The following is a 72,089-nucleotide window of genomic DNA, read 5'->3' on the forward strand; positions in this document are numbered from 1 at the left end:
TTGGGCCGCTGGATTCTGTCCCGGTTGCCCCTCTTCCAGGCCAGCTCTCTGCTGTGGCCTGGGAGTAAAGTGGAGGATGGCCCAAGTGCTTGGGCCCTGTACCCGCATGGGAGACCAGAAAAAGCACCTGGCTCCTGGCTTCGGATTAGTGTGGTGCGCCGGCCGTGGCGGCCATTGGAGGGTGAACCAACTGCAAAAAAGGAAGACCTTTCTCTCTGTCTCTCTCTCTCACTGTCCACTCTGCCTGTCAAAAAAAAAAAAAAAAAAAATTCCATGGTGAGCCCCTCATACTTTTCAATGTTCTTCCCTCCAAACTTGCTTTTTAAGCTTCATTCCTTTTGTTTTGTGCTCTAATACTTATTAAAATGTGAATTCTTCTTCAATAGCTTTTCATTTTAAGCAAATTATTTTAGACTGTTTCTTTTTCCCAGTACATCTGAAAAATACACCACACTCCATCTATAACTGCAGTTCACTCTGACAGTGATTACCAAACCTTCTCACAACCACAATTTCTAGTACAAAGGATATTATAGTTTCAAGAAAAAACTAGTTGGGAAACCATGCTGTTAAGAGGGGAACTAACTGTAAATTTGTACAAGGAAAAGAAGAGTTCTGAACCCCTGGAGAAAAGAGAAACAATAAGGATGTGAACTATTCTGGCTTCACAATCTACCTTTGATCAGTCTACCAAATGCAGTGATGCAACATTAGTTTTCAAGTTTACAGAGTAAAATGTGGTGTTATCTAATAGCCTTTATGTTCATTTTTTTTAAAGGCAGAGTTAGTGTGAGAGAGAGAGAGATAGAGAGAAAGGTCTTCCTTCTGTTGGTTCACCCCCTAAATGGCCGCCACGGCCGATGCGCTGCGCCGATCTGAAGCCAGGAGCCAGGTGCTTCCTCCTGGTCTCCCATGTGGGTGCAGGGCCCAAGCACTTGGGCCATCCTCCACTGCCTTCCCAGGCCACAGCAGAGAGCTGGAGTGGAAGAGGAGCGACAGGGACAGAATCCGACGCCCCAACCGGGACTAGAACCTGGGTTGCCAGCGCCACAGGTGGAGGATTAGCATAGTGAGCCACGGCGCCGGCCATAATTCTGAATTTAGCTTCGGCTTTGAAACATTTATTAAGGATAGGTTATAGGTGCGGAAGAGCCAAGGGTTGAGTGAAAGTATGGTGTGTACTTAGTTACTTAGAAGTTAGGTGATTGGAAAAGAGACTGAGGAGAAGGAAGAGCCTGCAAGGCTTGAGGAAAACCAAGGTATTGATCTGCAGAGGTCACTCCCTATCCATGTTTCAACATCCCCAGCAGGAAAGTACTCTTAGACTTGCAAAGTTGATATGCTGGAATCTGTATATTCTTATTTTATTCTTATCACAACCACATATGGGTTCGGTCATATTTTTACCCTAAATCATCTTCTTAATCCTTCCTCACAATATTTTTGGCTGAGATTGTGGCATTTTCAATTACATAACTTAAACATTGCTCTCATATTTTGAATTTATTTCCATGTATCATATGACACTTTATTCCTTTTCATAATTTAATGGTTAAACATAGGCATTTGGGTTTTGAAAACATGAAATTTATTCTCAGCTTCACTAATGTACAGATGTGGGGTTTAGGCAAACTGAACCTCTAGTTCACCTTCTATAGTTGGGATAAAATAGATCACATTGGTATAATTATTCTTTCCTTAAGAAGGAAAAACATGTCAACAACGTTTGACCCATCAACAGTATTGTGCAGGGATTGTTGTCTCATATAGTACTGCTCAAAAGGTCTACAGGAAACATCTAGGATAAGGGAAACCTGGGGCCCCAAGAGATCAGAGATTCTACAGCATACATGGACATGGACTGGTGATATTTTTTTCTGTGCTTCTAATGTCATCAGGGTAAAATAAATGTAATCTAATCTTCTGGAAAAAAATAGTGCTGCAAACAAGCAAAGCAGTCTATGGGTTTTCATTGTGCTTTCTATACAGAACATCCAGCCATAGTATATTTTCATGGATATATCAAAGCTATTCAAAATTTTAACACAAAACATCAGAACAATGAGAAAATTAATTAGGCTGGTAAGGAGGTAACTTCAAGGAACATGGAAGTCACTCTAAGTACCTGAGACACGATTGTGTGGAGGAGGTGGAAGGAAAAGAGCAGAGTTAGTATCAGTTGGTAGAAAGTAAATGAACTCTGGCTCAATGGGAAAAAAATTCTCTCTTACATCATTCTCTATATTATGAAATAAAATTATAGAATTTTGTTGCTAGAAGTAAATTCTAAAATCATTACAGCTCCTCTTCTCAACTGCTTTATAAGATGACTGAGGCAATGATGGGTTTTGTGAATTTGATAATCTCAAAGGAAAGATAGAATCACAACACATAACTTGAGCCCTTGCTTCACTCTTCACTGCTCTCCAAGTATATACAGAAATTTCATGATATTCATGAAAAATGAATTAAAAGTTAAATTTTTGATTCAAAATTCTGAATTATATGAATTGTTTTATATAATACACATTTTCAATAACTTTTTTTTGACAGGCAGAGTGGATAGTGAGAGAGAGAGACAGAGAGAAAGGTCTTCCTTTTGCCATTGGTTCACCCTCCAATGGCCGCCATGGCTGGTGCGCTGCAGCTGGCGCACGGCGCTGATCTGAAGGCAGGAGCCAGGTGCTTCTCCTGGTCTCCCATGGGGTGCAGGGCCCAAGCACTTGGGCCATCCTCCACTGCACTCCCTGGCCACAGCAGAGAGCTGGCCTGGAAGGAGGGCAACTGGGACAGAATCCGGCGCCTCGACCGGGACTAGGACATGGTGTGCCGGCGCCTCAAGGTGGAGGATTAGCCTATTGAGCCGCGGCGCCGGCCCTTTTAGATTAACTTTCATAAAACTTTATTTCTGTTATTCCACTTTTGGTAGTACTTAAAGATGTTGAGAGCTTGGGGAAATGGAACACAAGCATGCCTCCTTTTAATTCACATATGGCTAGAAGTTTTGGAGCTCACATCAGAAAGAAAGGGGTAGTATTTTTGTATCATAATAATATTAGTTTTAGTGGTTCACATGTAATAACAGAAATATGTAAATAAGAATAATATTAATCTACCTTTTACATAAATTCTCAAGTGACTCCTGAAAAAGAGTAAGAATTAAGTTTTGCCCTCATTTTGTCAGAACTGCTTGAAGAACAGCTTTGACATTTATTGAACAGATGAAACAAAGAAAATGGTAAGAGTCATTAAAAAATATAGGTGTTGAATAGATCTGAGCAAAGTGGGGGACAGAAACCCACGGAGACAGTAGAGGCAGCAGGGAAAGGGCTGCTGTGCATGGAAGAGAGAACATAAGGGTTGGGTGTGAAGAGACTGGACATCAGAGCCAAACTCAGGGGCCAAAGGAACTTTTACTTAAAGCTTGTAAGTATTTTGATAGTGAAGTTACTATTTTTTTCTGCTTTCCTCATTTTATTTGAGTGGTTTTGGGCAAGTCATCATAAACCTTCGATGATGGAAATATTTTTATACAACTGAGGAATAAATAAGATGATGGGTTTGAAAGCATTTTACTAACTAGAAAGTGATGCACTAATGTTATTTGGAACAAAGAAGGAAACAGAGAGCATCTAATAATTTACAATGCTATCATAAAATTCTTGTCCACAGAATGTACGAAGATGGATGAATAAAGAGTAGCTCATCAATTATCTCAACCTAGACAGACTCAGCCAAATGAGGGTAAAATTTTAGATCCACGTCTTAGCTATACAAGGTCGTGGGTCAGGGAGAGTGTTTTATTTTTTCTCTGTTTCCTATAAATGTGAGGCTCAGCCCTAAACATTTGTTCCAACAAGTATGACCAACAAAGTTTGCTATGCTAGGAATCTGGGACAAAGATTCAAATACACTTCAGCTTAGATATGAAAATGGGGTGGAAAAGTCACGGTGGTGAGGTGTCAATTCAGATACTTCAGACAACCCTGTGATCCCTTGCTCTTGATTCTGTGCACGGCTGTCTGTGGTGTCGGCTGTATCAGTTACTCTTAGCCATGAACCAGAGCATCATCGAGAGGAGCTGCTAAGTGCCTACTGATGCTGTAGCATGGAAAACATGTCTGCAAAGTTAATAGAGAGCTTTGGTTTCTGGAGGCTGAGAGATTTCAATCACTGGTATTGTCAATGACTGAGAATAACTGGGACTGTGGTGTATACTTGTTTGGGAAAAAAATGCAGCAGTTTAGAAAGCAAACAACAACCTTATTGAGTAGGTGCCAGGTCCGATTGTGAGCCATTGCAGGTGTGTGAGTTTCCTGGATTTGGGCCCATTTCCACAGAGCAGGGAGCTCTCCTGCAGGGCCATGCAGCTCACTACAGCTCCACTGTTCAGAAACAGGAGGTTAATTAGCACAGTGCTTAATGAGAGCGTCTGGAGAAACAGTTGAGAAAATACTAAAAAATAAATGAGATGGAGGAACGACAAAGGGGAAGCATCAATGTGATCTGAAATGGCTGGTAAGAGAAATAATATAGCTGAGGCAAATTGAGAATGAATGAGCATTTGAGGCATGGCCTCAGAGCTAGTAAAGGGCACTCTTTTAATGAATAAGCACTACAGAGATGTAGGCACTGTAAGGCTTGCCAGCTTTGGTGGTAGTGTTGGTGGTGTTGCTGCCATTCTGTGTGTGTGTGTGTGCATGTGGGAATATTTGTATGTAAGGTGGTAGTGTGGAATGGGAGAATGAATTTGTTTTCATTCTAAGGACCAGAGAATCACAAAACTTATAAGGTAAACAAACTTTTATCTTCCATCTCTAGGATCATTTTTATTGACCTCCTATCAAGCTTGACACTTAGTCAGTAAAAATAAATATTGTGGAATAAATCAATGGATAGGAAAGTAAATGAGCTATATTAAGTCAAGGTTGTGCTTTCATGGCACCTGTTTTTAAGCCATGCTCTAAAAAGTTGAAAAGTTTTTATGGAGAGATGTCAGGAAAGTCCATGAAATTGTTGGTGAAATTGCTTAGATGAGTGTACGACTGTTTCGGGAAATACTTCAAAGTCCAGACACTCAGCAGGCTTTCATTTAGAACTAAGGGTCTAACTGAGCCCAATGGTAGCACGGCGATCATAGCCCAAGGTCACAGGGAGAGCTGGTAGCTGAGTTAGGGATTAAGTCAAGAACTTTTGACTTCGGTTTCAGTGCTGTTTCCAATTCACCATGCTCAAGGCTGCATAACTATCAGAAGATTGAACCAAACAACACATCAGATGTTCATAAAATGTTGTCAGTATCTTGGAAATGCAATAAAAATTGGAAGGGTAAAGTGAGAATTTAGCTAAGCTTTTAAGGAAATCATGTCCAGAAATGAGGGCTCAGACCAAAACCAACAAAATAAAGACAGAAAATTCAGTTAAAAGTTTAAAAATGCATATGCATCTCACCAACAATAAAGGGAAGATCTTAACATTGTGAAATCCTATTGCCTTAATTTGAACTACTATTCTTTGAGGTAAGCACTATTATGAGGTAAGCACTATTATCCCAGTATTGTGATCTGGATCCAAAATTCATATTATTGGAAATGGGATAGAGTTAAGTGGTGGGAACTATGAGAAGTGAATAGGTCATAGGAGCTCCACCTTCATGAACAGGATTTGTGTGCTTATGAAAAAGTCTCAAATGAGCTCCTTTGCCCCATTCTTTTTAACAAGGAAGCTATAAGAAGGCATCATCTTTTCCGGCTAAGAGGAAGCTCTCTCCAGATACCAAATCTACTGGAGACTTCATCTTGAACTTCTCAGCCTCCAAAACTATAAGCAATAAATTTATCTCATTTAAAATGGCCTGTTTTGGGTATTTTGTTATAGCAGCATGAATAGATGAAAACACTCATTCTTTTTTTTTTTTTAACTTTTATTTAATGAATATAAATTTCCAAAGTACAGCTTATGGATTACAATGGCTTCCCCCAAACCATAACTTCCCTCCCACCCACAACCCTCCCCTTTCCTATTCCCTCTCCCCTTCCATTCACATCAAGATTCATTTTCAATTCTCTTTATATATAGAAGATCAGTTTAGCATATATTAAGTAAAGATTTCAACAGTTTGCACCCACATAGAAACACAAAGTGAAAAATACTATTTGAGTACTAGTTATAGCATTAAATCACAATGTACAGCACATTAAGGACAGAGATCCTACATGAGGAGTAAGTGCACAGTGACTCCTGTTGTTGACTTAACAAATTGACACTCTTGTTTATGGCATCAGTAATCACCCTAGGCTCTTGTCATGAGTTGGCAAGGCTATGGAAGCCTTTTGAGTTCACCAACTCTGATCATATTTAGACAAGGTCGTAGTCAAAGTGGAAGTTCTCTCCTCCCTTCAGAGAAAGGTACCTCCTTCTTTGATGACCTGTTCTTTTCACTGAGATCTCACTTGCGGAGATCTTTCATTTAGGTTTTTTTTTTGTTTGTTTGTTTTTTGTTTTTTGTTTTTTTGCCAGAGTGTTTTGGCTTTCCATGCCTGTAATACTCTCATAGGCTTTTCAGCCAGATCCGCGTGCCTTAAGGGCTGATTCTGAGGCCAGAGTGTTGTTTAGGACATCTGCCATTCTATAGGTCTGCTGTGTATCTCGCTTCCCATGTTGGATTTTCTCTCCCTTTTTTATTCTATCAGTTAGTATTTGCAGACACTAGTCTTGTTTATGTGATCCCTTTGGCTCTTAGTCCTATCATTATGATCAATTGTGAACAGAAATTGATCACCGGGACTAGTGAGATGGCATTGGTACATGCCACCTTGATGGGATTGAATTGGAATCCCCTGGTATGGAAAACACTCATTCTACAGGTAAGAACACTGTAACTCAGAGAGAAGTAGTAAGTTGAACAAGGTTGAAGTGCTAGAAAATCATAATTCAAACACAAGCATACCAAGTGCTAACATGCTCAATGTCACTAAGTTGAATAACAGCACAATTTACAGAATTCAGAAAATCTCCAGCCAAATGACTAAAATAATCAGAAAATATTGTCAGATACAGTGGTGACAACAAGAATGAAAACCATCATTTTCTACATTTCTTTTGGGCACTGAGAATGGGAACCCTTATTGCTGTGTACACTAACATGCCATTTCTCTGTCCTTGTTAACCTGTCTTTGCTATTTCTCTTTGTTAGCATGACTTTATTTCAAAAAATTCCTTCTTAGTAAAATATTTTGTTTAATGTAGGCACTTCCTTAAAGTCTTAGCTCTTCAATGGATAATAGATACTTCATTCCCTAAATTCTTTGAATCCCACACTTAAAATTATTCACCTTGCTACTATATGCAGCAGTGCTGGACTGTTTTATCATGATCCATACTCAATAGTAATCAACACCAACTTTGAAAACATTTTGACTTGACTTTCTGTATTCAAGACACTGCCAAACATTGTAAGGCTGTTTTCTACATTATAATAGTAATCAACCCACTTAGTTTTGTCTTACAAAGGGGTTATGTTGGTAATATTCAGGGAGTCAATTTTTTGACACAAAGTTACCATTGAAAAGTACTGACATCCCACTCTCACCTCTAGCCAAGAGTGAATGGAGAGATCCAGATCGAGTGTACTAACACACAGCTTACAAAGGACTTCTCTGTCAAAAATCTTAAACAGAATAAGGACTCAATGTTCTGTCTTTTTTCCACTTTTTCCCTAAATACAATAGTTCTTTTGCAATCAAAGTTGAAGCCAATGCTGTCAGATAGAAAGGGGTATGTCAAGTTACATGGAGGAGCAAGAGGCAACAGGCAGATGGAGGATGTCAGAGGACCACCTGATGCCACAGTAAAAATGATGAGTCTAACCACATAACAAAGGATGGCATTCTGTTTACTTTGGACTGGAATGCCTCTATGGTACAGTGGGAGGAACAGATGCAGAAGTATTTTGTAAGAAAAAGGCAAAGAACACATCATGATGTCTTTTTGCCCAATTGTTTCTGACTTTTAAATTCTATCCAAAGTTTATATATTTATTTTTAACTTTTATTTAATAAATATAAATGTCCAAAGTACAGCTTTTGGATTACAGTGGCTTTTTGCCCCCCATAACTTCCCTCCCACTTGCAACCCTCCCATCTCCCACTCCCTCTTCCCTTCCATTCACATCAAGATTCATTTTCAATTATCTTTATATATAGAAGATCAATTTAGTATATATTAAGTTAAGATTTCAACAGTTTGCACCCACACAGAAACACAAACTGTAAAGTACTGTTTGAGTACTAGCGTCAATTCACATTGTACAACACTTTAAGGACAGAGATCCTATATGGGGAGTAAGTGCACAGTGACTCCTGTTGTTGACTTAACAATTGACACTTTTGTTTATGGTGTCAGTAATCACCCTAGGCTCTTGTCATGAGTTGCCAAGGCTATGGAAGCCTTTTGAGTTTGCCAGCTCTGACCTTAAAATTTATATATTTATGAAGGTCAAATTCCATCTCAGATTTTAATTCTGGTCCATCACATAACACAAAATTAGGAATCAAGGAACAGTCTAGGAATGTAAAGAAGCACACTTGAATTCTGTATATATGTGGGGCACTTCTGTGGGGAGGCCAACAAGATATTGTTGCGTCTCTGTCATGTACCACTCAGGATCCTTAGCTCAGATGAGATTCCATAACCTATTGAACTTACTTGATAGTTCTGTACCTGAAGTTTCTAGGGAATTAAAAGTGCATTTGCTAACACTCTCCATATGGTTTATTTGAATTATTTTAACCACTCTAACCATTGTGTCTAACACATAGCAGTATTTTTCAATTCTATGCAGATTACAGATCATTGTGATTTGGTGGCACTCTGAAGATGTTGAGTATAGTGTTAGATGAGAAGTTCATGGGACTGATTCATTGAACAAATATTTAAAAGGAGTCACCACCAGCAAAGATTCACTATAGTACCTTTAAGCAATGCCAAATGTTGGACTGAAAAATCAGGAAGAATCATAAAATATGTAAGCAAGAACATTTTATGCAGGAGAAATAAGGGTACTACAGAAACAAAACACAGTTTTCTTCCTGTTCATAAGTTTTCTCATGTGCTATCACAGTGGTATTCTCTACCCTGTGGTATTACTTTCATCTCCTTTGACTGCTTTCCAGCATCTAGAAATTTGCAGGTATTTCTTTTTAACTCATGGTTTTACTCACACTATATTTACTTTATGTTTTTACATTTTACGTAATTTTTATTATTTTAGAATTGTATTTTGCATTTTTGAAAGATTTTAACTAAAAGGAATGAGCAAATGATGACTATGAGGTTGATTCATTTTCTTCAGCTAGAAGACCTTCTTTGTCTGATGTCTGTACAATAGTAATGATGTCCTAACTAGATTCCATATCCCAGGCCTGCAACCCTGAAGTCCATCTTACAAAAATGCAAGAGTGATCACTTTATGCTTGCCTGGAAAGTCCTATGACATTTACAAATGATAATTTTTCACTTCTGCCAAAACTAGGGTTACAGTGATATGCTTTTCCTCTATCCTATGATCTTACATACATGGACCTTTGCCTTCAATTTCATGCTCTACTCCTCCTGAATTTCCTCCAGCTCTTCACACATATGCCATTACCATTGCATATTTTAATTCCATTACTACCTCTTCCTAGAATGTTTTCACCACCCTCATTTCCTTATCTGGCTCATCCATTCATTTTATATACACCACAATATTCCCCATAAATGAAGGTGTTGCTGAATCCTCCAAATAGAATGACCATTCCTTACTTCATGACTTTTCTGCACCATGTCCATACAACTAGAACAGTACATTCTGACAGCCTTTCATGAGAAAATAAAGATAGGAAGGAGGGAAGGCAGGCAGGCAAGAAGAACTGTTGTTCCCTTTGTTAGAATCTATGCTGACTCCATGTCTTATTTGACCATTGACTCTTTCTCACCATGACATTGGACATGTAGTAGAAACTTATTAAATATATGAAAGACTTCCATCTTCTGCCATCTAATATTGTTATGTTTTAATTATTACTTAATCCAAAAAGGACATGATCCTCTCTTTACTCCCTGTGATAACTTTTACCCAAGGAATATTTGTTAAACTATTGCCATGTGTATAATCCTTATACTGTGCTCTGACACCTATAAAGGTGACTGTTGCACAGTTTGCGTCCTCACAAAGCTCTTCTTTAAATTATATTTTAAAATTTTCATACACTTAGAAAAATTTACTCTTTTTATGTGTTTTGGGTTTTGACAAATGAATAGTCATGTGACCCAAGATGCAGAATAGCTGAATCATCACCTTCCCTCAAAAAACTTCCTCATGCTGCAACTTTGTTGACAAACCCTCCCTCTGCCTCAAGCTTGGCTATCACTGACATGCCTTTCATCTCTATGGTTTTAGCATAGCACACTTAGCATCACACATGTGGGAATGAATGTATCATTGCATGTATCAACAGCTCAATATTCTTTTCAATTAGTATTCTATTGAATGGATGCACCACGTTGTATTTATCTATTCATTTGTTGAAAGACATTTGGGTGGTTTCCAGTTTTTAGCAATTACAAAGCTGGGTGAACATTTGTGTATAGATTTCTATAAGGACATATATTTTCAACACTCTTGAGTAATAACTTTGTGTACAATTGATGGATCATATGACAAGTCTAGATTTGATTTTATAAGAAACTGCAGAACTACTTTCCAAACTAATTGTGCCATTTTACATTTCCATGAGTAATATATGGAAATTCTAGATGCCCTGCATATTTATTTGAAAGCTTTAGATTTAAAATATTACCCATTCTAGTAGGTATATAGTGTTTTATTATGGTTTTAATTTGCATTTTCCTAATGATTAATGATGATGAGCATGTTTTCATATGCTGCTTATTTCTTATTTATATGTATCCTTTGGTGAAGTATCTGTTCAAAACTGTTGCCCATTTTAATCAATTGTTTTCTTATTTTGGGGTTTTCAGCATTTTTTATCTACTTTGTTTGTTGATATACATTTCACAAATATCTTCTCCCAATCTCTGACTTTGGTCTTTTCATTTTCTTAAGTATTTTTTTCCACAGACTAAGCATTTTAAATTTTATGAAACCCAATTTGTCACTGTTTTCTCTTATGCCTCATGCCTTTGGTGTTACCTCAAGGAGCTTTTAATACAACATCATGTTTAAAGCTTTGCCTGAATATCCACAGAATATGCTAAGAGGTCTGTGAGTAATGGAAAGTACTGTCAGAGTTCAGGGGAGGGAGAAAGAACTTGGAAGTAGATAGAATTGCAATGCTGCTTAACAGCTGCTGCTGACTCCAGAATTTTCTATGTATTGAGACATATTGTTAATGTTTCAAGATTTGGCTTAAGCACACAAAGTTTAAGCACTGTCTTTATCTGTGGCCAGTGAGCCCTAAACCAAACCATTAGCAATAAAAATAAATAAATAAAATAAAGCCAGAAATGCTCCTAAGCTTTCAAGCTGGGACTGGCACCTCCTCTTTTTGTCCTAGTGCCAGCTGTTTATTACTTTATTTGATAGGAGCTCCTTTAAAATTGTGATGAACCCTTTTGGGTTTTATACCTTTTCCTCCTGATTTTTGGGAAACAAATTTGTGTTTGACTTTTTGTTGTTATCCTTTGTTCCATATAGAAATCTTCACTTACACTTATCCTGAAGCTTTTTTGAGGAATTGATGGCTTACCTGATGAAAACAATAAAAACTCCTTTTACTATTTACCTTTATAATAGCACCATGAGTGCTTGAAGGTCTCAGTGTTTGCATGTTTCAGGATTTAGCATCTAGTAGCTACTCAACAAACAAATGTTTGATGAGGGAAAGAATAAGTGATTGAACTCCTGACACAAATCAGAAAAGAGCTGAACAGAGTTGTTCATCCTATATCTTCACATATCTAGTCATATCAATAAACGTATACACCAAAAGTACTACAGAGAATTTTGATTTTTAAAGAATTATCTTTCTCTCTGATGCTAGAAGGGAAAAAATGTAAAAACAATGACAAAAACTTTATTAGAAGTGATTCCTTGTTTATTAGCCATTCCCATAAGGCTATCAAGAACTCCACACAGGGAAAACAAAAAGAAGTCTCTAGCTTCATTGCCTCAGTGTCCATCTTTAACGAGGTGAATGATGGCAGCATGGTGAGCCTTTCACTGGGAGGTGTGTAGTGAAGCCAGTCCTTGCCTCGTGATAGTGAATGTGTGCTCACATTGGGTGGACACAGAACCGCCTGCTCCTTTGCCATAGCCTTCCAGCAGTGCTCATAACTAGTATACGCTCTGGCTGAATGACCTGGCTTCATTCACAACTAAATCAGCACTAAAACCGTCTGAATGATAGATACCAGCTTATCAATAGTTGAAAAGAAAGGCTCAGAGATGTCCCATTATCTGAATAATTAATGTTCCACTTGGGTTTTGTAATTCCTTAATAAAACTGACTGATTGATTTGCTTAATTAATTCCCCCTTTGACAGGCTTATTGCTTTCTTTGGAGACAGGGATGGGCAAAAAAGAAAAAAAAAAGATAATTCAAGCCTTGAGAAAAGATTTAAAATCTTCATAAACTTTAACCCCCTTAGAGCATTGTGGAAACAAGTTCTCTAGCAAACATCTCCCATAATCTGTGCTTTGCCATAAAAGACCCCCACCTTCCTATCCACAGACACATGTCACCTGGGTGTCTTTGGCATGGCAACTGATTAAACATTATGCCACACTGTAAGGGCCTCATCCACATCTGTAGCAATAAACTCAGCTCAACCTTAAACACTTTTGAATAAATCGATCTGAATGAATGTTTAAAGCTGATTTCCATTTAAAGCAATGAGCTCTGTGTAAGGCAGTGGCAGTTACCTCGGTGTGAGCAAGTTGGTGGCTTTGTCTGCGTGAAGCATCCCTCTGGCTTTGCATGCACCTGCTCTGACTGAGAACAAACAGTGCCTGTCACTAGAATTTGGTCCAATCCCAACTCAGTTGCCATCTTTCCTATGATGACTTGGATCAACCCGAGAGGGATAGAACTGCTATACAATTTTTTTTAAATAGATAGAGACAGGACTTAAAGGGTGGAGGCTAGATGCAGAGAGATTACAGTACTAATGAAAAAGAATGCTGAGTTAATAAGTGAATATGAAAAAGCACCTGGAAGATAACACAATAAAGGTATTTTCTTCTTAAATCTGGAATTCTTATACAACTTACAATATAATAGTCATTCATAGAAAAAGTTACTAAGAGGCTTAAGAAATAGAAGATAAACTATTCAACTGGAAGACAAATACAAGTCTTACTAGCAAATAATCTAATAACAAGCCCATGATTTTTGTCAAGTAAATAACCAGGATAAACAATAATGTGTTCACTGTTTGATTCTATTTCAGTCACCTGTAATCCCATCATGTTGATTCCTGTAAACTTCTCAGGTACTGTAAGACTTTGTGGGGAATGCTGGTGGTGAATGATGGTCTATTTATGACCAGAGGTTTTCATGCAGAAACTCTGAAGAATGGCTGTGGAGTAGTAGGAACAGGTCTCTTTCCTTCACATTTTCATGAAAAGGCATAGGCACAGTACTAAATGAAATATCTCTCCAGAGATGGCAGTGTCCAATGCCACAGTGCAAGCAGATCCGCTGGCTAGCTTGAGGAGAATGTAGGATCAGAGCTGATCCTAAGGTGACGTAAAGCCACACCTCACAATTGTGACTTTTGTCATGGAAAAAGCTATGGGTTTTCTCATATCATGAATGAATAACTCAGAGGTTGAGAATACCTGACTAAGCACTCTGAGTGCAGATTTAGGAGTTTTGTTACATGTCATCTCTGAAAATCTTCATAGCAGTTCTGCAAGATAGACATAGTTGCATTGTACAAGTCAGAATCAGAGATTATAAAGGACTGACTGCAAAGAAGTAAAGGTCAAAATTGGTGCTAGATCTGGTTCTTGTTTTTACTCCATTTGTTTATTTTGCTTTATTTTAAAGATTTGTTTATTTATTTTGAAAGTCAGTTACAGAAAGAAATGGAGAGAAAGAGAGAGAGAGAGAATCTTCCATCTGTTGATTCACTCCCCAGATGTCCACAATGGTCAGTTCTGGGCCAGGCCAAAATCAGGAGCCAGGAGCTTCTTCTGGGTCTTCCACATGTGTGCAAATAGCCCAAACACTTGAGCCACTCTCTTCTTATTTTCCCATTCCATTATCATGGAGCTGGAATGGAAGTGGAGTAGCCAGGAAATGAACCAGTGCCCATATGGGATGGGTGATGACTATATCTGCCATTCCATAATGCTTGCCCCTATTTGTTTATTTTAATCACTTTGGTTTGAACCAATTCTTTACTCCTTCACCTAAGTTCTCTCTGTTCTTCTAGGACTTTCTCCTCCATGAAGACATCATTCATTCCACCAATCTATATCTTTTTTTTCCCACCAATCTATATCAATTCACCTTCAACCTTGTCTGACATCTCCAGTTTAGAACTAGCTCCTTTCTTCCTGAGATTCATTTCTATATTTACCTCTATTATGGTAATAGTAAAGGTAAACACCTTTTGCTATTATGATTTATCTGAATGTAATACAATATTCAGTATATTCTTGGTTATATTGGTATCTTTTTTAAAAGATTTATTTGTTTACAGAGAGGAGAGACAGAGAGACAGAGAGAGAGGGCTTCCACCAAATGGTTCACTCTCCAGATGGCCACCACAATCTGTGAGGGGTCAAGTCAAAGCCAAGAGCTTCATGTGAGTTTTCCACATAGGTTTCAGGGACTCAAACACTTGTGTCATCTTGCACTGATGTTCCCAGGCCATTATCAGGGAGCTGGATCAGAAGTGAAGCAGTTAGGCCTGCACCGTGGCTCAACAGGCTAATCCTCCGCCTAGCGGTGCCGGCACACCGGGTTCTAGTCCCGGTTGGGGCGCCAGATTCTGTCCTGGTTGCCCCTCTTCCAGGCCAGCTCTCTGCTGTGGCCTGGGAGTGCAGTGGAGGATGGCCCAAGTGATTGGGCCCTGAACCCCATGGGAGACCAGGAGAAGCACCTGGCTCCTGCCTTCAGATCAGCGCGGTGTGCTGGCCACAGTGCGCCGGCCGTGGCGGCCATTGGAAGATGAACCAATGGCAAAAAGGAAGACCTTTCTCTCTGTCTCTCTCTCACTGTCCACTCTGCCTGTCAAAAAAAAAAAAAAAAAAAAAAAAAGAAGAAGAAGAAGAAGTGAAGCAGTTAACTAACTAGCACTAGTTAGTGGGACACTAACTAGCATTCATATGGGATACTGGTATAGCAAGCAGCAGGTTTATATACTGCAACAATGGCAGCCCCACAAGGATAACACAACATATTTTAGGCAATCAGTCAGTTGATAAGCAACTTTAAGTATTTCTGTTGTAAAAGTTAAAATTAGAAGTGGGCATTCTTACGCAGTAACTTAAGTTGCCTCTCAGGAAATCTATATCTCATATTGCAGTGCCTGGTTAGAATCTTGTCTCTGCTTCTGATCCAACTTCCTGCTAATGAGCATCTGGGAGGCAGCCAATGATGGCCCAAGTACTTGCATCACTGCCAGCCATGTGGGAAACGCAGATAGAGTTCCCAGCTCCTGGCTTTGGCCTCACTGGACCTGGATTTTGTGGGCTTTTTTTTTTTAATTTATTTGACAGGTAGAGTTATAGATAGAGAGAGAGACAGAAAGGTCTTCCTTCCGTTGGTTCACTCCCCAAATGGCCACTATGGCCGTCAATACGCCGATCCGAAGCCAGGAGCCAGGTGCTTCTTCCTGGTCTCCCGTGCAGGTGCAGGGGCCCAAGTACCCAGGCCACAGCAGAGAGCTGGACTGGAAGAGGAGCAATGAGGACTAGAACACAGCACCCATATGGGGTGTCAGCGCCACAGGTGGAGGATTAACCAAGTGAGCCACGGTGCCAGCCCTTTTTGTGGGCTTTTCATGGCTGACTTTGTGGTACAATGGGTTAAGTTGCCACCTGCAATATAGGAGTCTTATATGGGCAACAGATCAAGTCCTCGATGCTCCACTTCAGATCTATCTCCCTGCAATGTACACTCCCAACTAATGTACCTGGGAGAGAAGAGGAAGATGGCCCAAGTTCTTGGGCTCCTGCACCCATGAGGAGACATAGGTGGAGTTTTGGGCTCCTGGCTTTGGTCTGGCATTTTGGGGAGAGAGATGATCTCTATCTCTGTCTTTTTCTCTCTTTGTGTAAAGGTGCCTTTTAAATAAACAAATAAACCTTCAGAATGAAGACTTCTAAGAGCTTTTGGAAGAATTAATTTCCAAATTCTTGTGTAAATGATTACTCTCACATACTATTCTACAATCATTTATGTATAGTTCCCCATAGTGCATGCCAATCCTGTGTTCCTGTTCCTCCTTCTTATGAATATCTGAAAGAAAACTGAATTACTTAGATGATTAACTATTCTGGGCTAAGTGGTTCACTTAAGGCTGGCTACAGGCCCAGCTATAACAGAGGATCTGATTACAAGACAACAGCATATACCATCACATCGTCATGCTAATTTGCTTTAATCTCAGATGAGCATGCAACTGAAAAGTTTTTTCTCTCCTGAATTTTACTGAATTTTGATGATTTTATTACTTATGGGACACTTCACAAAGCTCTATCAAAATAAGAGACAAGATATTCTTAGCTGTACAATTGCAGTTACTGGGTGGTCTCCCTGCCTCTGCTCGCTGCCTATGATAGTTCAGAATTTTATTTTTTAAGTCTGAAGCTAATCAAGTCTTCTTCATGCTTAAACACATTTGATAGCATCCAATACCTAAATTATAATGTTCAACTTCAATATAAGTTACCATTTCCTATTACTCTACTTAGTTTACAGGCCTTGGCCAGTTGTTCTTAAAAAGGACTACTGTTAGCATATTGGCCAGCATATTCTTATTTCTGAAAGACTGCCCAGCACATTGCAGGATGTGATGTTAATATCTTACAGTATCTAGTGACATGAAAGTAATTCATCACTGGGAAAACCTAAAGCACTGCTCACATTCCCAAAGATCGCCACATGTGTATTGCAAACCAAGCTTAGGAACCTTAAAACTCTACTCTTCTTTTTTGGAATATACTGGCACATCCATAAATTACTGACCTAGAGTTCAGAGAACTATGAAGAACAAAAATTAACCACTCAGTAAACTTTTATATAAATGAATTAAATTAATTCAGCAGAAATTGATTCATAGATGTATCTTGACAGATCGCTATATATTGAATTGTTATTGCAAAGACCAGTATCAGGGGCCAGCATTGTGACATAATGGGTTAGGCTGCCACTTGCTGTGCCAGCATCCCATATCAGAGTGCCAGTTTGAGTCCTGGCTATTCTTCTAGTTCACCTTATTGGTAATGCACCTGAGAGGGTAGAAGGAGATGGCCCAAGTGCTAGGATGTGGGAGACCAGCATGGGATTCCTGGTTCCTCGCTTTATCCTAACCCAGACCTGGCTGTTGCGGTCATTTGGGAGAGTGAATTAGCAGAATGATCTTTCTCTTTCTTTCTTTCTCTTTCTTTTTCTCTCTCTTTTCCTATTTCTCTTTCTCTCTCTGCCTTTCAAATAAATAAGTACATAAAAAATTCTTTTTTTTCCCAAAACCAAAATGTTATCACATCTTATTCCTAATGACAAGTTACTTAAATTTTTCATAGGTGGAAAATCAGCATATGCAAAGTAAATTTTACAAAGGAATATTAAGCCAGGACAATAATTTCAAAAACCTACAATTTTGTATAGGATTAAATATTGAGCTAAATAGATGAGTTTCTAATAAGCTGTTTTAAGTTCAAGATGATTATAAAAATATTTAAGCCCAGTGTTTTCAAATATGCTTTTATCAAATAAAAATATGAGTCAGTTTTCAAATACTTTAAAGCTTGGTATACAATTCTTATTAATAATATTTTTATCATGTATGATTTACCAAAATGTTTCCATCAAGGCTGAAAACAGTCAGGAATTTCCTTTCACAAGTTTCAAGGAATTATTTCTTTTTTAATTTTTTTTTAAACTGTAGCAAACTAAAATATAAGATTTACCATCCTAAGCATTCTAAGTGTCTAATACCATAGCATCAAATGCATTCACAATTTTGTGTAACCATTATTACCATCCATCTCAATAAGTCTTATCATCTTATAAAACTGAAATTCTATATTCATTAAACAATAGCTCTACATTCTCTTCTCTGCCTTCAGCTCCTGGCAATCACCATTCTACTTTTCTGTCTTTATGATTTTGATTGTTCTAAGTACTTCATAGAAGTAGAACCAAACACTATTTGTCATTTGGCAACCGACTTATTTTAGTTAACACAATGTCTTCAAAGTTCATCCATAATGTAGCCTGTGTTAGGATATATATGTATTTGAAAATAGGGAGAAACAGAGAGATGGAAACAAAGATCTGCTGGCCTACACTCCAAATGCCTGCTATAGGTCAGGGTCTGGGAACTGAAGCTTCAAGCCTAATTTTGGTCTCCCAGATGAATGGCCAGAATCTAATCAATTGAGCCACTACCCTTGCATCCCAGGATCAGCATCCATTCCTTTTTAGGCTGAATAATATGGGATATTTATGTAAACTGAGTATCAAAGCATTTTTTTTTTCAAATAACTCCATTCAGTACTTCAGAATCATGTCATTAATAGCTGTTTCTCAAACTGTGACTAGGGCCATCTGAGCATTTGTTTCCCTGCTCTTTTTAGAAGTGTATAAATCCTAATCCCTACATTTAATATTTTTATCTCTAAAATTATTAGGGAATGTCTGATTCCATGAACAAACTCAAACTAGATTATAGGGAATGGCCCTTAAAGAAATTTTAAATGTGATTTTAGTTATTCAGAGGATTCAACTCCATCCTGGCTGGAAGGTGTAAACCAACTAAGCAACATCTCTGATGAAAATTCTCTTTGAAAATCTTGGGAAAAGCTAATATACCGGCATCCCTCAAAGAGACATTTCACTAAAGTGGCTAAAGACTAAAAATCTGCAGCAAGCTCAATCAGTTAGGCTGTGAAGCAGTTTCATGGAAAACTTACAATGCTCCAAATCTCATTTTTTTTTCAGACTTCAGAAAGAACTAAATTGCATAGGGCAGAACTTTTTCCAGGATTAAAAATTAACTTAGATGTCAAAATAAAGCCCTAGAATTTAATTTATCATAAAAGCTATATTCTCGAATAGAATCTAATGGACCAAAACAGATAAAGCAATTAAATGGGAAATGCTATGAATTAATCTTATTTAAAGAGGCAGTCAAGATGGAATTCATATTTTTAAAGATACAATAACCAGGGGAAAAAAGCCTCCTCATCTGAGCTAGTGATGCCATAATTTAAAATAATAAAGCACTGTAAGTAGTTAATTTATTCATTTTCTGCAAGTGCTATTTGTTAATTTTGACATTCCTCTCAATTTTGATTGCTGAATATTCTCCTCTCTTTGGGGACTTCACATTTTTTCTATTATTGGCTAAATGTTGGTGGTTATTGTGTATATGCTAAGTAGAAGAGTACTAAAACTCTGAAAACAGAAAAAAAAGCTAAAACTTAGTTCTTCTAGAGTATTTTACTGAATGATGTCACTATGATTTTGTGTTTTTCTATCAAGTGGTGAGAATGTCAAGCAATAATCTGATAGTGAAAACAGTTCTTAGAAGATTCTGTAGCATCCTAATTATCACTACTATTATTATTGACTAATAGATGCTGTTTTGAAGTTTGTTTTCAGATTTCATTTACTATTGCTTTTGTGGCCAGATTGCCTTGTGGTTATCAGCACGGCTTATAAGGCAGGCTTCCTAGACTCTCCTTCCTATTCTGTCATTTCCTAGCTCTGAGATCTTTCTCAAATCTACTCCTTCTCTACCTCCATTTCTTCATGTAAAATGGAGGTAATGTTAGTATCTACCTCATAGAGATTTTTATGCTTATTAATAATATTTTACAAGAAAAAAGGTTAGAATATTTACTAGTAAACATTGACAAACATTACATATTATACTGTTGTGTAATTTTTGACATGACCCTAAATATGTGCATTAAAATTTACACAGCCTATTTGCATGTTTTACAATTTCCTTCGTTTTTATACTAACTGAAAAACAAACTAACAAAAATAACAAGAAAAACAAGGTATTACTCAGAAGATCTTAACTTTTAAAAATTCCCTATTGAAAAATATAATAAATTCTAATGTTTATGAAATCCCAAGGCAAATAGTGTGATTTAAAATAAATCAAACAGTGAGATAAATTGTTTTTCTCTTCCCATCTACACAGGTCAGAAACTGATGTGAGCTCTTCTGCCTGCTTCATCCCCATAAGAAGCCATAGCTATGAAATCTCAAGTTCTGACCATTGTTAGTCATGCTCCCTTTTCCTTGTTTTCCATTGTCTCTCTGCCTCCAGAATATGTTCACATTGTCAGCAGATTTGTCTTTCTAAAATGGGACTCCCATAGTGGGGCCTGCACTACTCAAATAGTGTCTGGTCTTCTGACCTTTGAAACGTCTACAGGCTGCCTGAGTCACTGCTACTCTGTTCAGTGTTAATTCATTTCCTCCAATGAGCTTAGTATTTTGCTGATCATCTCCAGTCAGATGGAACACAGATCCCACCCTGCTGTGGATCTTTCTATTCCTTGGACTTTCTGCTTCCTTCCACATTCATCTATTCCTAACCACCTTTCTGGCTGGCACGCAAATACAATAGTTTACAAGTTAATGAAAGCTTCTTTGTGTTTTGATTTGCTCAGTTTTCTTTAATGAACCTCATAGCAATTATAAAGGGCAATCCTATGACACACATTTGCTGACTTACTTTTTGCTGTCATTCGTTGCTCAGTTTGTTGGGGGTCCTTTTTATTAATTCAGACCTTCCTGTTTCTTACTTCTTGATGCCCCCTTTCACATTATGTATATATGTCTTATCATAATGTAGTTCTCTTTCACACAAAACATTTTATTTATTTAAATGAACACTGCCAAATTTTTGCTATCAACATACATTGTCTAATACTCCTTGGAGTCATATTAAGTTAATTGAATTTCAAAGTTAACACTATGGATAAATAGCAAGATAGCTAAAATCAAATTTGTTTATATAACAAGTTTGTCTTTTTAATCAGTTCTGTTTTTGCTGTAAGGTCTAGAATAGTTAACAATGTTGAACTGAAAAAGTACATTGATTATGATAACATGGACCCAGAAAATAGGTAGAAATACAGAATAATCTATGAAAGATAAAGAAACATTAGCCAGTCATGAAGAGATATTTCTGAGGTACCTAAGTCAAAAACATAATTACTTTAGCTCATAGTTATAAAAGAAAATATTGGAAGTAACTGGAATGGTGAATGCTACTGAGAACAAATGATAGATGTTTAACTGAAAAAGAAATAGGTACTATAAAGTTGTTGGGTAGATTTGTTGGACATATAATGTAATCTGAATATACTTGTTTGAGTTGAGTCATAGAAGACTCATTTCTGGGTTAATAGGATAATAATGAAAAAGAAGTCTTCTTGGAAGGAAAATAATTAACTTAAACTCAGAATGAATACAGTTTGGTTATCAACAATTAGATAATATTAAAATAAGGAAGTAGAGCTAAACATATGAAAGCTTGATCAAATTATGCAGAAATATATTTTATGGGTAGCAGCATTACAGAATCTCATTTAATTTGTAATATAATTGTATTCTTAGTTACAAAAAATTTTCTGTTGGTTTTCACGTGTTTGAGGAAACCACTCTGTTCAGAGTAGACATTTGAAGTGTGGTGGGGTGTAAAGAAGTATTATTCCACTAGTATAGAAAAGTGAGGTAGAAGTATGATTAACATTGTTAAGTGAGTACATTTAAGGGAGGGAGATGGACAGAGCAAACAACTATGATTTTTTTTTTGCATCAGAATTTATAGGACTTAATGCAGATGGGTGTTTCCTATAAAGCAATTCTGCAGTAGATACAGCTTGAACAAACAAACAAAAATAAACAGAAATAGCCAAATGAGACCTATAAAATCTGTAAATCAGTTTTTTTAAAAATGAGATTTTTGTTGCAATAAAATATACATGATTTAAATTAATCATTTAACCATTTTAAAAACACATTTCAAAGGCATTTGGAACATTTATGATAAGTATTATTTTCAGATCTTTTTCATAATCCTAAAAAGAAACTCTATATCCGTTAAGCAATAACTCCTCATTTCCATTCTCCTGGCTCCTAGAAATATTTTATTCTAATTTCTGTCCATATGAATTTCACTATCCTAGGTACCTCATATAAGTGGAATAATACAATATTTATACTTTTGTTTCTGTCTTATTTCACATACCATGTTTTCAACATTCACCCATTTTGTATCATGTATCAGAACTGTATTCATTCTTAAGGCTGAAATATATTCAATTAAATATATATACATTTTATTACCTACATATATATCTAATTTTGTTTACTCTTATATTGAAGGGCACTGGGGTTCTTCTACCTTTTAGCTATTATGTATAATATAGCTTTGAACATGGGTATATAAATATCTGTCACAGCCCCTGATTTCAAGTACTTTGGATTTATAGTCAGAAAGGAATTTCTGGATAATATGTTAATTCTGTGTTTAACTTTTAGGGAGACCTCAAAACTCTTCCTCAGTGGTTGCACCATTTTATATAGCCATCAAACAGTATGCAAACATTCTATTTCTCCACATTTTAGCAGATGCTAGTTATTTTTTATTTTTTTAAAATGTACCTAACAGATGTGAAGTAGAAAAATTATAAGATTACTAAATATTAATATGGAAAGAAGTTCAAAGACATTCTTTAGTGAAAAAGCCAAAAAACTGTTTTATAAAAATTCAGGCAGAACGCTCAGATGATATCTAAAATCTTCCTTATTTTGAACTATTTCTGCCTCCAAATTAGTACTAGACAAGCATTTTCATTAAGAATGAGGATACAACCTAATATTTAAACTACCATTTGGGATGCCCTCATCCCTCATTAGAAAGCCAGTTCAAGTCCACGTTCCTCTGCTTCCAGTCCAGCTTGCTGCTAATGCAACAGGCAGTCAATGAATGATGGCCCAAGTACATGGGTTCCTGCCACCCATGTGGGAGATCCAAATAAAGTTCCTGGCTCCTGATTTTGACCTGGCTCAGCGCCAGCTGTTGTAGGCTTTTAGCAGAGTGAGCGGCAGATAGTAGATATCTCACTCTGTCTCTCTATCACTCTGCTTTTCAAATAAATAAGTACACTTGTGAAAAGCTCAGAATAAAATTATCTTTTTTAAAACCTTTATTTAGTAACTATAAATTTCCAAAGTACAGTTTATGGATTACAATGGCTTCCCCCCCCATAACTTCCCTCCCACCCGCACCCCTCCCATCTCCTGCTCCCTCTCCCATTCCGTTCACATCAAGATTCATTTTCAATTATCTTTATATACAGAAGATCGATTTAGTATATATTAAGTAAAGATTTCATCAGTTTGCACCCACACAGAACATAAAGTGTAAAATACTGTTTGAGTACTAGTTATAGCATTAATTCACATTGGACAACACATTAAGGACAGAGACCTCACATAAGGAATAAGTACACAGTGACTCCTGTTGTTTACTTAACAAGAATAAAATTATCTTTAAAAATGTATATCTTTATCAGGCCTCACATGTTCTGTGATTTAGATCAGCAGTTAAACCATTTTTATGTTTTTCCACATAGAAGGTTTTGCATTTCCATCAGTGCTTTTTGTTCACCAAGATGATGATTACCACAAAAAGGAGTGTCCCATTGAGTGGGAGCACCAAATTGATACAGTGAAGGCATAGAAGAGGAAGGTCAGGACACAGAGAGTATGTACAGTTTCAGAAAGTGTATACCAAGATGATGAGTGCACACTCTCTTCTACACCAGAGTATCCTCTCTTATAGGTACATTTGACAAGCCACCATTTCTGTGATCAATTAAATAATCAATTAATCTCCTTTATCTTTATCATAAATGCGTACCATGTATCTCTTTTTTTGGAGAGAATTCAAAAGAAGAGTGCTATCTGCACATTGATAGAAGTAATAGATGTGGACACAAACAAAATTGAGCAGCATAACATAGCATATGACAACATATAATTAGGTGTTAGAATAATATAGTACAAACTAGAAGTGTTTCAGGAATTAGGATGAAAGAAATATTAATAAAGATATGCATAATTCTTCAAAACAGAGATGAGAATTGAGAAGACCTTGAAATATGGGAAGGATTTATTTAAGTGGAGGAGGAAAAGGTGAGCATTCTGGTAATGTTGAGAAACTGAACAGACATTGAAATGGTAATGTGAAGGTAGTACTCGCAGAGCTGTTAGATGATAAATTTGATAGACTTGAAACAGATATAGTAGGTAGCTGAAGGAAATGTGCAACAAGAAGTCAGTTTATAAGAGTCCTTGATTATTAAAATTATATAGCAGCAAATAGAATATTAGGATATTATGCAATGAGGTGTGATACACCTCTAGCTTGCTTAAGATAGTGCTATATTTTTTTTTATTTGACAGAGTTAGCAATGAGAGAGATAGAGAGAAAGGTCTTCCTTCCGATGGTTCACCCCCAAAATGGCTGCTATGGCCGGAGTTTTGCCAATCCGAAGCCAGGAGTCAGGTGCTTCTTCCTGGTCTCCCACAAGGGTGCAGGGGCCCAAGCACTTGGGCCATCCTCCACTGCCTTCCTGGGCCACAGCAGAGAGCTGGACTGGAGAGGAGCAACCAGGACTAGAACCTGGCACCCATATGGGATGCCGGTGCCACAGGCGGAGGATTAACCTAGTCATGGTGCCGACCCAAAGATAGTGCTATATTAAAGAGTATACAACTGTCTTCTTGGCTCCCTGCAGCTTGGTTCAGTATTAGCAGTTGTTATCTACCTGGAACTGACGATTTTCTGAAAAGAATGCTACTCTGATATTATTCTCATATTCTTATATTTCTGGAACTATACTTTTTTTTAACACTAGGAAAAGTCCTAAGAAGTTGATAGTCCAAGTTCTGAACACAGTGCTTTGTTTCATTCTCCTCTACTATCATAAGAATGTTTTGAATGTGTACTATCATTAAGTTTTAAATGAAATCTTACAATCTAGTATCCACTAGTTAGTACAAGATGTATGAAATAATGTTCTGACTTTTCTCTTCATAAAAGAATAACCACTGTTTGGCTGGTGCCACGGCTCACTAGGCTAATCCTCCGCCTTGCGGCGCCGGCACACCGGGTTCTAGTCCCGGTCGGGGCGCCAGATTCTGTCCTGGTTGCCCCTCTTCCAGGCCAGCTCTCTGCTGTGGCCTGGGAGTGCAGTGGAGGATTGCCCAAGTCCTTGGGCCCTGCACCCCATGGGAGACCAGGAGAAGCACCTGGCTCCTGCCTTCGGATCAGCGTGGTGCGCCGGCCCTAGCGCGCTGGCCGCGGCGGCCATTGGAGGGTGAACTAATAGCAAAGGAAGACCTTTCTCTCTGTCTCTCTCACTGTCCACTCTGCCTGTCAAAAAATAAAAAGAAAAAGAAAAAAAAAAGAATAACCACTTTTAGACACAGACTTAGAGAAACTTTCTTAGAATTTTAGAAAGATAATTTCTTCATCAAACAGGGGAATGGAAAAATTCAGTCCTAGGGAAGGGTGCTATTCATGACTGTAAGATTTGGATTACTTGATTTTTTCCTTGAAGTCTCACTATTTGACAATACTATCATAATTTGATGACTTGTATAATGAAATTTGGTTATAAAAATGCTCACTTTGAGAGAAAAAAATATGTAATGAAGACTTTCCCGCACACAGATGTGCTCTCCTTTCTATTTCCAACTCCTCAGGTTTTTAAAAAGTGAATTGACAGTGAAAATGCACACCAACGATTCATTCACCTTAGCACCAAGAGTTCCTAATACACAGCCCTGTCTATAGAAGGTGCCACTCCTTCCAAATTTGGATAAGCACTAGGCCTCATTTAAGAACTTGGGGGCTGGGGCTGGCCTTGTGGCATAGTGGGTAAAGCAGCTGCCTACGACATCACATCCCTTATGGGCGCAGGTTTGAAACCCCGCTGCCCCTCGTCTGATTCAGCTCCCTGCTAATGTGCTTGGGAAAGCAGTGGATGATGGCCCAAGTGTTTAGGTCCCTGCACCCATGTCAGAGATCCAGAAGAAGCTCTTGCTTGACTCCTGTCTTTGGCCTGGACCAGCCCCGTGTGGACGCCAATTGTGGAGTAACTATTAGATGGAAGATTCTCTCTCTCTCTCTCTCTCTCTCTCTCTCTCTCTCTGTGTGTGTGTGTGTGTGTGTGTGTGTCTTCGTCTCTCTACATAACTCTACTTTCAAATAAATAAATAAATATTAATTTGAAAAAGAACTTGGGGACTGCAAGGAATCTCTAACATAAAAAACATACGAGTGGGTGTTTGGCATATGTTAAGTTGGATTGTGGGACACACATATCCCATATTGGAGTTTCAATCCCAGATCCACACCCAGTCCCAGCTTCCTGCTAATGTGTAACCTAAGAGGTAGCAATTAAGGGTTCAAAAGGTTGGGTGTTCATGTAGGAAACCTAGATTGAGCTCCTTGTGCCCAGCTTTGGCCAGACTTGGTTGGCTGTTACAAGCATTTGGAGAGTGAGCCAGCCGAAGGGATACCTCTTTCTATGTATCTTTCCTTCTTTCTTAGTTCTTCTGCTTTTCAAATACATAAAATTTTAAGAAGAAGTACTATTCAATATGCAGAAGAGCAAATATACAAGTGTATTTATTATAACAGTTGTTGGTATTAGGTTCCCAGGCTTGCTTTGGAACAAAATCCATATCTGAGTTTATAGAATTGCATATATGAGAGTATTTATATATAACAGAAAGTAAATTATATTTTAAAGAACAGTTGAGATGCCCTGTGACTTTTTTTACCACTTAAAAAAATACACTGCAGAACATGGCTGAATGAAGAGGCCCTGAACTTGCCCATGTCACAGAGAAGAACCAGAACAACAAAGGAAGAACTGTGCTTCCAGGGGAGCAACTGTGGGGAACTTCAGTAAAGAAGTGTAAGGGACTCCAAGCAGTACAAAGACAGGAAAATTCAGCATAGCAAGAGGAGCAAAGCACACTGGAGTGTTCACCCTAGTTCCCTAGCCAGGGGCACTCCATCTTGCTGGGAAAAGGTTAGTGGAAAGTCCCATGTCACCCATCACACAGTAGACTGGCAGCCCTTACTACAGGAGAATCCCACATTTCTCACTGGCTTTCAAGCCAGTCTAGAAAGCCGACTGTGGTCTGAATGACTGCTTTGTTCCAAAAAAGGAACATGCATTACTCCTACCCGAAGTCCACACCAGAGTTGCTGCAGTATAGCTGCAGCTAAATACTACTTTGTGTTAAGGGAAAACAAACAGCACACTGCCACCAGAAATCACAAGAGGCAGTCTCAGAGCATGTCATAGGGCAGAGGTCAGGCACCTGTGTGTCCTGTAGATATAGGAATGCTGGACACAAGACCCAAAGCCATGCTTAATTGCTCTGTGCAATATAGGGAAGTTAACCTTTGCTTCTTGGGCTTAGCACTAGCCTGAGGATGTGAACTTCTGCATATCCTAGCACAAGGTGTTGAATGGCAAAGGCACATGCTCCAGAATCACACTCACATGTCCTATAATAACTGGAGGCAGTCCTTTCTGTGTTCTATGGCTCTGTGACTGTGGTGGAGGTGCTACAATTCCTGGAAAAACTTACACTTACCTGTGGGGCTTGGAAGACTCTATCTGTAGCACTTTGCTTCAGACTGGTAGTTGCTAGTCCACAATCCCCAGCACAACCTGCAGTCACTCCATAAAGAACAAGGATTTCAGTGAACTGTGGTTCTGCAACTGTGGTAATGGGTTGCATAAGTCTCAAGGAAACCTGTGCTCCTGGGAAATGCCTTATCTACATTCCTCTTCTCTAGGCCTGAATCTGCTTGTGTACATCCCTAATATAACCTATAGTCACCATATATGACCAGGATAAGGTACCCTCCAAGTCCTGTAGCTTTTGGAAGGAAACTATTGGAGCTATATTCCACAGGGTCCCCCAAATTAACCCTGAGAGACCTCACTGCATCCTGTAGTACTAGGTCTGTGACTATTTGTACTGTAGGTCCCAGGAATACCTTCACTCTCCCATTGGGTCTAGAGAAGGGTCTAGCTTCATCCCACCAATCCAGCCTTACACATGCTTGTGCAAAACTCCAACTTCTGTAGTTCTGAGGCTGGGACTGTTGGAGCTATATTCTACGTAGTCACCTGAGTATACCCCATGGAAACTAGAGAGGATCCCATCTGCTTTCCACCATTCCAGATTGAAATTCTCTACTCTCCCTATCCTGGTTCCCAACTTCTTCCATTTTGTTTCCTTTATTTTTGTAGAAATGCCTGGAATAACCTTATTTTTCAATTTGTGTTTTCCATTAGAACAGATGCTACTACAATAAAGCCTAGAGTTAACATCATTTCTTCCAAATATATAATTATCTTCTTCAGTTTCACTTATTGAATACTCTATCCTTTGTCTTCCTATTTGATATGCTAACTGTTCCAGTTACTAAATTTTCTTGACTTGTTGAGGCTACGTCTTAATTTATTCCTATTTTTTACCAGTAAGATACATATGTTGCAAAAGAGCCCCACTTTTCAAGTTCTTGCACTTTTTAATATTGTTTAATATTTGATGGGAAAGTCTTCTTTCGTATTTCTCACAAAATACTTTTGGAAAATTCCCATGCCTATGAATTTTAAATAAATTATAATAATTAATACAAGTAAAATAAATGTATAATAGATAAAAATTTATGTTAATTACACATTTATTTTTCAAACTTTAAAAATAACTATAGGTGGAACTTAAAAATAAATATGGACTTTCTGAATTACAGAAGGAAAACAGCATGTGGGTAGTAACAGTTTTTGAGAGGTTTCAGAAAGTTCATAGAACAAATGGACATTTTTGAAGCCTCCTCATATTTAGCAAAAGGTAGGAAGTCAAGAACTTTGCAAGAATTCATGATAAACATTAAGTATAAAATAAGACTGATACAAGTGAAAACTACCCATTTGGCCAATCTAGTTATTAGGAAGTTTATCTGATTTATTAGACTATAACATTCAAATTAGTTTTGAAAATTATATACCTAAACAAAGATTCATAAAGTACAAAAAGAAAAGTATACCACAAGGAAGGAAGATAGGACAGAAGGAGAGGTGAGGAGAAAAAGGAAAAGAGAAGGTAGAAAAAGAAGAATGTATGATGGGTTTAGAAGTGAGCTCTGTGCAAATATTGGATATGTAGCAAATTGGGAGAATCCCCCTGTGTGACAAAGGTCATCTTCATAAAAGGAAGAGTGCAATTTGGATGGGGTTATATTTCAACAATAAAATAAGTAAAATATCTAAAGAAAACTCTGTAACTTTGGGAAAATTTAGTCTTTATTAAGGAAACAAAATTATAAATTGATTTAAGAGATATTTGCTAAACTGGATATTTGTGGGTAGGATATAAAAATCAAGAAATCATCAAAATTTTATTCTAAAATTCCAGTAAAACACAAGTCAAAGTAAATAACAAATGTTAATACAGAAAAACACATTATGATAGAATATTTAAAACAATGTTTTGAGAGTGGGCACTGTGGCACATCCAGTTAAGCCACAGCTTAACTATTGGTATCCCATACTAGAGTGCAGATTTGAGTCTGAGCTATTCTGCTTCCAATCCAGCTCCCTGTTAATGCACCTGGGAAGTAGTGCTCGAGTCCCTGCCACTCACATGGGAAACCCAGATGGGGTTCCTGGCCACTGACTTTGGCATGACTCAGAGCTGTTGTAATTTTGGGAGTTAATTAGTAGGTCATTTCTCTCTCCTCTCCCCCCTTCCCCCTCCTCCCTCCCTCTCCTCTACCTCTTCTCCTCCCCCACCCCTCCCCTCCCCCTCTCCCTCTCTCCGTCTCTCTCTCTCTCACTGCCTTTCAAAAAGTTAAATCTTTTAAAAACCCAACATCATATAGACATGAAGATATAGTCATTAGATAAACTACCATCCTCTCCACTCTACAGTCTCCTAATTTCCTCTTTGTCCTACTCTAATTTGTCCCCTACCAGTGGCTGGAAACATCATTGGAAGATAGTTTCTTATCCTGCAGTCCTTTCATTTAAAGATATGTGATCACTTCTAATGCACTTAGATAGTAATCTTAACTCTTTTTTATGCTTCAAAGTCTTAGACATCTTACTGCTCAGTGTCCTGCATTCCCCTGCCCTTCTGCCAAATGATGGGCTTGCTCCTGTCTTTTTGGAGACTTCAGTGCCCATCTCGTTTACTTCTGCTCATGCTTAAAAAGTCAACCCAACCTTCACATCCTTTGAGTCTCTCCCTGTCTGGTCTATTCGAAGTAGATGCACTTGTCACCACTGCCTCTCATGCTCATCTTTTATTTATTTACTTCCAAAAACATCCTGTATTCTTTTATTTGCTTTTTTATTCACTTGAACTTGTATGCCTGAATGTTCTACTAGGTGTTAAGCTCTATACAGTCTAGGGATTTATAAAGAACTAACAAAACCTTGAGGCAAGGTAGGTGTGGGGAGCAGCCCGGACTGGACTGAGTTACTGGAATTAAGACTTATTCTATGCATCTGCTCTCCCACAATATGGCGCTGGGAGAGAAGTAAACAGCTTCTGCACAGCTGCCTCCAGTTCAACCAATAAACTGTAGGACTTGCTACTGATTGGAGGAGAGCAGCGTACTCGGCGTGTGGGCAGCCGAGTTAGGATTGGCGGAGGAGGACTATAAAGGAGGAGAGAGACGGCATGCACCAGGAACATCTAAGGGGAACATCTGAGGGAACACCTGTGCAGCCCCCCAGAGAGCCGGCCTGCGGTGTGCCGCTCCCCTGCGGAAGTGGGGAATGTGGCCAGGGGGAACCGCCCTTCCACGGAGGTGGAAGGGATAGTAGCCAACCCGGGAAGAACCAGCAGCAAACCCGGGGAGGGCCGAGCAGACGAAAGAACAGCGCAGGGTTTAGTGTCGTTCCTCCACGAAGAGGGGGAGCGACAGTAGGTTTCATTATATCTTTTTAAAAATGTATTTATTTGAAAGGGACACACACATACACACAGAGAGAGAGAGAGAGAGCTCCCTGCTGTTGGTTCACTCCTCAAATACTCATCACAGCCAGGACTGTGCGGGTCAAAGCCAAGAGATAGTAATTCAGTCTAAGTCTCCCATGTGAGTGATGGGGACCTAACTACTTGAGCCATCATCTTCTGCTTCCCAGGTGTGCACTGGCTGGAGGCTGAACTCTGGAGCACATCTGAGGCTTGGACGCAGGCAATCAGATATAGGATGAGCCCAAAGAGGCTACATCAAACACCTACCCCCAGACTTCCTTCTTAATTGCTTCTATTGATGAAGCTACAGGCAGCATGTCAACTGACTGGAGCTACATTTCCCATGGGCTGGATAATCTGCAAAATATGACCTGGTGGGGTTGTCTTAACCTTTGTTGTTTTCTAAGAGCACAGTGTTAGAGTAAAATTCAGCACAGTCAGAAGACGGACAATATGGTGCAATAATGGTGGAAGGAGAGAGCTGGAAAATAGCTTTGATTATAGATACTGATCCATATAATTGCTGATTTGAAGGTAAGCTCTAGTTTTCTTTGGCTTTTTTTTCTGTTTTGCTCAGTAATTTTGTTGTTGTAAAAAATTTTGCAAATTTGGTTTATATCATAGAATTTCCTTAGGACAACTTCCATAAATGGAATTATTGGATTAAAGGTAATGTATGTTTTTTAAGCTTTGATATATCCCAGTTAAGGTAAATATAGAGAAAGCTGTAGTGATGAACCCCTTGAGCAAAAGGTACCAGGAGGGGCCCCTTTCTGACTCAGAAACTTGGTGACCTGCTCCTCTTTCCCCAGGATTTGGGATGAGAACTGTCACTGGGGTTGATGGGCAGGGTCTCTGTTGCTGGTCTAAGTTCAATGCTCTCAACTGTGATTTTTTGGCACTGGAAGACTCCATGGCTTGGTCTAACAACTCTTAAGATTTATTTTCACATTTAATTACTACCAAATTCTTTCTTATAACAAGCCAGCACTAGAACAGGTGGCTTGTGTCCCTCCCAATTTCTACTTGCAACCAAATAAGGCAGCATAGGTTAGTGGTCAGAAAGGCCCAGGACAGACAACCCCAGTTCAATTCTCCCTCTTCCACTCACAAGCTGCAGGCCAATGGAAACATCTCATACCTTCTCTATGCCCCAGTCTCCTTGTTGATAAAAGGGGATAGTTAACCACTGAGAAACTTCTGAGGGTACAGTCAGTACAGAAAGTGTTTAGCTGCTGGCATGAGGGTGGCGCGATGTGGTTTTTAAACATTAAATGTGACTTCAGAGTAGGGAGACTTTGTTAGTCTAGCATGAATCTCTTGCTGTGCTGCCTCCTTGGCAGGCCTTCACTGAAACTATCTTGTTCAATTTCCACATGGCTCATTTTACAGATGAGAAAACTAAGGTTCTCGGGAGTGGGGATACTTGCTCCCTTCACCAGATCCCCAGAGAATGCCTGCTGTGCTTCAGGTGCCAGTCTATGTCCCTTCCTCCTGCCCACAGGGGACAGGGTTTAAATTACCTTACTGTGCCCTACTCCACCACCTGGTTCCCTCCAGGATTGAAAGTCCTCATTCCTGGCAAGCATCATCACAGTGAGGGTCCGGAAAGTCACTGTCCTTTACCTAATCATGTCTTTGGGTCTAGAACTAAGGAGAGATCCAGTGTGTTTATTTGTCGCTGCCTCAAAGACGTGTGAAAATTGACATCATTGTGACAAAGCCACATGTTCTTCCCTCAACCAGGGTCTCCTCCTGGACTGTGTGGCACAATGGGGAAACCTGACATAGCAAAAATCAGAATACACCTCGGGGAGTTTCTGGAAGGTGTCTGGTACTGTCACAGGTGCAGTATTGCATTCCTGGATTTAATGTTGGTGGACCTGGGGCTAGATGAGGGCAGCTCTGACCCTGCCCCCATTCAGCCATGCAAGACACGGAGCTCTGTCTTCCAAAGCAGGGCCAGGAGATGGGCAACTGGGGACAAATGGGGCTGTGGGAGATGGGAACACTGACCCCTGACTTCCATTTCTAAGAATTTGTGGTCTGTGATGTCCACAGCTGATAAAATATTAGGTAAACACTTGCGATATTCTAACATTTCATAAGACTTTCAGAAAGTTACAGTGAGTTTTGCAAGGCTGGTAGGGGACTGGTTCTATTAGTAAGGAAGGAAGTGCACAAACCACCTGTAGCTCTGGGAGGGAAAATGAACTCCCGGTGTTATAGACCACCTGCTAAGGCACTTGGCAATTAGCATTCCACAGGCAGCTGCTCTGCATTGAGCGAGGCCAGCAGTCCCTTGGATTTTAACACTTCTTCTGTTCCCGGGGCTTTTGGGCTAAAGGCTTCTTCCTGACTTGCACCTGAACACTTCGTTCTAGTTGGCTGCATAGGTGTCTTCCACCTCCCCGAAAAGGCCTACTGGTCATTAGGAGTATGTTTCAGGGTGAGGTTCTTTTGGAAATGACAGTTGTCTTCTCCTGTATTCTAGCCTGAAAACATCCTAGTGGATCAGAGTTTAGACAAGCCAACAATTAAACTGGCTGACTTCGGAGATGCTATCCAACTCAACATGGCCCATTACATCCACTAGTTACTGGGGAACTCTGAATTTGCAGCCCCGAAATCATCCTTAAGATTCCTGTCTCCCTGGGGCTGGCGCCGTGGCTCACTAGGTTAATCCTCCGCCTGTGGCGCTGGCATCCCATATGGGTGCTGGTTCTAGTCCCGGCTGCTCCTCTTCCAGTCCAGCTCTCTGCTGTAGCTTAGGAGGGCAGTGGAGGATGGCCCAAGTGCTTGGGACCCTGCACCTGCATGGGAGACCAGGAAGAAGCGTCTGGCTCCTGGCTTCGGATCGGTGCAGCATCAGCTGTAGCACTCATTTAGGGAATGACCCAATGGAAGGAAGACTTTTCTCTCTGTCTCTCTCTCTCACTGTCTGTAACTCTACCTGTCAAATAAAAAAAAAGATTCCTGTCTCCCTGACCTTAGACACATGGAGTTTTGGAGTGCTCAAAATATATGCTTCTTAGCATGTCTCTCCCTTCGTGGATGATGGGTGGAGGAGACCTACCTGAACATTTGCCAGTTGCACTTCAGTTTCCCAGATGACTACTTTAAAAGAATTAGCCAGAAGGCCAAGGAGTTCATGTGTTTCCTCCTGCAGGAGGGCCCTTCCAAGTATCCACCAGCTGCGCTGGCCCTCCAGGAGCAGTGGCTGCAGGCAGGCAATGACAAAGGAACAGGCAGCATTGACGCATCAAGACTGGCATCCTTCATTGAGGGGTGCAGACACCAGAATGATAGTTGACCTATTTGGAGCATTAAAAATGCTTCCTGCAGACCAGGCTTCTGCCTTCAGTTTGATGTATCTTGAAGTTCATTCTCATTCTCTTTCACCTGCTAATTAGCTGTGCATCTGAATTCCGAAGAGAAACAAAACAGTACAAACCTAGGTGATCAGCTGCAGGCATGTTGAACCTGTGAAGTTGCTTTCTCAGTGAACTGCCTAGGGTGGAGGACCTTCAGTCACGCTCCGTGGAAGCAGAGGTCTCATTGCCATATCACAGTATTTTATTCAGGTTTTTGCAAAAAATAAAAAATATAACTTTTTAAGATGAACATAAAATTTTTCAAATTTAACATTTTCAAGATTTATTTAAGAAAACATATGCCCATGTTCAACCATTGGTATTAATGAACAAAACAAAGATATTGTACATCTTTGGGGAAGCAACGCCCAGGTGGTGGCCCTTGGCTGGTGCCCAGTGGATCCCTTGGTACTTTTCCTTTCCATTCACATCATCTATGACTGTCGTATACCAGACCTGGCTTCTGAAACATACTTTTTTTTTTTTTTTTTTTGACAGGCAGAGTGGACAGTGAGAGAAAGAGACAGAGAGAAAGGTCTTCCTTTTTTGCCGTTGGTTCACCCTCCAATGGCCCCCGTGGTCAGCGCGCTGGGGCTGGTGCACCGCGCTGATCCGAAGACAGGAGCCAGGTACTTATCCTGGTCTCCCATGGGGTGCAGGGCCCAAGTACTTGGGCCATCCTCCACTGCACTCCCTGGCCACAGCAGAGAGCTGGCCTGGAAGAGGGGCAACCGGGACAGAATCCGTTGCCCCGACCGGGACTAGAACCCGGTGTGCCAGTGCCGCAAGGCGGAGGATTAGCCTAGTGAGCCACGACGCCAGCCCTGAAACATACTTTCAACCTCAAACTTTTGCATAAAAGAGAATGAATTGTTTTGCTCTGAGGAAATGTAGGCTGGATTTGTATGTAAAACTGTTCCTGCCTTTTGTCTGTCATTTCCCCACATCCTGCCCTTCTCACACACTCTTCAGCCCCGCCTGGGACTTCCTTCAGAATCCAAGGGTCTGCCTATCAAATGGAGACATAAGGCTAGGCCCTGTCACACTTCTCCTCTGTTCCCACCCCAAATGATGAATCAGATTGTTGAGTAGTATACAGTCAGATGAAAATACTATAAATGAACTCATCATTTTTGTTTTATTTCATATCATGTGTAATGTTGAGGCTTTAACATTTTCTGCAACTATTTATGAAGACCTCTGTTGTACCAGTAATAAATATTTAGAAAAAGCACATATTTTGTACAATGAGTTTTATGGTTTTGTGTGTGTTTTGCAGTGAGGGTGGGGAGAGGGTCACAGCCCTCTGCCATCGGTTCAAGGAGACTCAACTCCTCATGAAAATTGTCAGGTTTAAGGACTGTAAAAAGTGATTTCATACTCTGAATATAAAACTGGATAATAGGGTAATGTTTTAAAGTTTATTGGAGATTCCAAGATGGCGAAGTAGGCAAAGGGTGGACTGCTCTAAGTTAGAGGAAAACAGTCAAAAAAAAAAAAAAAGTGGAGAAAGCGCATTCTCAGGGGAGAGTTGGAGGGAAAACTGCAGTAGAGATGCCACACAAGGAGGAGAGATGCTGTGAATCTGTGTGAAAAGGACAGCAGTGAGCATAGACACAGCACACAGCCCCAGCAGCCCCGAGCCAGAGAAAGCACCAGCTTTGGAGAGCTAGATGAGATCAAACTGCAGTGACCACTGCCATGGGCGATATAGCTGGAGGGGGAGCCTAGCAGACTTTTCTGTCATTAAGTACTGCCTGGAGCCCTGAGGGGAAAAGGGTGACCACTGCACATTTCGCACTACCCATCCCCACACAATGGCACCCAGGAACCAGCTGAGAGAGGGCGGGTGCCATTTTGGACTTACGCAGGTAGCAGCTGTGGCAGCTCTCGTGCTCACAACCAGCAACTGGCAGGGATAAGATGCCGTCTTCTCAGCCGTGGCACCAGCAGCACCTTAGGTGTGCCCACCTGTCAGCAGGTGGGGAGAAGGAGACATTCTGACATCAGTACTAGGAGCAGACTTTTATATGCACCCAGTAACCGGCAGGAAGAAGGCATGATTGTAAGATGAGTAGGGCTGTCACCTGTGTCTTGTGTACATAAGTGTGATCTAAGGATTTTCACCAGAAGGAAAAAATCTGTGTTCCCCACTGACTTTGGGTCTGGCTAGGAGGACTGTGGACTGGGTGCTCACATATGACTGTGAGGTGCCCCAGCCTCTCAACATATCATGGGCTCCAGGGCTCAAACTGCCTAGGTGGAGCACCCATAGGCAGCTGGCTCTGGGAATGTCTCAGCCTCTCTGTGGACAGGGCAAGCCAGAGGGCAGAATGGATCCTCTGCATCTTTTGACTGCAGGATCCCTATATGCTGAGACTGTGGGAACTCTGTGACTGCATGAGAGGCCACAGGGTGTAGGTGGGTCTCTGAGCAATCACTGTGTGTGACTGCAGATGCTCAGAGCTGCCTGGTTACCTGGGGTGGGTCACTGTGGCAGGATCTGTGCACACACTGAGGACTGCATAGATCTTTTGTGCAGTTCATACAGAAGTGCAAATGATTATTGTGCCCATTGAGGGCTAACAGTTGGGTATTGATCACCTTGGAAGAGTGGAGATGAGGGTGTGATTATGCCAACAGAGGTGACCATACCAGCCCTTTATGTAAATAAGAGAACTATCACACCCAACTTGGGTGTCACCCAGAATACTCACCACACCCTGCAGCACTGACCAGAGCTCCATGACCAAGCCCAGGCCATACCTCTGGATATTCACTGAAAGAGCAGGCACTCTACTCAGCCACAGAGGCAAGTGCAAAGATAAAAAGCATCAGAGGAAAAGCAGAAAAAGTATCACCACAAATGCCTAAAAATAAATGCAGAAATTCAATAAACAAGAATGAGGAAAACAACATGACACCAAACAACAACACTTCAGTATTAGAATGTGAATATGAAGAAATTGATGAAATGCCTGAAAGGGAATTCGAAAGATTAATCATAGGATTACTCAGAAGCAATGAGAAGCAAATCCACAAATTAAAGAAATCCATACATGACATGAATGAAAAATCCTTTAATGGAATTGAGATTTTGAAGAGAAATCAAAATGAAATATTAGAAATGAAGAATTCAGTATGTCAAAAAATACAATGAAAAGTCTTATTAACAGACTTAGTGAGGCAGAAAAAAGAATATCTGAGCTAGAAGACAAATCTTTGGAAATTTTACAACCAGACCAAAAAAAAGAAGAGGAAGTTAGAAATTAAAAATTAAAAATTAACACTCTTTTAAAGATTTATGGAATACTATAAAACAACCCATTATACAAATCTTATGCATGTTTCTTTGTACAGAGACCTTACATGTTTACACAGTATGATGTGATGTAAATATTTTATTTTGCCATCATTTATTTTTAAAAATTAAACATATTTACCTGATTTTTGTGTTAGGCCTTTTATTTACATTAATCACTATTGAATCAGAACAAGAGATCACTGAAGGGGCCCCCTGCTGTGGTGTAGTGGGTGGGGCCGCCTCCTGCAGTGCCAGCATCCCAAATGGGTACCAATTTGAATCCTGGCTGCTCTACTTCTGAAACAGCTCTCTGCTGTGACCTGGAATGGCAGTGGAAAATGGCCCAAGTCCTTGGGCCTCTGCATCTGTGTGGGAGACCGGGAAGAGGCTCCTGGCTCCTGGCTTCGGATCCGCACAGCTTTAGCCGCTGTGGCCATCTGGGGTGTGAACCAGTGGATGGGGACCTCTCTTTCTCTCTCTCTCTCTCTCTCTCTCTCTCTGCCTCTGCCTCTCTGTGGTTCTGCCTTTCAAATAAATGAATAAATCTTAAAAAAAAAAAAAAAAGAGGGAGAGATCACTGAAGGAAACCTAACCCTAAGTCAGCACGCAACTCAGCTTAACTACCCCTCCTGGGAATAGCTGGCCTCAAAGCAAAATATTCTCTGATCCATTGTCCCCTGACTCCATCAGCTTTCATCGCACTTCTTCACTTCCCATTCCTCTTAGCCAGGTTTACTTTTCCCTATTAAAGAAAAACTCTTTTGGTCTCATCTAAGAGACACTTGAAAGTTTCAGGCAGGAGAATTTTCCCTTATTGCAACAACTGTCCTCTCATTATTGCAGGCATCTCTTTCTCCACCTTCTGAATTCCTTCTCAAAGAAAGTCTCTCTTTTTCAAGTTGGAGTTTGTTTTGTATTTGACATTTCTCTCATCTTCTCTTGCAAACAATTGCTTCCTTTGGCCTTGTCTTTAAACTCTTTTCTCTGCTTCTTATTTCATAATAGATTTCACTGCTCTGGAAACCCAGATCCCAAATCATTAGCAATTTATATGGTAAAAGAAGGAAGGCATAATCTTCATTCCCTGCTATACAAAAGAAAATATTTTGAATCCATCATTCTGGAACAACAACAACAAAAAAATAGTTTATATTTGTTGTTGCTAAAATACAAATCTGTGTATTTACCTTAGCTTGAATATATCAAAATTGCTTTTAATCCAATAATTCGAATTATGGAAGTCTTCCTAAGGCAACATTATGATATAACCCAAATTTGTTTAAAATATTCATATACTTATAATATTATTTACAACAACAATATAAAAACTCTGAAGAAAACAAAGCAAAAAACAAACCAAAACTGGAATACATTCATAGAAGGGGACAATTTTTAATAACTTAGTTGCCAAGAATATTTTATGACACAAAAAATATCCAGAATATACTAAAATTATACAAATTCATTGTAAATATAAATAGTAGAATTTTAGATTTCTAAAAACCATTACATGCAAGTACAATTCACATTTTTATATTACATATTTACTCTTAGTTTTCAAATTTTAAAGAATTACCATGAATTTTTCTACAGTTACAAGTATTTTTGTTTACTTTTGGGAAGCTTCTGTCCAACATGCAAGAATTAAGCTATTTTTCTATGTACCTTCCACTAAACAAAACACAAATACCCATCAGCTTAACAATTTTTGTGCCTTGTCTCATGTATATAAAAGGTCATTTTCTCTCTCCTTGTCTCCATCTTGAATTATCTTTAGCAAGTTCCTAGCTTCAGAGACAGGGCAATTGTGAAACAACAGTAATGGGCCATAAGGAACCCATTACCATTCAGAGTCTTGAATTATGTGTGGAATATTTAAGGTTTCTTGCAACAAGGACGGAAGTGGTGGAGGCACTAAAGGTCTTGTTGGTTATGTTTGCCTTTGTATGAATATAAACTCCATTTGGTTGGTCTTGGAGTTGTTAAATCTTCTATATTTCAGAACAGAAGTGAGCCGCTGAGAGTCTAATTTAAAGAAGTATTATCCAAATAGTTCTGTCTTGTCTTTATGCTTGTCCCATGATAGGCAAATCTACTCCTATCTAATATAAATATACTGCTAAATTTTATATTCTAAAGGTGGTTTTGTAATACTAAATTAAAAAAAAAAAATCTTGACATCATACCATCACTTCAGGATAGATCTAGAACCTCAAACTGGATGTCAAAGTTTAAGAATTTTATGAGAAAATAAATTTGTCATGATTCTGAGCAGGTAATACACATTTTTAAACATTATTCAAAATAACCACAAATGTTAAAGAAACATTTAATGCAATTACTTGTTATTAAAATTAAATTTCCTATTTATCGCAAACTCTTTTTTTTCACATGAGAGTGAAAAAACAATCCAGAGACAGGATAAGAGATTTCTGAATATATAAAAGCAAAATATATGTACAGAATATATAAAGGACTCTTACAAGTCAATAAAAAATGTGACAAAAATTCAATGGAAAGTTATCAACAGAAAAGAAACCACAAAAAGCATCCAAACTTATCAAAGGTCAAAATATTTTCAAAAGGCAAAGATTTCATCCTTATTTTCAATCTCATTTCAATAATCAGTCAAGTTCTCAGCACTGGCAACCCCTAAGAGTGAAGCAGAATGAGAGGCTAAAGTATTAATAATAAGATAGCACCATGTAAAGTCAGTGATTCTATAGCATTACTGCACAATAGAAGCATAATGGAATCTTCCTCACATATAATTTTAAATTTGTTAACGGTCACATCAGATGGGGAAGCAGAACGTTGAGCATTGTGGCAGAGGGTTAAGCCTCTGCTTGGAGTGTCTGCATCCCATATAAGAATGCCAGTTGGAATCCAGCCTGCTCCATTTCTGATCCAGTCTCATGCTAATGCATCCTGAGAGACAGCAGATGATGGCTCAAGTGATTGAGCCCTTGCCAAAAGTATTGGAGACCCAGATGGTGTTCTGGACTTTTTGTTTCAGCGTGGCTCAGTCCAGGCTATTGCAGGCATTTGGAGAGTGAACCAACAGATAGAAGATGTCTATCTTTTTCTGTATGTGTGTCTGCCTGCCTCTCTGTTGCTCTGCCTTTCTAGTATATGAAAATAATAAACAAACATGAAAGAGAAACAAGTGAAGCTGATTCTAATCATATATATTATCTAACCAAATATATGATATCTAACATGTGTTATCTAATTCAAAATACTATGCAAGATATTATGATGTAATATGTGATTAGCATAAAATTATTAATGAGGTATTTTTATCTTTTTAATAATGAGTGTTAAAAAATTTAGTGTATATTTTAGCATATTTTACTCCCTGTACTATGGTACAATTTGGACTAGGCACATTACAAGTGTTCAACAGCCACATGTGATTAGTGAGTACTTTTTTAGACAGAAAAGTCTGTAACATGGCTGCAAATAATAAAAACAGAGCCTTGAAGGGTTATGCTGACCCTGAGGTCTCTGGAAGATTCTATTGGAAGGCATGGCATTTCAGCAGTGCCTGCAAGAATAGAGTAAAATTAGTGGGAAGGTATTGCTGGGACTGGACAGAGCATGAAAGAGAGAAAGGCACATGTCCACTGTGGCTGCAGTGGGTAGTAGGGGGTCAAGGGAAAAATGTGGACAAGGTGGAAAAGCTGGGCTATGTTGTCCGACGACTTGAATGATAAACTGGCAATTCATAATTGTATCCCACATGCATTGTTAGTTTTCTGAGGGCATTTTGGAATGAGACCTCTGACAGTAGTGTGCAGCACAGACCGAAAATGATACAAGGCAGCAGCAGGAAGGCCAATTAATGAGTCTCAGTGATTCTAGCTAGCAGAAATCAGGGTCCAGGCACAAATACTCAGAGTGGGAATGGAGCCAGCTGGTGTGGAGGGCATCACAGACACAGATTTGGCAGAATGTGGCTCATGACCGGAAAGAATGGGAGGGAGAAGTCCCTGATACTCCTGGGTCAGGATAGAGGGTGGCTCCCTTTCCAGGAGGGAGAACATGGATGGAGGAACAGGAGTAGGAGAGAGACTGGGAAAGTTGCTTTTAGAACTGGGTGGTCTTCAAAAGGTACATGGAAAATGTGTTATATAAAAAGAAAAGCTGATGCACAGATCTCAACATTTTTATTTTGCACCAAAAGAAACATTTTAATTCCATTTCCCACAAATCTTTTGAAGTACCCTTGTATGTTGCATCTTGGACACAAAGGGTATTGAAAAAAAATATTCCATCCTTTCGTTGGGAATAAAAATCTTAGGCTAATACATGACGTGGGTGGTTTGGAAAAAGAATTGAAATTACAGTAAGTAGACCCATATCCAAGTTATCATCTGTCACAGCTGGAGAAGAGGATATACAGGACAGCTTCTTACGGCTATGCACGTTTAAAATTTTTGCCTGACTAGATCCTAAAGCAAACACCAGATCCTAATTTATCAAGTCACCCAAATACCTCTGTTTAACATGGGGAGGAAGCAGCGTCTATAGGTGTAGAATTTCCCTCCCTTTTACCCTTTCCCTGTCTTTCCTCCTTTCATTCCTCATGTCTTTGATTTCTTCTCTTTCTTAATGTGTTGGTCCCTTTTCTAGCTTCTTCCAATCCTTCCTGCTTGACTAAAGAACACTTTTTTTTTTCTCCTAAAGAAAGCCAGTCCCTAGCAAACTCACTCCCTTTAGAGTTTTCCTCAGCTGCTTCTGACCTAGTTAACCACTGGTTTCCCACAGAGGCAAGTTTAGTGAAAGTCCCCAGGTCCTCTCAGAGGGAAGCTCCTGTTCAGTGTGTGGTGTCTGAAGAGCTGTAAGAAGGTGCCCAGGGTCTTGGCGTCTGCCTCAGCATGGGTAATTTATGAGTCCCTGGCAAGTCAGGGAGAGGAGGAGAGATCCCGGATAGGGGACCCGGCTAATTGGCCCTTTCAGTTCCTGGCAGGCACTGCTGGTGTGAAGCTCCCTGGGCTCAGACTTCTTATGTCCTTTTCAAAAGGCAGAGAGACAGATGAGGTCGACAAATTAAAAAGAAAAACAATTGGGAAAAGCCACCAACTCTAGCGAAAGGCTGTCATTGGCTTCACCCAGCTGCATGGTCATCGCCTGACAACAACGGGGGAGCCATGCGGCCAGTATGGGCTTTTGTTTTGTGCAGGCTGAACAGAAAACAGGCATTTCCTGCCATAGATTGATTGAGACCTGTGTATGACTGATACACGAGGAGTTCAGTAGCTATTTGAGACTCAGATGCAGCATGGGACAATCAATCGCCAGACTGAAATTCAATGCTTATCTGCAGTTTGGTGGTCTATATGAGTTACCAGAGATGGGGACACTAAAGTCATCATAGAAAACTTCATAGAGAGGAGGGAAGAATGTCAAAGGATCAATGGCACATTGCAATGCTGCCCCATGCACACACCAAAACCTTACATTTAAATAATAACAGACTTCATCCTAATTGCACTAATTGCTGGCTCTTACACGCGTTTTACCACACATCTCAACACATGTTGATATTGTTTATTTGACCCAGTTTCAGGCATGCAAAAATGAGGCCAACTGTGACAAGTAGGGTGTAAGTAAATGTCTTTATGGAGTGAATAATTCATTTCAGTCCTAGAAATGACCTTTGGCTCAAGAAATCAGTAAATGAATGGTTAGTTTCTCTGAAACAAAAGGCTTACTGAAATACTACCCCCCACTGCAAAGTTTAAATCAGAGGGGTGAAAAAGAGACACAATTGCAGTTATAACAACACAGGTGAAAATTCCTGAATTCCCTTCAAACACTTTTATGCCATCACTAGCTAGTGAGGAGAAAGAAAGATATTGGATGTCTGCATTGATCGAGGTTATGAGACATACTCAGGTTAAAAATTGGGTTGGGCCAAAAGGTAAGTCCCTCTACAGAAAGGATCGATTGTTCTCATTCTGACAGCATACTAGCCAAACAATGCTGGACTCAGTGTAAATGTTGGGTCAAGAGCTGTTAAATTTGACCATAATACTAAACCCAATGTTCCAACTTTGCTTGACATTATTAGTATGGCATATTGTTTTTAAAAAATCTTCTGTTTCTCATCATATTTCTTCAGAAAAATACAGTTAACAATTATAGTTCCTAACATTTGTTGGTGACAATGCATCTTGCGCAGTGCTAAAAAAATAATGTTCACATTTTATCTATAAAAGCCTCAAAACAGGCTGGTGTTATGGTGTAGTGGATAAAGCTGCTGCCTGAAATATTAGCATCCAGTATGGGCACCAGCTGATGTCCCAGATGCTCCACTTATGATCCAGCTCTCTGCTAATGGCCTGGGAAAAGCATTGACAATCACGTGGGAGACTCGAATGAAATTCCTGGCTCCTGGCTTTGACTTGACCCAACCTTGGCTATTGTGGCTATCCAGGGAATGAAACAGAGAATGGAAGATCTCTTTCTCTCTGTGTGTCTTTCCCTCTCTCACTTTGTAACTCTGAGTTTGTTGTTGTCAAAAAGCTTTAAGACTAACAGGTATTCATTCAGTTTAGTTTTGGCATGTTTTCTGAGGGAAAGTTTATACATGTGTTTAGAAGACCTGAATTCTCAGCTCATGCTTTAACCAGTTAACCATCTGTGTGCTTCTGGTCAACCCAATTGTTTATTTCTAGGACTCAGGTTTTTATCTCATAGACAATAGCTCATATTCATATACCTTGCAATAGTGTATTATAAGCTTTCACATTGCTATTCCACTTCTCACCCTAAAGGTATGAGTACATTTTACAGATGAAGAAACTGAGACCCAATGAAAATAAGAAACTTGCACAAGATCACCTAGCCAGCAGAAGCATGTAGTTGGACTTTAATCTAGGTTTCTGATGATACATATCATGAGTGTTCTCTTCATCTTGCCCCCTTCAGTGTTTTCTCAAAGGCTAATAATACTTTAAGACTTCAGCTGTGTGATATTTAATAAGCTGAGGAATAATAATGTGCAATCCTGGCAATGTCACAAATAATAAGGCAATTTGCTTTTGAGAGAATTGACTTGGGGATGCCCCCTGGGTTGAAGTCACCATCTTCTCTGTTTCTGGCAAGGCAGTCTCCTAAGCCATCACACCTTTGTGTCTTCACTTCCATTTCATTGTTCTAGCAGGATCTCCTGCATAGGGTCACTGGGAGGGTTAGATCAGAGGCCTGAGCAACGTGCCTAGTAGCATTGTCAGAGATCATGTATATGCATTACTCTTCCTATCATGTATAGAATAGTGGAAGTGGCCAAGCTGCATGAATCCTGCCTGCTTTGGAGATGTAACCCAACACTTTCCTCTGGCCTTAGAAAAACATTTTCATAGGAGAAAAAAAACAAACAAGGAAATAATACATCCTTTTCCTCTGGATTCTTGAAAACAGGGTCACATTAAATTAAGCCATTGTAGGATCAAAAGAAGCAAAATCTCCAATCACATCACTACATACCATTAGAGAAACTGCCAAGATTCCCATAAAGTGCTCTGGATGTGGGCTTATGTCATGCGCATATATCGATTGTCATCTCCTAAATTATTGACCGGTGTCTGCAGCACATTGTAAAATGTCTGCTGATGTGTAGTGACATGGTGAGGGTCATTCTTTAAATCTTCTTAAGCGCTGGGCACATTCCTTCTGCCTTCATGTATCCAGAGCTGCAATTTTTAATAACAGCAAGAAGAGAGAAGGATAAAAATGCCAGACACAGACCAGATCAAGTTTCTTTTCTCTTACAATCTCCTTTGGAATTTCTCAAAGTCCAAAATGCAATTAATCACTCCTATGAGGAAATTTGGAATCAATCAATACATTTCATCATTGCTTTAATTACTGTTAAATCTGTTTGAAGACCAATGTTTCCTGCTTTTTGAAAATAAATGAATTAACAGAATCTTTATAAAGATTTCACTTGACTTGCTTTTCATCCGCAGTACAGCTGTTAGCAAGAACACAAAATAGGGAATTATTGCTTCCTCTTTCCCCTTTCCATCTTTCTTCTTTCCACCTATTTTTCTCTCCCTCTTTTCCTTGCTTCCACCATCTTCCCCTCCCTCCCTTCCTTCTTTATAAGGAAATGAGAAGGTACATTTCTTATGGTTCCCTAAATAGCAAGTAGCAGGGCATTGATCCCAAAGACTGGTTCTTGATTGTAATGAGCAAACAGAAAGGGAAGGAGAGAGGAAGAGAAGTGGAGGTGGTGAAGCAGTAGGATTAACTTTTAGAATTCATCATTCAGTGCATTCATGGTGAGCAAGACACAGGAAACAGACCACAGTGAGCAGCCACACTGAGTAGATGATGCAGCAACATCAATTGACATTTTAATGTGCAGACTCTCTACCTAGGAGACAAGACTTCTGTTTTCTGATGCTATTGAAAATAGACTTTATTTCATTATAAAATAACACTACCCTCCCACACATACAAAATACATGGCTTAGTTACTCACTCAATGGCAGATACTCCTGACTCAATATCCAGAACCAGAAATGAGAGTTTGTTAACTACCCTACAAGCCCCCTACCCACCCTCCACCAACACCGTGGGCTTTGTCTTAAGCTAGCACATCCTTCCTGACATTCATAGATATCTCTTGTATGTGTGGCTTTGTGGATTATCACTCAAGGCTAGATGTCCATGGTTCAGTTAGTCTCACTTATTTTTAATTTCAATATGTCTCTTAATTAGTTCACAAGTTTTACTTCTATCCTTTTCTTGTTTTTACAATTTATCATTTGAAAAATCTGAATTGTTTGACCTCAGAGCCTTTCTTTTAGTCTGAATCTTATGAGTACACGTTTGGCATAGCTCAATATGTTTTTCTGTGTTCAGGATTCTTCTTAAATTGGCATCTGGATTTAGTGGATGCATCAAAATTCAGTTTGATATCAGTCCCAGCATTTGTGGAGTGAACTAGTGGATGAGATACTCCTCTTCTTTTCTCTACTCCTCCCTTCTCCTCTTTCTCCTTTCCTTCCCCCCCCATCTTTCCCCCTCTCTCTCCCCCCTTCTAAACTTATATAAATAAAAGTAAAATAATTTTTATTTGGAAATATTGGTGCTTTCTGTGCTGTCATCAATTTATTTCCTCCTAAAAAAACCGACCAAATATTTTACTTCTTTATTCACTTAACAGATATATTTATTAAGCTCCTACTAGATGCTGGTAATACTTCCACAAGAAATACAAATTATTTGTTCATATATTCTGCCTGCATACAGGAAAGCTAGATCCTAAATAAATAATGGATAATTAAATGTTGAATGATGATAAGTGGAGGGAGGGTCAGGTCAGGGAGACTGAGAGAGATGGTAGTAGTGGACTACTACATTTTAAAGGTTGCTCAGCGAAAGCTTTCACAATCTAGTGGCATTTGAGTAAGGATCTGCTTCCACTGAAGAAACTAGTCAGGCTTGTATTTGTGGGAGGAATGTCCCAACTAGAACAAATCCCTGAAGGTCATTCTTGAAGGCTTAAAGAAGTACAAAGGGGGTCATGGTAACCAGTATGAATGTAGGAAAGACAAGGAAGAAGTGAGATCAGAGAACTGGCAAACCAACAGATCATAGATGATTTAACACATACTCACTGAACAAGGATTCATTTTTTTTCATGAGAGAGGTGGGGAGAGAGAGAGAGAGAAAGAGAGAGAGAAAGCTTTCATCTGCTAATTCGTTCTTCATATACCCGTAATGGCAAGGACTGACTGGGGCTGAAGTCAGCAACTAGGAACTCAATTTAGGTCTCTCAATTCTGTGGCAGGGACCCACATACTTTAGCAATCAACTGTTTCTTCCTATAGTGGACCTTAGTGGGAATCTGAAATCTAGAACTACAGCTGGTACTCAGATATAGGACACAACATCCTTAACTGCGTTTTAATCACCATTCCAAATGCCCAACCCTAGAGCTTCATTGAAAGATTCCACGTGTTGGAAGCCTACTTTCAGGCAGTTTAAGAGACTGTCCCTGTCCTAGATTGGAAAACGATCTGATTTGTGCTCAAGAAGAATGTGTTCAGCCTTGAAGGGGGTTCCCATACAGACACTGATTGAGTTCCACGGAACATTCTTAACTTACATACAAATAACATTAAGCCAAGGCAGCATGCAATTAGTTTTGCATCATTAAAGGTCTGTTAGAATTTATGGGAGTATTTTTCTGATTGTGAAACAGCAAATAGAGAGTTTGCAGAAGGAGGTGACAGTCAATCTGGGCCTTGAGAAAGGGTAAGATTTTGAAGTCAGGAGAAGGAGAAGGGATTGTAAGAGCAGAAAGCACACCAGCATAAAATGTTCAGAGCCTGGAAGACATAGCATATTCTGAGATGGCCAATGTACTCACTTGACTAGACTTGTCAAAGGAGTAGTAGACTGAAAATACAGGTTCAGCTTAGTCTGTGGGTGCTCTTCAATGCTAGGATAAACAATTTTGTGCTTTAGAAAATAAGAACTTAAGGCAGAAATTTGAGCTAGCAAATATCTTGATTAAAATTGAATAGGATGGATTGAGGGAAAAAAGAAACAATGTGTAAAAGAGGAATTATAGAATAATATTCAACCTAATGCTCCCATCAGAAGTGAGGGGTAGGTGACCTGAAGCAGGGTAAAGGAAATTTAAAGAAAAGACTGAAGAGACATTGAGTTGAAAAAGGGACTTCAGGCAATTAAGAATAGAAGTGGATTAATGCCATAACCTCATCCTAAGAGTTAAATAATTGCATATGGAAACATAAAGATTAATATAGATTACATATGCATATTATGAGGTAAATTGTTTACAGTGCAATATAGTCATGTACATTGTGTATGTGTGTGTGGATATATATATATTTGTCAATTCTTTGTCTGTTCTTTCATTTTTCTTGCTTTTTTTTTTCTCCAAAATCTTGGCTCCTTCTTCTATCCCCCACCAGATTTCTGAAGCTTCCTACTAGCATAGCTTATTTTACTCTGAGCTTCTAGATAAGCCCTTGTAGGATCTAGATTTTTCTAAGCTGCCACTCAAAACATTTCAAAACATTTCCTGTCCTGACCTTTTTCTTTTAGAGCTCTGCTTTGCAAAGTGATAATGAACAATGTAGCAGGGATAAGATGAGAACTACCATACCTTATTTAATATGTGAATGCATGAGAATATTTCAAAGTTTGTGGGAAATGGAATTAAAAGATAAATTTGTTTTGGTGCAAAATTTTTGCAATCTTTGCATATGATTGTCCTCAAAAAGCTTATGGAAAATTTGTATTAAGAATAATTTATGAAATATCCCTGCTGAGAACACTATGCAGGAATTGTTGAAGACAAACAAAAGCCATTCAGTGACTATTTTCTGTTTTTAAGTCACACTGTATAGGTCATTTTCTATGGTACACTAATTCTGCAGGCAGACAAAAGAGTCTGTGGTAAGGTAAATAGCCCCTGGATTGATGTTGTTTTGGCTGCTATTCACTTCTGCCATTGCTGACTATCATACTGGGCATATATCCGGAATTTCACTTTCCTTATTCAATAAAGTGAATTAATTTTATTAATTATCTTATTATTCTATATTAAGAACTGCCTAACATATGAAAACATAACTGAATTGTCATCAAGCATTCAATTAATGTTAGCTGTTTTAGTTACACAAGCCATCCTTTCGTTGGTTATCTCACTCTCCATCAGAGATCTGGTGTGCTTCATATCAGCATTACCCGAAGATACCTGTGAAAAGTAACTTTTAGGTGTGGCCTTCAGTTTCATAAAAATGATAATTCACTATAACACTTGAATAAAGTTAGCTTTGATAGTGATCTTTGATTAAACAACCAATTTACTCAAGTCAGTGGAAAACCCCTTGGTGGTTTGCCTAAAGGGTGTTATGAAACAAAGAGCAATGGACAGCTGTGGAGTCTTGGTTCTATCATTCACAAGCAGTGCAAGTATGGGCAAAACATTTTACCACTCCCATCCCAGATACCTTGGCTTCAGTCTTCTCAACAGGCTAGCCTTTCTTGTGCTTTTATTGCTTTCCATTTTAGAGTACAGTAGGGCATATAGAATAAAATCTGGCAAAAAATGATTCTTGTCAAATATCTTCTTTCAGTGAGTGTATAAACACATGGACATGTATGTGCACACATACATACCACAGACCATATTCTCTGTTTATCACACTGGTCATTGCAGGACATCGAAGTTGTTGCCAGTTCTTTTTATGCCAGTGTCAGGTGAAACTGTGCAAATTTTTTTTTTTTTTTTTTTTTGGACAGGCAGAGTGGACAGTGAGAGAGAGAGACAGAGAGAGAAAGGTCTTCCTTTGCCGTTGGTTCACCCTCCAATGGCCGCCGCTGCAGCCGGCGCACCGCGCTGATCCGATGGCAGGAGCCAGGATCCAGGTGCTTTTCCTGGTCTCCCATGGGGTGCAGGGCCCAAGCACCTGGGCCATCCTCCACTGCACTCCCTGGCCATAGCAGAGGGCTGGCCTGGAAGAGGGGCAACCGGGACAGAATCCGGCGCCCCGACCGGGACTAGAACCCGGTGTGCCGGCGCCGCAAGGTGGAGGATTAGCCTATTGAGCCATGGCGCCGGCCTGAAACTGTGCAAATTTGATACATAGACTTTCTGTTCTCTTTGACTTTACATTTTAAATAAATGCAGGCTGACGTGAGAGCATTATAGATAAGTCATATTTCTTCTGTATACATTCCTGGTCTGGAGGAATAGCCAAAAGTCAAGAAAAATGCGGAGCATAGTTGCATCCCTCAGAAACAATGTTAGGGGAGCAGTGTGTTAGGTCATATGCTATACTTTTGTAAGTAGAATAAGCATACCTGAAACCTAAAACCAATAATAGATAAAACCAAACTGGGAACTTATCCAAACATTATCTAAATAACTGCAAGAGAAAACAAATTCTACCCCTGCTGTCTCTGATATCGCAAAGACTAATGTTCAGCAACTAATCGAGTTCCTCAAGCCTTTATTCCCACCTTAGAAGTTCATTTAGATCTAAAATTTGGAGATGTCATTAGTATCTAACAGCATGATGAGTTACATCAGTGTGGGAACTTTTTCCCAGGGAGCTATCCATTGAAGAATGTTAACATTCTTCAATAGGCTCAATAGGCTAATCCTGACATTAAACTAAAATCATGATACAGTGATTGGCTTTCAGTTAAGGAGGATGAAGGATAGGTAGGCAATTTTACCAACCACTCTAGGTCTCAAATGCGAGTATCTCATGTCCTTGCTGCTCTTCCAGTTTCTACTTATGATTCTTTGTTTCCTAAATTGTCTCATTCCACAGTTATAATCAGATGATATAATTAGATGATCCTTCCTCATTCTAGGCTGAGATTTGTTTTTGTGTGATTGTCTTTGGTGATAATTTCACCACACAGAGCAAGGATCACACTGAGCAAGTCAAATTTCTCTTCCATGTAATGGGATGTCATGTAGTTAAAGTAGATTTGCCAATGGGGCCAGTGCTGTGGCGCATCGGGTTAACGCCCTGGCCTGAAGCGCCAGCATCCCATATGGGTGCCAGTTCGAGTCCCGGCTGCTCCTCTTCTGACCCAGCTCTCTGCTATGAACAGGGAAGCAGTAGAAGATGGCCCAAGTCCTTGGGCCCCTGCACCCACGTGGGAGACCCAGAAGAAGCTCCTGGCTCCTGGCTCCTGGCTTCGGATTAGCACAGCTCTGGCTGTTGCGGCCACCTGGGGAGTGAACCATCGAATGGAAGACCAATCTCTCTCTCTCTCTCTCTCTCTCTCTCTCTCTGTTTCTCTCTGCCTCTCCTCTCTCTGTGTAACTCTGACTTTCAAATAAATAAATAAACCTTTAATAAAAAAAGCAGATTAGCCAAGATTGTTTGACTTTTCTTGACCAGGACATTGAGGAGTTTCAGCAGGCAGGGTTAAAGAGAGCCCCTGCTTTGTACAAGCAGATTAGGAGTTAGAAAGGGGATCAATCCTAGGGTTTGATGGACACAAAGATAAATAAGCCATATCTTGTGCCACAGATAACTTAATTCATGGAATAATGTGTTTATTTGAAAATTGTTATTGCACATCATTTACTGATGTGTTAAACAATCTAGGTCTATTTCATCTTTGCTATGGGGCAATAGAGAATGTATAATTTCTGAGAATGTAGCATTACAGGGGGAACAATTCATTAGAAGACTTCATTGATTTTTATTCCATAATTCAGCAGGCACCCCAAGAAGAGAGAGAACTATCAGCAGGAGGGTTGCAGGAAGTACCAATTATATACCTTCCACTACTACAGGGTGGTCCATTCAGTGTCAACATTTTAGGTTATAACATTTCTTCTACACACTTAGAATTTTGTTTTCAAAAGATAATGTGGTGGAAGGATATAACATTTAGAGGTAAAAGCTTCCCTTTCCCAATAAATTAGCCAATAGAAAAACTTTTGTGTGTTCACCATGATTATTAAGGAGAATTTTCAAGGTGTACCTAAACACATACACAAGCTCATAAGCATGCAGGGGAGAAATGAGAGAATCCTTTACATCATTCAGGTCAAACCTGTTTACTAGAAGGCTCATTTCACATGCATTGTCTATCCTGTTTAAGTGCAAATCTCCTTACCCATTCTGTTTCCCAATAATATGCCCATAAGTAGTGATAACTCAAGAAAATTGAACAAACAAGTGTAAGGGAGAGCTTGGCAAGATATATGCTGAATGGACTGTCCATTTATAGTGTATTGAATGATCTAAAGCCAGTTCTTTGTATTGCACAGAAGAAAAATCCTCCTATGATTTGTATTTGTCAGTCTATCCTCATGTGGTTTTGTTTATTCCTTATTGCATTGCATTCTTTATTTCCCAATTAAAGATTGGTTTATAACAGTAAGATCCTCCTTGTAAGTGTAGCTAACTTAACAGAATGGAAATTGGAATAAATATTCGATTGTTTTTCTAACATATTATTGAAAGAATAGGCATAGAGGTTAGAGAAAAAATGGAATGTTTCCTGGAAAAAATGCTCCAATACCATTGAGGGCATCAGGCCAGCTCATGGTAGGCATTTGGAGCGTGGACCAGAGGGCAGATCCAACAATATTGAACCTGTTAAAAACTAAATAAAATTTAAAGAATGAGTAGACTATAAAATATAAAAGATGAGTATAAATAAAATATAAGACATAAATTAAAAAACAGAGTCAAGGTGATAGGTGAGGAAGCCCCTGTGCCCTTAGCTACGAACATCTTGTTCTTAGGCTCAGGCGAAGGCTCTGGGCCTGTCCCATGCAGAGCCCCATTTAGAGGAAGGGTAGAGGCAGAAGAACGCCCCTGCTGTGCTTCTTTGCGCACAAAGGATCACCCGCAGGTGATTGAAAAGTGGAGATGATTTTTAAGCATTTTACTTTAAAATGTACATTTCCTTCTGTTTACATCTGCATATATCTTCCAACTGATGTGGCAGCTTAAATGCTTTATTTACTTTTTAAAGCTTGGCAATTGGCTTTTAAGTTGTGGTTACAGCTCCTGTCCTTTCCCAGATGCGATCCAATTGTACACAAACACATAAACAATTAAAATGGTGAGATGAGGTGGGAAAAAGGGCAATAAAAATGGTCAGAGTCAATTAAACCAGAGAAATAAAAAAAATTAAACCGTGAATGGTGTACACAATAACCCATATTTTATTATTTTCTCCTTACAACATTGTAAAAAATACATAAGCCCTTGATGTATGTACGTTTCCTTGAGAAAGGTGCTCTATGGCTCAGAGGCGGATTGGCGGCATGTGATGTGGGCAGCTGTAAGGTAACAACATGTTTTCCCATAAAAAGCAGAGGAAATAGGCACATAAATTCCATATAAACTGTCAGTGTGTCAGCTATGCTAACACTAGGGGAGCCGGCGCCCTGGAGCTACACTAACTTATGCACCTTCATTTTTCAAACACACACTTCTTGAATTCACAAAGCTAAGCTGCAATCAGGTTACTTTTTTTCCCCATTTTCCCATCGAACAACTTCCCCCTCACCACTCTTAGACATCTTTTGCTTTAAGAAAACAAAGACTCAGAATAAAAATAAAAGTGGGAATTTGTCAAGAGGTGATCCTCCTGGTGGTTGCCACTTTTGGTCAGCATAGCTCTTTCTGGGTACTTTGTTTTCACAGCCAAAGCCCACTGAACCAAGTCTGAAGAAAGTCATGATGCTGAGTCTGTGTCTGAAGCAGAGGACAGAAAAGACTGGTGGTTCCCTATTTCTCCTCTGGCCCACTTCCTTATTCTTCTGCCATTTATTTATTTAGTTAGTTAGTTTAGATTTTTTTTAAGATTTTTTTTTTAAATTTATTTGACAGGTAGAGTTACAGACAGTGAGAGAGAGAGAGACAGAGAAAGGTCTTCCTTCCGTTGATTCACTCCCCAAATGGTCACAACGGCAGGAGCTGCACCGATCTGAAGCCAGACGCCAGGTGCTTCTTCCTGGTCTCCCATGTGGGTGCAGGGGCCTAAGCACTTGGGCCATCTTCTACTGCCTTTCTGGGCCACAGCAGAAAGCTGGACTGGAAGAGGAACAACCGGGACTAGAACCGGCACCCATATGGGATGCCAGCGCAGCAGGTGGAGGATTAACCAAGTATGCCATGGCGCTGGCCCCTCTGCCATTTATTGATATTCCATGGAAAGAAATTTCATATATAAAATAAACTTGTTTGTTTGAGAATATTACTCAGGAGGTAAAAACCAAACTGAAGCCAGCAGAAACAGACAAAAACATACTTTTCCCTTGCAGAAAATTCTGCGTGTAAAGCTACTGAAAGTCAATTTCACAAATCTGAATTTATAGTCATTTGTGAACATGAAGCAGGGCCAAAGCTCCTCCTGCCTCCTTCCTTGGATGGTCTGGGATTTCTGGGGGTTGTGTGTTGGAATCCTGATTTTTTACTCCTTTGGAGATTTATTTGCTTGAAATGTTTTTGGCAGCTATTTTGTAAAATTCTAAGACAGACTAATTACTCAAACTCAAATTTTCCTTATATCATGGTAGCTCACTGCTTAATTCAAAGATTCTTGGTCATAGTGTCCAGCACCTTGACTTTCTGTGTGAACAGTCTCCTGAGCTCTCTGATCTTAAGTTCTATATCAAGCCATAGAGGCTTCTGTCATACAACCTTGTAATGTTTTGAGATTAGCAAGTGAAATTCTAAATTGAGTACTATATATAAAAAAGTTCGCTGTGATCTTCAGTGTGAAGAATTAGTGAGTCTTTGACTAATGTTGATGTCAGGATTTTAACTGCATATAGAAACAAGCTAAAATCGATAATATTTGTCTTTATCTCTCCCTATTTTTTAAATACGTATTTATTTATTTACTTGAAAGAGTCACAGAGAGAGAGAGAGAGGAGAGACAGAGAGAAGGCTCTTCTCTCTGCTGGTTCACCCCCAAATGACCACAATGTTTGGGGATGGGCCAGGCCAAAGTCACGAGCCAGGAGCTTTCCAGGTCTCCCACATAGGCTCAGGGGCCCAAGGACTTGGGCCACTTTCTGCTGCTTTATCAGGCCATTAGCAGAGAGCTGGACAAGAAACAGAGCACCTGAGACTTGAACCCGCACCCTTACGGGATATCAGTTCAGTAGATGGAGGTTTAGCCTGCTGTGTGACAGCACAGGCCATGTCTTTATCTCTTTATATATGAAGTTCAAGGGTCCCATACTTTAAAATGTGTCCAATATAATGTATGTCATCTAGGACTTTTGACAAGGCTAAATTAATAGAAACAACAACCAAAATGAAAGGAAAGAGAATATGAAATTAAAAAAATACTTTGAAAGTATAAAACAAGTAGGATGATAAACAAGTGTTATCAAGTCATAATCACAATGCGGTGTCTTTCAAGTGTCTTCTGCACTGGTTTCTAAATATCCATGATCCTATTCTGTAATTTGACTCAGTCTAAATCCATTCTTATTGTGGTTTGGCTTTTGATAAAATGCTATAATTTTTCTTTTATGTAAATTTTCAGAATTCATATAAGATAGCAATGGAAATCCAAGGACATATCCAAAATTGCCCAAAAGATATGACTTAGGTATAACACATCTAATTACTGAATAATCACTTTGCATCACAAGATCATGACTAACAAGTACTTTATTTTTTTTTTAAGATTTCTTTATTTATTTGAAAGGCAGAATTATAGAGAATCAGAGGCAGAGAGAAAGAGAAAGAGAAGTCTTCCATCCGCTGGTTCACTCCCCAGATGGCTACAACGGCTGGAGCTATGCTGATCCAAAGCCAAGAGCCAGGAGATTTTTCTGGGTCTCCCAAGTGGGTGCAGGGGCCCAACACTTGCACCATCTTCTACTGCTTTCCCAGGCCATAGCAAAGAGCTGGATTGGAAGTGGAGCATCCAGGACTCAAACCTGCATCCATATGGAACGCCAGCACTGCAGGTGGTGGCTTTATCCTCCAGACCATAGCACCAGTCCCAACAAGTACTTTATCATCATGCTAACTGAGAAACTGAGAAACAAAGATGATATTGGCCAATTCATGGAAATGTAGAAGAAGTAACTGCACAGGGACTTTAATTTCATGCTATGAATAACAACAGTTCTTGACATAGATTCCTGAGGACTTTTGCACATTTATTCATTCATAATTATGGAACAGGCTAAGAGAGAGGTACAGTGTTTGCCAACATAACTCAAGATTATCATGATAACAATAACTGTTAGGGTTAAAGAAAAATAAAGTTGGGAGAAGACAATTAGTGAATCTCCATTACTAGTCTACCTTTCTCCAGATTGGTCAATGATCCATTTCAATTTACTTCTTGAACTAAGAAGCCACCTTCTTACTGTTAGGAGTCAGCTTTGCACATGGCATCTCTCACATTCCCAGCAGCATATCTTACATTGCTGTAGGACCAAAATGGTTTAATTACCCAGCTACATTGCTCTCTGCAGTAGCCTCACTGTTGTTCTCACTGTAATTTACCACATTATTAATGCCAGATTTTTCTTATTAGCTTTTAAACTCTTCTTTTACACTGAGTGGTTTGCTACCAAATTGTTACCAATAAAAATTTCCAAATTCCTTTAGGTTATTTTAAACACAGAGTGAGCAATGCTGATTTCATTTTGCATTTATTTTCTTGAGTCATTATCGGTATGCATTGTGTGAACTTACTGTATGCATTTTTTATGCCATTGGAATGGCAGTATATTTTTAACGATCCCATTTTAATATGAATGTCCTAAAAATTCATTAAACCCAGAGTTTAACAAGAACTGTGCAAACTTCACCTATCGCCTCCCCTTTTGTCAAATATTGTTGAGTGATAACTTTGGAAACCTAATATATTTGGAAATCCTGGCTTCCATTTCTTTTAGAGCTATAATGCACACTAAAGGATGCTATAAAAGAACATTTTACTTGCAGTAAGTGTTCTCTGCTTCATATTTTCTGGTAGTCAGATAACCAAAGAGCTCAGATGTAGAATAACCTTCTTTATAAATGTCAAAAAATGTAGGCATATGGTACACATTTTAAGAAAACTTTTAAATTGTTGAAAATCTGATTCAAAAACCCATCATAAAAACCAAAATCATGTTATTACCAATACTTCTGCTTATGGATGTATACTCTTCATCTGTAGCCATGACACTTCTAGCTAAAATTTTAGCCTGCTTTATAAACAAAGAAACCTTGAAGTCGGTCCATATGAATGATGGCTTTTAAGGGAAAAAACATGCCAAAAAAGCCAAAAAGAACAATTACATTTTTTTTTTCATAACATAGTATATGATAGAATGTTTCTGTAGCACAACAAGCTCATTTTCTCAGGAGATAAAGAGGAGTGATGGGAGGAGTTGATCACTCACATAGGTTGTCTAAAACTCTCCTAGTCCACAGTCTCATTCACAGATACTTTGGCCACATATCCTGGAAAATGGACTGTTCTGAAGTGATATAGCAAAGCCTGAATTGCAAGGACCAGGAGAAGCTTAGAGTTATTACAACCATGGAGACAAAGTGTATGTGTGTATGTGTGTGTGTGTGTGTGTGTGTGTGGTGGAGAGGAAAGAATAGGGTAGTTTAGCCAACAGACATGCCATTCATCATTTCTCCCATTACCCAGGCTTGCAGCCATTGATTCAAATTAAGCATTATTTTTTGAGCACTTACCATCTGCCATGCCCTATAAGTGTCTTTCAAGTTACAAAAGTAAGTAGGACAGACATATTCTCTATCTACTGGAAACTTATAATTGTGCAAAGTGAATTTTTTCACTGATGGGTAATATAATCAGACATTAACACATTAAAGTTACAAGTGTCCTTCTAGCCACTACAGCTAGAGGTGTGAAGACTAGACTGTCTTGGGATTTGCTATTCAAATTTTGCTGTTTTAGAACATTTCAGCCCAATACAGGCCTACTGATCAGTATGGAAAAGTTAAGGAATGATAGAGAAGAAGGCAACAATTTTCCTAGGTGTTACTGATGTACTGTGTAAGAAGCTCTGCTTTTATTCGGGTAGGCTTGTGAGAACCAGTTAGACCTATCTATTCATGCTAAATTTTCTGTAATGACTTCAATAGGAGGAGAAGGGAGTGAATTAAAAGGGGCTGCTGGATGTGGGATCAAAGGCAGAGAGTTGGGTAAGGAAGGTACAGAAAAGAGAAGATCATAGCTGTGTCTTCCAAGAAATCCAGATACTATGATTGTAGTAAGAAGTAATTAAATCTCTTTGGTGACTGATCTTGCTGATCAATTTCTCTTTCTTGACAAGTGTTGCATACCAAAGTATCTTATGTCTACCTAAAGGTGCTTCAGTTAAATGTTTCTTTTGCAAAACAAAAGGTGGTGGCTTCCATTGATCCACTTAACACTTTCACATTTCATCATATTAGAAATGACTCTTAAACCTGCTTGGAGAAGATATGTAGACTGTGGCAGTGCTAAAAGGGCTATTTAGAATATAATACATAGGGTATCAAAGGCTGGCAAACATCTGATTTACGTTCTAGATTTTCAACATCGGGATTCATATCAAAGCAGCAGAAGATGGCCCAAGTGTTTGGGCCCCTGCACCTACATGGAAGACCTGCAGGAAGCTCCTGGCTCCTAGCTTTGGCCTGGCCAAGCTGTGGGCATTACAGACATTTGGAAAGCGAGCCAGAGGATGGAAGATCTCTCTCTGTCTCTTCTCTCTCTCTCTCTCTCTCTCTCTCTCTCTCTCTCTCTGTATATATATATATAAATTCTGTAACTCTGCCTTTCAAATAAGTAAAATAAATATTTTAAAAAAGTTCCTCTTACTAAGTTTCAGTTTGTTCATAAAAACAAGGCAAAAGAGGCAAAATTTACATTTCACATTGTATGAAGATGCTTAAATTAAGAAGTGTTATGTCTTTAACAATAAAGTATTTCCTTTTTAAGTTAATTTTAGTCACAAATTTGACCAATAAATTATCAGTAAATTGAATGATTAAGCTAACCTCCATACTTTTATATACTTTAATTAACATATACTAAATAGTCATACTTCTTGTTGGCTTCAGTAATAGAGACATATAATTCAAACATCTTGAAAATAGTTGCATTTTTTGATACATGGAAAGTAGTGTATCTTGGCAGAGAAGATATTATTAGTTTGTAAATCATCAAAGAATAAAGTAGGATAAAATGTTTGATGGAATTTTCATAGCATTATCATATAGATTACAACATAAAGAAGAGTTTGAATATATCTGAAGAAATGTTTAGAATTTACATAATAATTTAAAGTAAACAAGCAGAGGCAAGTGTTTGGCCTAACAGTAAGGAGGCTCCTTAAGACTACTGTGTCCCTTATCAGAACCAGAAGATCCAATACCTAGCTTTGGCTCCTAGCTCCAGCTTTCTGCTAATGCAGTCCCTGGGAGGCAGCAATGATGGTTCAAGTAATTGAGTCTCTGCTTTCCAATTGAGTTTTTGAAACTTTATATTGATTTCCCAACTCCTGGCTTTGAGTTGGCCCATCCTCAACCACTTCAATCAATCATTGCCACCATTATGTGAATGAGTGAATGAGTGAATAGGAGACTTTCTCTCTCTGTCTCTCTCTCTTTCTCTCTCTCTCTCTTCCTCTCAAATAAATAAATAAATAAATAAATTTTGAAAGTCAGATAAAGAGGTAAACTTGGTGTGAATCTTCTAACCAGCAATCATTCCTAGAAAGGTTATGATCTTCACTGAATTTCTTCTGCATTGGAAGGATCTGACAAGTTGTTTGCAGCATGATGGTGGAAGCACTTCTAAAATCTAGGAATGCCTGGATTTTCTCAACTTTTTGAACGGTGGATAAAATGAAAGAGGCTTGGTTTCTTAACAGAGCATAAATTCTTTAAAATTTTGGATGCCATAGATTATATAGACTGATTATAGGCCATATTGTGGAATTAAAAAAAAAGTTCAGTCTTCACAGTACTAAACACTTCTTTTTAAAAATGCCTTCCTTCCCAGACAACTGTGGAATGGTCTGCGGAATCTGCTTAATTCCCTTTGTAGAACTCCCAAGTAAGCTCTTCTCTCCCCAGAAATAGCATTGACAACAGTTTTCCTGATCCTTGAATCCTTTGAAAAATTACCTAATTTACAGAATGTACTTAATTATTGGCATCATGCCTATAATATATTGCTTGTGTATCTGAAAACATTTGCATTTGAATATTTGTCATATACAGTGGTAACTAATTCACAAACTTCTTTTTTAAGTGCACGTAGTTATTTATTTATTATTTAATTTGAAAGACAGAGAGATAGAAAGACAGAGAGAGCTCCCATTCACCAGTTCACACCCCAAATACACACAACAGTCGAGGACTGGGCTAGGCTGAAGTTAGGAACCAGGAACCTTGTTACCTATCATGTAGGTAACAAGGACTCAACTATTTGAGATATCATCACATGCTGCCTCTCTAGGTGTGTATTAGAAGCTGTAATTGGGAATAGAGCCAGGACTTGCACCCAGGCATTCTGATTGGGCAGTAGCATTCCAAAGGACATATTAACTGCTAGATAAAACATTTTCCCCTAATGCAGGGACTCTGACTGTGCAGGAATACAATTTTGAAAATCATTTATGTATGTGGGTATGTCTCTAAAGACATTTTTGTCATACAGCCACATTTTCATTCAATATTTAGAGCTAGACTTAGATTGTAGACTGAATATAATTTTAATAACATATTTTTTTAAAGTATCAAAGACATACCTATGAGTGGTCTTTTCATTGGCGAAATGCTTTCTAAGGTGAGGTGATTACTCCACCACAAGTACATCAGTGACCTTACTGCCTGGATGGAGGATGTACTTGCTGTATAGACGTATTCAATAAATCCTGGAAGGAGTGGTTTTAATCAAAATGGTTACACTGAACCTGAAGGGGAAACCAGAATGCAATTGACACTACTTATAATTTCCTTATGTCTATTTCATGGATCTAAATATCAGCTGGAATGTCTCCTAGCACATGATAAAATATGGGTTTTGAAAAACTGCAAAACAAGAGAGGTATGAAAGTAACAAAATGGCTCCTGGAAGAGACTATGGGATTGGGTTCATTGAAGACTTTTGTTCTAGATTCATGTTGTGGTTAACAAGTCATGCAGCCATTGTTTGTCATTCCTATGAATCATTCTTATTATTTCCTCATGGTTACAGTCTGTGTCTAAATGAAAAGTTAACATTTTCACCAAGTAAGTGTGTGATTTTTTGGCTTGGTTTAATTAAACTGAACATATTGGTAAGAAACAGTCTAAGCACATAATTCACAAAAAGTCTATACAACTCACACATTTGACATTCTTGAGAAGTGTATAGAACTTTGAACTTAAGGAGAAAAAATAATTTGAGATGGATGTTAAATTACTTTAAATCACTGAGGCTACATAGTCATGTACTTCCTTATATTTTTACTAGTGAACTGTTATTACTATTTTATTAATAGGAAAGTTTTCAAATGATGAAGTCTAATATCTATGGCAGCATTTTAAGTATTTTTTAAAGAGAGGCAATACAATAAACTTCTTAGTATCTATAAAGTGCCAAATTGACTCTTCGTGCAGTATGTGCTAAATATATACTTGTGAATATATATATGAACTCAATATATATATACATATATATATATAACTAATTCTTAATACATAATTGTTCAATGACTAGAAATGAGAGCAATTTGGGTTCAAATGCTGATTCTGGTATGAAGCCTTATCAATGAAGTCTATTCCATGAATAGAACTGATTGTGGTTTCTAGTTTAAGTTTTGATTAGTCCAGTACATTAATTTATAACTGAATTTCATATATTCTTTCATAAAACATTTATTGACTAATGCCTCTTATATTATTGGCTCAGGATAGGTGCTGCCTGTATGTAAAAACTGAATCATATAGTAAAACACTTATTTTTGAATAAATTAATTTATTTAAAAGGCAGAGTAACACAGAGAGAGAGACACACACACACACACACACACACAGAGATCTTCCATTTGTCAATTTACGCCCTAAATGGCCTCAATGCCTGAGATTAAACCTGTAGGAAACTGGGAGCCTGGAATCCCATCAGGTCTCCCATGTAGGTGGCAGGGGCCCAAACACTTGGACCATCATCTGCTGCCTTACTTGGCACTTTAGCAGGGATCTGGCTTTGAAATGGAGCAACCAGGTGTTGAACTAGGGCCCATATTAGATACCTATGTCACATGTGGTGGCTTAACCTGCTGAGTCACAATGCCAGGCCCTATAGTAAAATATTTCTATTTTGTATTATCTCAGTAGCTCTCAACAACGTGCACCAGAGTGAATTGCTCTCTATAGCCTGAAGAATAGAGTTCAATCTTTAACTCTGGTGTTTGAATACCTCCTTCAACTGATCCTAAACAATCTATTCAAACTTGCCTATTTCTTATATTTTATGCTTAAGCTAGCCACCATGGAACACTGAACCTTTGAACAACGATGGTCTCTTCCATATGCATATTATCTATCAATTGTGTGGAGGCAGCATACTGCACTGGATGTCAAAAGCATATAGGTCAGCACAAAGCTGGGTGGGTGACACATTTGTCCATCAGTTGATGAATATCAACATTCAGGGCTGTAATAAAGATCAGAAAATAAGGCATAATATGTATAAGCAGAAGATCTATACAAAACTTAACCTGATTAAAAACAACTTGATGAGAACAGCAGGCATAAAACTAGGTCATATCCAAATAATGTAGATGTTATCTCACTTCCTTTCCTCCTTACACCACTTTCTTCCCAGCTCAGCTCAAATCCTAAACCTTCTGAACCCTATGCCTAGCATTATGCACGCATGTATTACTGAATTACATTGTTCTAACTTTTAAGTTAAACAAAAGTTCTAAAACCCCAATAGATTCATGGTAAACTTTTTATTTGAATACCCATAAGAGAGAGGTGATTCAAAAGACATGCTTCGGCTATTCCAAGGGCTGAATACATTCTTTCTACAGAAACTGCTGTTTTCTTCAAATTGTATAAATCGGGAAAATAAAAGGGAAAAAGAATAAAAAGAAAAGGTTCATTCTGATATCTTGGTCATCTTAATTCCATTTGTCTAGCATCCAGTGTTTGTTCAGATATTTCTTCAATTTTGGCTGCTTGCTTTCAGGTCTTCAGTTTCTTGGATAATGTTGGAAGATTGTTGTCTGATCAATTGTAATGGAGTCCTAAGGTAATTTTCAGGCAAGATGAAACAAGAAATAAAAGTGAAACTCTTTAAAGTATAGAAGTCCCTAAATAAAGCATTTTTAGAGTTTGGAGTCTCTGGGTGATGGCCTCAATTCCCAACTAGACTGTGTGTAGAAACCTGTCCTGAGCATAGGAATTCTAAAGAAGAAAATGAGACTGCACAACTTCTGACCTCCACCTTGTCCTCTTCCCTTTTAAAGATGGGGCTGAATCTCCTCAAATAGACTCTGGCCCAGATGAGAAAGAACAATCAATGTCCTAGCTACAAGAGGTTCCTCTGGGGTTAATCTTGCTAGTTATTGAAAGGCACATGGGACAATTGCTAGTCAATCTTTTCTTAAGACATAGAAGTCCCCATATCTTACCATTGTCTTAGAACAAACTGGTTAGTCACAAGACCATTTCATTGTCATCTAACTTCAGGCAGGTGGTGGGATACAAATAGAAACAGGCCAGCAAGTGAACAAAAAGTAAAGCAATCCAAGGCTTCACAGCTGAAACAAGTTGTAGCTAAATAATGACCAATCTGTCACCTCAATCTCCTTTTCAAAATTCAATATACAACTGAATATTGTGTAAGTTCACAAATCGTTTAAATTATTCATCAGAAATTCAAATTTTTCAGTAGATAGTATAATTAAAGGTTAAGGCAGGACTACAGGTGCCAATGTAAGGCACACTCGAGATTTTATTGTTCATTATTTTAATAGTTTGTAGTATTTTGTGAGTGAAACAGATTTTATAAACAAAAGAGAGAGCTCCCAGGCACACAGAATCAGGAGCATTTAGAATGCACACAGTTTCAACCCTGTCCTTTAAAAGTGGAAAGTATTGTCCTATTCATCAGCAGGGCATTTGGGTGTGAAGTCAAAGACAGGAATATTTAATTACTATCAGCAAACAGAAACCTAGCGAAGAATATTTGTGTCAGTTAGATGTCAATGAAACTAAGCCTTTCTGAGATGGAGAGGATCGATTTAATTTTTTCCCTTCTCCAGATTTTTGCTATGACGGAGTGACATACTCTTCATTCAGCCACTCAAGAAAAAGAATGACTGACGATTCAGTGAAGGTCAAATAATTTTCCAGCCAACCGATGCTGTTTTAGACAGACTTAACTCTCAGAGCCCAAAGTGACTGAACCAAAAGTTTGGCTCTAACAGTGGGTACAGACTTCCTTTCCAGGGACTATCTCCTTTTAGCTCTCTTGTCCCCAGATGTACATGTAAAGAGAACTTTCCAGCAGGTAGGTTCAACTTCTCAGGAAGTTCTTTTCTTCATGTGCAGTTGAAATATCTTATGACTTTCATTCTACTTTGCTGGCATTTCTCTGGTCTCGCACCATTGTTGGGCTCTGGCTTTATTTCTCATCAATGTCAGCGTGCCCCAGGGAATTAGTTTTTCTCTTTCCCTGAATGAACAAATGCTCTCCCTAAATGAAATCTGGAAATATATGGCCTTTCTAACAAAGTCATAAAGGAGGACTCTCCAGGAGGTGGAAACATTTACATAAAACAAAATCTCAAAGGATATGGTGAGTCCTTCAGTTTGGAGCTCTATTAGCAGGCCACGAGAAATTCTTGCCTTTGACCTCTGATTCCTCAGCATGCACATTTTGCAATATAACTTCACATTCACATTACCGAGAGCTACAATGAAGAAGAAAGTCAGGGAAAATTTTGCCAAATAGCATCTCTGGTGCAAAAATGTTACAAAGGTCAATAGACTGTTGGATATGTAGAGTGGCTCTTAGCATTTGGAGGCATATAAATCACAGATATTGTTCAATTAAGTTAGTGGATTCTTAAAGTTTTGTTTTAGTTGTCTTTAAAAATCAGCACCCTCCACAGCAACCTCCCTCAGAGCAAATCTCAGTTAGATATTTGGCAACTGGGATCCTCTCCAGCCTCTAATTCTCTTTACATATGTCTCCTTTATTAACATCCTGTTTCCTGATTTTTCCACCTAAGAAATGTGAAGAATTAGTGAATTCTCTTGAAATGTCTAAGAAGGTAAAGCACAGCAATGTATATTAGAATATTTTGTATTTAGTTAAAGCACTTGAACAAACATCAACTTACTCATGCATTTGCTCAGTATTTTAGGGAATAGGACAAGTGTTATAACTGATAGATAAGGAAAAAGAAGCCCTGAATTATTTGGATATCATCTCCTTACAAGTCACTGATGGACTAACAATGTGGGTACAAGCCTCTCAATTCCTTGGATGAAATTTATTAAACAGTGGTAGTGCCTCTGTTCTGAAGTTTTGTTAAGCACTGCTGTGTGAAGAATTTATTTTTAAAGTAAGTTGTTACTAACTCTGGTTATAGCTGACACTAAGAAGAAGAATGTAGCCTCCATTGAAAGAGAAAAAAACTAGTGAAGATTATAATATGACTATTGTGCAAAAGCTACTGATAGCATGGAGATGGAGGTGCTTATCATCGTTATAAAGACACCAATTAAGACATCTTCAAGGGGCTGGCACTGTGGTGTAGCAGGTAAAGACACCGCCTGCAGTGCTGGCATCCCATATGGGCGCCAGTTTGAGACCCGGCTGCTCCACTTCCAATCCAGCTCACTGGTATGGTTTGGGAAAGCAGTGGAAGATGGCCCAAGCCCTTGGGCACCTGCACCCGTGTGGGAGATCTGGAAGAAGCTCCTGGCTCCTGGCTTCGGATTGGCTTAGCTATGGCTGTTGTGGGCATCTGGGAAGTGAATCAGCAGAGAGAGGACCTCTCTCTATCTGCCTCTGCCTCTGCCTATTGGTAACTTTGCCTTTCAAATAGATAAATCTTAAAAAAAAAAAAAAAAAAAAAAAAAAAAAAGACATCTTCATACCACATTGAAGCAACTGGGTTTGATTACAGATTCTGGCTCCTGACTCCATCTTCCTGATAATACAGACCTAGGGAGGCAGTGGTGATGACTGAAGTAAATGGATTCCTGCCATCTTCAGGGGAGACAGGATTGAGTTCCATGCTCCTGGCCTTGGCCAAGTCCTGCCTCAGCTATCATGGATATTTAGGCAGTGAACCAGCAGATGGGAGCACTTTCTTGCTGTTTTTTCTTTCTTTCTTTTTGCCTCTCAAATAAATACACAAAAATTTAAGAAGGAAAAGTTGCCAATAGAATACATTCTTTAGTAAGCAAATAATAATTCTATTTAAAATGGAATGTACTATTTAGTAATACAGCAAATTACTATTACCTCAAATCAACTCAAATTCTCTTAAGTTGTTACTGATTAAACATATTACAATGTATCTTTGAAGGGAAGGAAGTGTTGAGTTGAAGGGAGGCAATTGTGCCACTTGATTCAGGTCTTGGTAAACATGAAACAAAAGTCAATACACCTGGAATGCCCCATTTCTCTGCTTGTAGCCATGAGGCCTGAGTAGATTGTTCTTACATCTTTTCAGGTGGATGTTACATAGAATGTACCGAGATCTGAGTTTTAGCTCCACTTGTTCCATTTTCTAGAAGAAACATGCTAAGTAAATTACACAATCACTCAGTTTGTTTTCCCAATTTTAAAATATGGAGAAGAAAACCTGCATTATCAGTTGGAGAATTAAATAAAATAATCTACTTAGAGGATGCAGTGTTTAATGAACACATGGTAGTGTACTACCATATTTTCTTTTTAAATCTTCCTATTTTTCACAAACACAAAGCAACTAAGAAATACTGACATCATTATTGCAAGCAAACCTTCTTTTTCTAGATTTGCCCTTGGATTGGAATTCTCTGATTTTGAATCTGCCCCAGCTGGCTCACATCATTGGTTACTCAGTTATTAATTTTTTTTTGAAAGGCAGAGTTAGACAGTGAGAGAGAGAGAGAGAGACAGAGAGAAAGGTCTTCCTTTTTCCGTTGGTTCACCCTCCAAATGGCCACTACAGCCAGCACACCGCGCTGATCCGAAGCCAGGAGCCAGGTGCTTCTTCCTGGTCTCCCATGCGGGTACAAGGCCCAAGTGCTTGGGCTATCCTCCACTGCCTTCCCGGGCCACAGCAGAGAGGTGGACTGGAAGAGGAGCAATCAGGACAGAATCCGGCGCTCTGATCGGGACTAGAACCTGAGGTGCTGGCGCCGCAGGTGGAGGATTAGCCAAGTGAGCCACAGTGCCTACCATTCAGTTATTAATCACCCACTTCACAGCACCATGATGTGAAACATCTGAAAAATGTGAAGATCAATACGATTCCAAGTAATGTGTGGAATCAGGGAAAACTCTATTGGAATCTAGGTAAAATCTAAAATAATTTTTAGCTAAAAATAAATTACAAAAAACAGGACCTTAGTTGGAAACTCCACCATGCACTGGAAATAAGCAGTGGCTATGAAGAAAGAGTGACCTGATGCTATAAAATATTTAGACTCACTTATACATGAGAATTCTCAATTGTATTACTACCTCCAATCTATGAAACTGATAGTTATATTGCCTTTCTTTGTTTCTGTTTCAATCTTCCCTTTCTCTCTCTCTCTCTCTCTTTTTTTTTTTTTTTTTTTTTTTTTTTTGACTGACAGAGTGGACAGTGAGAGAGAGAGAGACAGAGAGAAAGGTCTTCCTTTGCCGTTGGTTCACCCTCCAATGGCTGCCACGGCCAGCGCGCTGCAGCCGGCACATCGCGCTGATCCGATGGCAAGAGCCAGGTGCTATCCTAGTCTCCCATGGGGTGCAGGGCCCAAGGACTTGGGCCATCCTCCACTGCACTCCCTGGCCACAGCAGAGAGCTGGCCTGGAAGAGGGGCAACCGGGACAGAATCTGGCGCCCCGACTGGGACTAGAACCCAGTGTGCCAGCTCCGCAAGGCAGAGGATTAGCCTAGTGAGCCGCGGCACCGGCCCAATCTTCCCTTTCTTTAGGAAATTGCCTAGTCCCACCACTCACATGGCTACTATTGAACATCCATATGAACATCCTTATTGCACAACTGCAGGTACCGTCTTTCAGATTGCTTGTATATAGTTTACAATGCAAATAGTATCCCATATAAATGAGTTAGTGGTGGCTTTGGTTCAACTAAACCTTGCGTCTGCTCATGATTGATTGATCTAGGAATGTACACCCAATCTAAGAACCAAAAAATAGCTGGAGATAAAGCTCATTATCTGATGATGCTGAGATCCATTAATCTGAAATGGTGCCTACCCTTCATTAAATTTCAATACTCAATATTGCTTGGTGGGGCCAGCATTGTGGCATAGTGGGTAAAGCTGCCGCCTGTAGTGCCACCATCCCATATGGACACCGGTCCTAGACCCGGCTGCTCCACTTCTAATCCAGCTCTCTGTTATGGCATGGGAAAGCAGTAGAAGATGGCCTAAGTCCTTGGACCCCTGCACTCTCATGGGAAGACCTGGAGGAAGCTCCTGGTTCCTGGCTTTGGATCAGTGCAGCTCCTGCCTTTGTGGTCAATTGGGGAGTGAACCAGCAGATGGAAGACCTCTCTTTCTCTGCCTCTCCTTCTCTCTCTGTGTAACTCTGACTTTCAAATAAATAAATCTTTAAAAAATATTGCTCGGATACTCTTGGAAATCTTAATATATTTCTGGGTGATACACTCCATTGCTGCATATGGGAACAAAACTCAGTAATTCAGTAAAATAATAGAAAGCTTTAACCCGATAATACTACTCTCATCCCATATGAACATCCTCACAAGTACCAGACAACTGGAGAAGTGGAATCATCTCATTTTGCCAGAACTAGTGTATATATTGAGATTGCAGACTCAGGTTCAAGCATCCTTTATGCTATTCCTGTTTCTGCCACTATCTGTAATGGTCTTGGGCAAAATACTTAATTGCAGTGTCTCCGTTTCTTCACATATAGAGTAGGAATAATAGTAGCACCTCCTAGGGTTTGAGAGGGTTTTAGGAACTGAACTAGGCCTAGTAAACTCTTGATAGGTCAGTTGTTACTATTCCCTGTACTTTTCTAAAGTTCCAGTTAATATACTTGCATTTTTCTTTTGTACTATCATTCTTCTCTGGATTTCCCTATCAGAGTTTATATTACCTTCTTTTCAAATTCTTTCTTTATGCATCTCCCCTTCCCTGTTGTGACCTTATTGAGGGATATAGACTATGTCTAATTCAACTTCCATTCATAGTTCATAGCTATAACAATAACTGCCAAATGATAGTGTTCAATAAATACATTTTAAAACAATAAAAATGCTGAATTTTTCTATGCAAAATCACTTTCTTTGGTAGATAATTGTGACTTTTTAATCTCCCTCTTTATTGAGCCAAACATTTCTCCATTTTTTCTATGGATTCATGCACTTATTTGGCAAATGTGTGAGTAGAAAACTACAGTGTGGTATGTTCTCTGGAAATATAAAATGAATAACAAGCTCTCTCCTCTAAAGCAATTTGCAATCCAAGAGGGGATAAAACAGGTACCCAAATTGCTGTAATATAAAGTGGAAGGTGATGGGTATTATAATAGAAGCACTAGGAAATTGCCATAAGATCTAGAAGATGTACAGATCATTTCAGGCAGCAAAGCTTGAAAAAGACTTCAAAGAGGAAGTGCATGCGAGGTTGTTCTCAGAGAAATGAGTATGCTTCAACAGACTGAGAAAATATTTCCCTAAATGGGAAAGGTCTGAAGGTTAATGAATTTCTGCTAAGTATGACTGTTACTGACAGTTCCTTTCTGTCAAATGGACTTTGAGAAATGCTACCAGTCTTTGGCTTAGGTTTCATAAAGGTATAGGTCAGTTTGAGAGATCTGTTTGTGTCATTTTCTACTCTCCCATTGAGACGCTTTAACATCACCTAAGTCTTCCTGTAGATTAGCAAATTGGTCTGTTTTAGTTTCACCTGGAAAAGAAATCAATATTGCAAAAATAATTTCCACATCCATTATGAACAAAAATGACATTCATTGTCTTTGAGTTGTTTCCTCAATATTGGCTCTAGCTTTTGCAGAGAAAAATCTTCATTTGGGATTCTCTCTGGGAATAATGTTAACAAAAACTTATTTATTGAATGCCTGCTATGTACCAGGCATTAACTTCTCTGTCAGATTATTGTGTTTACGGTCAAGAATATTGAATTGAGGTGTGATTTTCAGACAGTGAAATTCACAGATTCAGGGAATTTAGTTACCTAAGTTTGGACAAGTTGATACACTTATATATCCATCCCATGACTCTTTCAAGAAGTAGAAAATTTCCCTCACCTCAGAAAGCTTTCTTTCCTTACCAATCCCCATCTTGCCTTAATATTCTTTTTGACATACTGTGTTTTAACACCCCATATACTGTGGCTTAGAAAATATGTTAGAAAAACAGGGCTATTGCAGAACGCTCTTTCTTTGCTTATCTTCTCTTGGAACTGCAGTCATGTACAACTTCTTGTCCTATATTTGAAAACACTATGTTTCATAAGTTTTCCTCAATTTCAAAGTTGAGAAAATGAGTCTGGTACCAATTACCCCATTATCTCTATAAATGGAACTGTCCTTTGGATTTTATAATAAATCTTGTCAAGAGTAGTGATATGGGTGCCAGTATTGTGGTGCAGTGTATTAAATTGTTGTCATCACAACAATTAAAAGAAAATAATAAAGTTGGAGGCAGCGTGGGAGGTAGGGAGGAAGGGTAGGAAGCACCATTATGTTCTCTAAAACTGTACATATGAAATATATAAAATCTGTTCCCTTTACATAGATAAATAAGATAAAAAGCTTGTTTGAGACTCCAGCATCCCATATTAGACTACAGTTTTGAAACCAGGTTGCTCTGCTTCCAGTCGAGTTCCCTGCTAATGCACCTGGGAAGACACTAGATGGGCCTCTTCCACTCATGAGAGAAACCCAGATGGGGTTCCTGGCTCCTGGCTACTGGCTTCAGACTGGCTGAGACCTGCCTGTTGTGAGTATCTGGGGAGAGAACCAGCCAATAGAAGGTCTCTCTCACTCTGCCTTTCAAATAAATAAATAGTTTTTTAAAGAGTAATCACGTGATCTGGGACTAGAAAATCAAGACAAACTAGTCACTCCCTAAAAAAATCACCTGGTGAACTTTTGACATGAAATTTAATGGAAAATATGATATTTAGGGGGATGACACTGTGGCGCTGGGGGTTAAAGCCCTGGCCTGCAGTGCTGGCATCCCATATGGGTGCTGGTTCTAGTCCCAGCTGCTCCTCTTCTGATCCAGCTCTCTGCTATGGCCTGGGAAAGTAGTAGAAGATGGCCCAAGTTCTTGGGCCTCTGCACCCATGTGGGAGACCCAGAAGAAACTCCTGACTCCTGGCTATGGATTGGCGCAGCTCCGGCCAGTTGCGGCTATCTGGA

The sequence above is a fragment of the Oryctolagus cuniculus genome, chromosome 10, assembly GCF_051225735.1.
Source record: "Oryctolagus cuniculus isolate XC-2025 breed Fujian yellow rabbit chromosome 10, ASM5122573v1, whole genome shotgun sequence".
NCBI classification, from domain to species: domain Eukaryota; kingdom Metazoa; phylum Chordata; class Mammalia; order Lagomorpha; family Leporidae; genus Oryctolagus; species Oryctolagus cuniculus.